Source organism: Lepidochelys kempii, chromosome 9 (assembly GCF_965140285.1).
Source record: "Lepidochelys kempii isolate rLepKem1 chromosome 9, rLepKem1.hap1, whole genome shotgun sequence".
Classification (NCBI taxonomy): Eukaryota; Metazoa; Chordata; order Testudines; family Cheloniidae; genus Lepidochelys; species Lepidochelys kempii.
This window is the reverse complement of record NC_136388.1, coordinates 22,446,737-22,518,825: the sequence shown is the minus strand read 5'-3', so window position 1 is coordinate 22,518,825 and position 72,089 is coordinate 22,446,737. Positions and strand designations below refer to the sequence as shown.

At 41.1% G+C, this 72,089-nt stretch overlaps 2 protein-coding genes across 5 annotated transcripts; one reads left to right on the top strand and one right to left on the bottom strand.

The window, feature by feature from the left end:
- Window positions 1-13,257: 13,257 nt before the first annotated feature.
- IL12A (interleukin 12A) lies at window positions 13,258-17,752 on the top strand. The gene is made up of 5 exons (XM_078854330.1): window positions 13,258-13,288; window positions 13,538-13,689; window positions 16,275-16,382; window positions 16,640-16,747; window positions 17,585-17,752. The coding sequence occupies exons 1-5, from the start codon at window positions 13,258-13,260 to the stop codon at window positions 17,750-17,752; spliced, it is 567 nt and encodes a 188-aa protein (XP_078710456.1).
- A 6,027-nt stretch (window positions 17,753-23,779) lies between these two features.
- Window positions 23,780-63,410, bottom strand: LOC140917218 (caspase recruitment domain-containing protein 8). Of its 4 annotated transcripts, none has more exons than XM_073359534.2 (16): window positions 63,070-63,410; window positions 48,291-48,322; window positions 41,591-41,641; window positions 40,729-40,779; window positions 40,193-40,222; window positions 35,607-35,651; window positions 35,467-35,510; window positions 35,317-35,366; window positions 34,047-34,267; window positions 33,709-33,959; window positions 32,242-32,376; window positions 31,727-31,865; window positions 30,350-30,403; window positions 28,366-28,446; window positions 25,670-25,942; window positions 23,780-24,990 (listed from the first exon to the last, which is right to left on the bottom strand). In XM_073359534.2, the coding sequence occupies exons 1-16, from the start codon at window positions 63,105-63,107 to the stop codon at window positions 24,971-24,973; spliced, it is 1,515 nt and encodes a 504-aa protein (XP_073215635.1). In that variant the 5' UTR covers window positions 63,108-63,410; the 3' UTR covers window positions 23,780-24,970. The 4 variants fall into 4 exon arrangements, with proteins under 4 accessions (XP_073215635.1, XP_073215636.1, XP_073215638.1 ...); XM_073359535.2 differs by having other exon boundaries at window positions 41,591-41,638; XM_073359537.2 differs by lacking the exon at window positions 35,607-35,651.
- Window positions 63,411-72,089: the final 8,679 nt, after the last annotated feature.

Genomic DNA, 72,089 nt, shown 5'->3' with positions numbered 1-72,089 from the left:
TTGCGAGGAGAGGCTGAGGGAACTGGGCTTGTTTAGTCTGCAGAAGAGAAGAGTGAGGGGGGATTTGATAGCAGCCTTCAACTACCTGAAGGGGGGTTCCAAAGAGGATGGAGGTAGGCTTTTCTCAGTGGTGGCAGATGACAGAGCAAGGAGCAATGGTCTCAAGTTGTAGTGGAGGTCTAGGTTGGATATTAGGAAACACTATTTCAGTAGGAGAGTGATGAAGCACTGAAATGGGTTACCTGGAGAGTAGTGGAATCTCCATCCTTAGAGGTTTTAAAGTCCCGGCTTGACAAAGCTCTGGATGGGATGATTTAGTTGGGGTTGGTGCTTCTTTGAGCAGGGGGTTGGACTAGATGACATCCCGAGGTCTCTTCCAACCCTAATCTTCTATGATTCTATGAAACTGATTACTTAATTAATTGCTCCAAATGTGACCCCTAGTACTTTGCAACTTCCACACCTCCAAATTGTTCAGTGTGGAAACCACAGATACTTTGCAGATCCCCACAACGTTAAATTTATTTTTCTGAATAATGTGACACTAACAAAAGCAAAGACTTCCACTTGGGAAAGGAGAAACACAAGACTGCAAAGATCCTGCATGTGCATCTGCATCAACAAGAATCATATCAGATGAAATAATCATTTGTGTGTTGAATTTATTTTCTTATTTATTATGTGTGGCTTTTCTCTCCTTTTAGAAGTGTATTTAAGTTAGACATTTAGGCCCTGATCCTGCAAGCTGCTCTGCATGGGCAGACTCCTGCACTTATGTGGAGCCCCACTGAATTCAACAAAACTTTGCAGAGGCTAAGGGGTCCACCTGCAAGGAACAGCTCACAGGATAGGATCCCTATATTGCTGCCCAACACTAAGCACCTGCCTGTTTTATATTTATAAGAACCATATTTGTTTAGTGATTTCTGATATTTTTTCTGAACTAGTTGTCTTTCTTTTTGAGCCAGAAAAGGACTGAGTTTCACTCAAAAATGGGTAGAATTTCAATTGAAATGAAGTTCATTTCCAAGCAAAGATACATATGCAACATAAATATGTGAAGCTGCATTTCTTGATGCAGCAACATTGAAGAGTAAAACAGAATTACAGGAAATTGTGAAGAAAAATACAGCAAAACAAACTCACTCTTTTCCTGAGACCTAGTAGTTGCGTTTCTGCTGCATGTTACATCAAATAAACAGCCAGGAGAGAACACACATGAAGAGAAAGACAGAATGGAAAAGCTACTGAGAACTGTAGAAAAGTTACCCTGAGTGGAAACTGAAAAAGAGAGAAAAAAAAAAGATACAGAGGTAGAAGGAGAAACTGGAGCAAAGGAAACAGTGAAAGATCGATAGCCATATGTGAAGCCTGAAAATAATTAATTCTGTTCTTTCACACATAACATTTGTTTTGCACCTTCTTTTTTTTTGTTTATCTACAGAACAGATTCAGAGTAAGCTATCTCTTCTATATAGATTTTATACTGAGCTCATCACAGTAGTATCTGAGTGCTTTCCCTGTACTGCATTAGGTAACATGATTAACATCTGTCATGTGCTATTTGTAGTTTCATCCTCTCCCCAGAGAAAGAAGCTTGTGCAGCGGAGTGTCGTTGTTTTAGTAGCGTGTCTTTTTTAAAATATAAATATACCTGTTGCTATGTGTTTTTGTTAAAAAAGGCAAGGTCAAAGAAATGTGCCTCACACTTGGAGCAGAAGGGGGTGATGTTTGTGATGGTCCTTAGTTCCTGGAGGAGTTCATTCCACAGTCTTAGACCTCCCCCAGAGAAAGTTTTGTCCCCCACACAGACGAAATTTACTGTTGAAAGTTCCACTGTACCATAGGAGTGCAGTTGTCAGCCACAGTCTTAATCTCAGAGCTTTAGATGGTCTGTTAGATATACTGGGCCCAGGCCCTCAACCACTTTGAAGATAACTATTGAGATATTTAACTTAATTCGAAATACTTTGGGAAGCCAGTGCAATGAGCAGAAGACAGATTTGATATGTTTGTGGTAGCCTTTGTTGCTGTGGAAATGCCGTGCAGCATTCTCAATTAGCTGGAGTTTCCTAAGTGCTGAAGGCTTCATGCCCATATACACTGAATTCCTGTAATCCATCTGAGAGGAGACAAAGGCCTGAATAACTGAGGCCAGGTCTTCATTTGCCAGGATGAGACAGAGTTGCTAGCCAAGCAGAGATGGTAGAAAGCTTTTCTATGCTGCCCACAAAAGCGGGTAATGTCTAGAACTTAGGGTGTAGTTCAGTCTTCTTGTTCACTTAAACCTTGACCTCTTTGCTGAGATTGCCAAATATGGCGGTAGTTTTTATGGTGCAGACACCTGTTGCTTAGAGGTTAGGCTGAGATCAACAATATATTTCACTTGAAAGGAGTATGGGACAGTACCAACTGTAAGCCAATTGCAATCTGGGCTGGATTCAACCCAGAAGTAAAGGACTCCAGGGACCAGATCCTTAAGTGATGTAAATTGTTGCAGTGCCATTGAAATCAATGAAATGACACAGTTATACACCAGCTGAGAATCTGGGTCCATATCCTATTCCACATCCACTGAGACATCCAAGCCCAGATCTTCAAAGGTATTTAGGCACCTAGCATCTATTGAAATCAATGCAGTTAGGCACCTAAATACCTTCGAGGATCTGGGCCCCAGTCTAGCACATTTATGTCTTTTATCCTCAATTAATATGTCAGGTGTGAGGGAAACTTGTAAACAACAGACCTGTCCTAAATTGAATGTCCCTTTTAGAATGATTTGCTATACAATTCAAATCACATTAGGAAACATATGGAGCTGGATCCTGACAGTTTCAACAGAGTCCTGAGTTTTGTTTTCTCTGTTTCACAATAGAGAAAAAGAAACATTATTCTTCAGTGCTGGATACTAAAGCTTTGTTGGAAGACTCAGCCATGCTTACTTTTCATGTATTCCATCGAGCCATATGGATCTCAAATAAGAAAAATGTGCTCCTCTGCTGAGAAATGGAAGAAAGAAAATCATAAGCCACCCTTGTTGTGGTAAAACTTCAGAAACAAGATGTTCTTTGGTTCTCACAACAAATTTTTGGGTGGCCTCAAAGTGCGGCCACACACTCTTGCTGGTGGCCACTCTGAGAAACCTATTTCTTTATTCCTGCCTCCTGCAGCCCTTCAGTGAGAGCCTGGGGAAGGTGAGTCAGGAACTCATCAGCTGCCTGCGGAGTTCCAGGCTCCCCATTCCCCAGCCAGGTGGAAGCGGGGGAGCTGCCCAGGGGAGTGCCCCAGTGACTGAATGCTGCAGCTGCCTCCATTGACAAGAGCCACCTCCGGCACCACACACTCCAGCCCCACATGTCTGTAGAGATGCTGCCTGGAGCCCCCAAGGAGGCTGCATGGTGCAGGGCGCTGATCTCTGTTGGCGCTGCCAGCATAAACACCAAGGTGACACATCTTTCTGCACGTGGTAAGTTATTCAGGAGCAACAGCTGAGCGCAGCAGGAGGAACCATTGCTTTGCCCCCCCCCACTCCCCCAATCTCTGCCCTTGCTTTGGAGGCTTTCATGGCCGCAAAAAAATATGCTGGTGGCCCTATGTGACCACAGTGGCTACATTTGAGAAACACTGATCTACTGGGATGCAAACCAGAGAATTAAAGAAAATCTGATTCCTATTCATAAACTGATAGGCAATAATTACACCCCTAAGCACCGTATTTGTGTTATGTCATAACACATTTCCAGGAACTGTCTAACTTTTTAGAACAGTGTGGGTAAGGAAGATCCTTTTTCTCATCATTTACAAATCCAGCCCTCAAAACTAAACTTATGCCTTTTTTCTTTGGTTTCTTATATAAGGGTTTTTTTAAATACTATTTTTGTTTCTTTTTCAATGCTTGAATGTATTGCTTAAATGACACCAGTGTAATCAAGAGCAGGATTTGGTCCTGTCTGCTTTGATCACTGGATTGTTATAGCTTAATATCTATGTGCTGAACACAGAATGATCACATCTCACATCCTATTAAAATTGTATCTTTCTTTAATAATGTATTCAACCCTCTAAAATATGGGTATCTACATTTGGGGTCTTACTTCATGAGAATGTTTGTGACCATCTATCTGGCTTCATAGCTTTTCTTTTGCCTGATGAAATGATCACTTGTGGCCAAGACATATACTAGTATATATTCAATATATGTGATTTTAGATTGTAAGCTCTTGAAACTGGGACTGTTTTTTTCCTTTTTGGGGTGCTACTGTAATAAAAATAATATATTAATATATAAAAATAAAATATAATACATTAATAATATGAGGATTGCAAAAATGTTTATAGCCATTCACTAAGCAAACTCACAGAACAGCCAAAGGAAGTATAATTATTCCCATTTTACTTATAGATAAACCGAGGCATAAAGAGGCTAAGTTATTCTCCAAGATCACACTACAAACTGTTGGCAAAACTAGGAACAGAACCCAGAACTTCTACCTCTGACTATGCTGCTCTAGCTATTAGACCACACTTAACATAAGCAAACCAGGTAATACAGACTGTTCTGCTAAAAGAGACAATTACTTGTACAAAAAATGGAGACCAAAAATGTGGCAAAAATGCATTTCCAGAGCAGGGTATGCACTGCACTGCTCTTCAGCACCCTTTACTGGCTGATTCATGAATTATCAAGATAGTACATTCGAAGCCAGCCAAGCACTGTTTTCTACTACATAAGAAGCTGTAAAATGCAATTACGGTAAGTAAATGCAAGTAGCTGGAAGTGAAAAAATAGAGCAAATGGTTGTTTAGAATAAAAAGATCAGTTAGACCATCTGAGCCTGATTGCCAGGACCAATAAAGGAAAATGCTATTCTGGTTCCTAGTTCATTTAGAATATTTAGGTCCTCATACTGGATTTTTTTAAATATAAAACTGTAATAGATTCATTATAATAATTAGGTACAATATATGTATATATTACACATATATACATACTTTGTACTGTATAATACATATATATATATAACTTGTGCATATTCTTAATATTGTATATTGCACTTTTCTTCAGCAAGCACATAAACTAACCAAGAAATTATTTAATAATAATATTACTTTTCATTCTTCGTTGCTTCAAAGTTCTTTACAAACTGATAAATTCTATATAGGCATCACCACTGAAATTCTGCCAGCTCTGGGATTAATGTGGGAGCTGCTTAACACAGAACAGCAAAACAGCACAAATTAGGACAGGATGCAAAGAAAAGTATCAGGCCAGATTTGCAATGGATGTAAATTGGCATAACCAATGGAGTTATGGTGCTTTACACCAGTTCAGAATGTCACCCATTATATTTACTTTAAACTATTTTAGGATTTTATACTGCAGGGGGAATTTGGATAGGCAGAATGTAACTACCAAAATAGGAATTTTGATAGGACTTTGGAGTTAATGTCCCTACTCTTATTAAAAGTGCCCAGGGATTGTTAACAACCACAAGTGGTTAGGACCTCAGTTTCATGTTTCATCTGAAAGACAGATTCATTACAGGATTCATGTATGTGGGACACTTCTTTCTAATAGACATTTAAGAAAAAGGTTGCTACAGCCCTTTGTAATTGCAAATGTATCAATATCTTTAATGATGTTATTCTCTAAGAAATATTAAAGATATTTTTGTAGATCTTTATTGAATTAATAGAAAAAAATCCTCTCAGGAATTTTAGGGGAAGATATAACTTGCAAGATATATTCAATTTTACCAAAAACCTAAAGTGTTTTTTATAAAATGCAACCACATGCTGGGTTGGGGAGGAATTTTATGTAGATGCCTAGCTAGGAAAGAAAGTGATGCTCTTTGACAGAGGTGTGCAATAAGTGAAGACTCTTTACAAACTTATGTATAGGTCATATATAATACATTACATAAGCTACACAACTGCAGTAGCAACACATCTTAAGCCTGCTGGAGAGCATGTTGCATAACAGGAAATTTGGAGAGTTTCTAAGGAAAGTCTCCTTGCCCAGTGTCTAGGCTGTTGTAGCCAGTCTTCTTATGTTGGCAGATCCAACATAAAAGGTTTCTTTTGCTGGCTGAATCACATGAGCTGCTCACTCAGCACGAGAATTGTGCCAGACCCATTCTTCTCACTGCTGTTGGTTGAGAAAACACTGGAACATGCCATCATATGGAGAGCCTAGCCTTCAACCCAAGCGTCAGAAAGCTTTTGCATAGATATTAGATATTTTAGTAAGCATTGAGAAAAGTCTGTATAATAATCACTGCAAAGACAGTTGCATTGATCATGCCACCTAGGCTTTTCTAGACTTTACTAAACTGTCTTTGGCAGCCAGACCAGCATCCTATTAAGTCCTTTTTTCCCCTGTATAAGAACTTGCACTTTCAATATATTGCATTTTATTTCACTAGTAACCCCCAGCATTTGATCTTATACTGCAACATCCAAACATACTGCAACATTACTTTAGAGAGGAAAGATGGTCTCACAGTTAAGGCATTGGACTGGGACTCGGAAGATCATAGAATCATAGAATATCAGGGTTGGAAGGGACCCCTGAAGGTCATCTAGTCCAACCCCCGCTCGAAGCAGGACCAATTCCCAGTTAAATCATCCCAGCCAGGGCTTTGTCAAGCCTGACCTTAAAAACCTCTAAGGAAGGAGATTCTACCACCTCCCTAGATAACGCATTCCAGTGTTTCACCACCCTCTTAGTGAAAAAGTTTTTCCTAATATCCAATCTAAACCTCCCCCACTGCAACTTGAGACCATTACTCCTCGTTCTGTCATCTGCTACCATTGAGAACAGTCTAGAGCCATCCTCTTTGGAACCCCCTTTCAGGTAGTTGAAAGCAGCTATCAAATCCCCCCTCATTCTTCTCTTCTGCAGGCTAAACAATCCCAGCTCCCTCAGCCTCTCCTCATAAGTCATGTGTTCTAGACCCCTAATCATTTTTGTTGCCCTCCGCTGGACTCTTTCCAATTTTTCCACATCCTTCTTGTAGTGTGGGGCCCAAAACTGGACACAGTACTCCAGATGAGGCCTCACCTCAAGAGAAGATCTAGAGTTTACTCCTAGTCTGCCACAGACTTCCTGTGTGACCTTGGGCAAATTACTTAATCCCTCTGGGCCAGGTTCCTGCTCTTTTGTGCTGCTAAAAGGACCACAATCGCCTTATGGGGAATACTCCCAGTGCAGGAGCAGCATAGGACTGGCATATGCAGCCTTTTGCAGGACAGGAAGGGTATTTGCTAAATATGACCTGTGCTTTGTAATGCTGTGCTGTGCAGCAGCCTGGGTCAGGCTGTTGTCAGTTAGGGCAGTGCCTTGGAGTTTTATATTATGTGTCACTCCTTTATGTATAATTCATGTTAATGTACAAAGTTCATTGTTCTATGCTTACATTTTGTTTGTATTAGAAATAACATTTTAATTAAAAATTATCCACTGAATCATCACTACTATCCTAACACAGAACAAACAACTGAAAGGACTGGAACTTCTGTGTTGTGTATTCCTATTTAGTACTGCTTTCTTTCGTGTCAGAATGGCTAAGAACCTGATTTTCCTGCAGGGAAAATCCCTGTGAGACCTGAGGCTGACAAGAAGGAAGCTGAGCCTCCTTTCCATGTGGGAAGGAGAGGATCACACACAGAGTGTACCTTCCATGCACAGATCTCTGTGGTATAATCAAGACCTAAGTGTTTTGTGCAAAGCTCCCATTGACATTAATGGTGGTTATGTACATAGAACCTGAGAAGACCACACTTCTACATGTAATTGAACAAAATACTGTTCTTTTCAAACAAGAGAAGCATATTATTTTTTAAAAAAAGAAAAGGAGTACTTGTGGCACCTTGGAGACTAACCAATTTATTTGAGCATAAGCTTTCGTGAGCTACAGCTCACTTCATCGGATGCATTCAGTGGTGAAGTGAGCTGTAGCTCACGAAAGCTTATGCTCAAATAAATTGGTTAGTCTCTAAGGTGCCACAAGTACTCCTGTTCTTTTTGCGAATACAGACTAACACGGCTGTTACTCTGAAACCTGATACTATTTTTTGTTGAGGAATTACAGATACAAGAAGTGTGGCAAAGGAATGCCAGAAGCAAGCACTTATTGTCTACATCAGAGGTTCTCAAACTGTGGTCCGCGGACCACCAGTGGTCCACGAGCTCCATTCAGGTGGTCCGTGGAAAGTTCCTTCTAAGCTGCGCACTTGGGCGGCCACACAAGAGAATGAAGGGCCATCCACCTAATTAGTGGACCCACGCAGGTGAGGCTCCACTAATTAGGTGCCTGGACCCTGGAGAAGATGCACATGTAAGGTGAGGGGGTGGCCTTGGGGGGAATAGAGGGTATGTGGGAGGGGGCAGTGGGCTGAAGTGGGGGAAATAGGAGGTAGGTGGGGGGGTAGTGGGGTGAGAAGAGAGGGTAGGGGGAACTTGGGACATGCAAGGTTGTGGCAGCCAGAGAAAGAGGCAACTTTTTCCAGCACCAGGGCTGCGGCTTCCGGGAAGAGAACCCCCTCCTTCCCAGCCCTGGCTTGGTAGCTGCTACGGCGGGGGAGAGAGGGAGAGACCCCCACATCCTTCCCAGCCCAGGTCAGTGGCTTGCACGGTTGGGGAGAGACTACTGATATTAAAATATGAGCTGTGTGCTTTTATTTGTAGAACAAAAACACATTAATTATTATTTGTTTTTTTTTATATAGCACTTTCATCTGAAGTGCTTTACAATAGTTAGCTAACGGTACAAACTACATTTAGAAAGACCATTAAGTGGTCTGCCAAGGCCCTCAGCAATTTTCAAGCGGTCCATGGAAAAAAAAGTTTGAGAACCACTGGTCTACATTATCTGCCAGGGTGATTGGCACAGCTCCATCTAATGAGAAATCTCATGCATTATTACTGAAGACAACATTACAACTTAATTTCACCATGCAGAGAACATGGGAAGCCTAATAAATGCTTTTCACACTCATTCATATTTCCAAAACCTGTTTCACTTCTATGTGAGAAAAAGTCTCCTAACTAAATTAAAACCACAGCCCACAACCTTAATGACTTGCCAAAAAGTGGAAAATACACAGTAAAACTGGAAAATTATACAGTATTTGTATTCTAGCAAAGCTAGTCTCTAGATATACCACAAGCATATTATGGGAAATTAGATGTCAATTAAAATCAGACGAACCTGGAAATTCAATATAAAACTCTTGATTCATTCTGCTTTCATTGAAGTCAATAATAAAACTCCCATTGACATCATTGAAGACAATATTGGACCAAAAATTATTCAAACCCAAGAGATTATAAAGCTATAATTTTAACCTACATATTGGTAGTGTGACATGTATACAATATAATCTAATATTAAAACATTATGTGATCATACAAGCTATAAAAGCAGCTTCCAGATGTGCTTTATCATGGGCCATGACACCATATCGCTGTAAGTTTCCAGAGCTTTTGGTAATAAAAACAAAATTGAAAAAAGAAAAAGATTGGTATCTGTACATTTGAATTGGATATTTTTATTCCTCCTACATTAAATTTTTGAAATGAAAAATTATACCAAACTGCAGCCATGAATTTCGGGTAAGTGCAAAGAAAACGAGAAGGCTGGTGTTGGAAACTCCAGCTGGTCGCCAAGCTGTAGATTTCTGTAGTACCTGCCTGCTCTGGTGCCTGCTTTTGTCTTACCATTTAACAAATTGTTGCGGGGGGAGAGGAGGAGAGATTGTTGTTGTTTTGAAAAAGCAGCCACTAGTTCTTGGCTATTCCTCATATCTCCGCTGGCTGGAGTAAAATTCATTACAAACCCAGTTTCTTCTCTACAAACCCAAGTAAATGGGTTTTGTGAAGAGAACTACTTAGAGGCTGGAGGGGATTGGAATACATTCCCCAATCTAAAAGCAGAGCACAAAACATCTCTGCAATCTTTACACTGACATTATTCCAACATCTGGGTTGTGATAGGGCCTATAATCCCCACACAACCACTACTCAAGGGTCCATGGAAATCAGGGGTCACATCCTTCACTGCCTTGTAGCTTGCACCTTGTACCCACTTGCACATGGTTAAATAGGTGAAAAACATATATTCTGGTTTGGAATCATTTTACACCCTCGCTTTACACAGGTATATATGACTGTGCAAAGGCAGTAGAGCCGTGGTTCCCAAACTCGTTCTGCCATTTGTGCAGAGAAAGCCCCTGGCTCCAGGCCAATGGGAGCTGCTGGAAGCGGCGTGGGCTGAGGGACTTACTGGCCGCCACTTCCAGCAGCTCCCATTGGCCTGGAGCAGTGAACTGCGGCCAGTGGGAGCCACAATCGGCTGAACCTGCGGACGATGCAGGTAAACAAACTGGCCCGGCCCACCAGGGGCTTTCGTTGCACAAGCGGCGGAACAAGTTTGGGAACCACTGCAGTAGAGAATAGCTCAGACCTCTGCCCTGTCCAGATTTCCTTGTGGTGGCTTCTGTGAAGTTGGCACAGAGCCTCATTCTGCTGCAACCAGGGAACAAAAGGTCCCTTGGCTAATCCACTGTGCAGCAGTCCAACATCTGTAGTAGGTGCTCTCCAGCCATGGCCATCTCTGATGCTTCACAGCACTTGTTTTCAACCTTTTTTCATTTGCAGACCCCTAAAAGATTTCGAATGGAGGTGCAGAACCCTTTGGAAATCTTAGATACAGTCTGAGGACCCCCAGGTGTCCACAGACCACAGGTTGAAAAAAGCTGTTCTACAACCTTTCCCGGACCCCTTAGACATAGTCTGCAGACCCCCAGGGGTCCACGAACTAAAGGTTGAAAATCACTGCTCCAGAAGAAAGAAAAGAAAAACAAAATATATCGGGGGGAAACTCCTTCCTGACCCCTACAGGTGACTGGCTGAAGCCCTGCAGCATGAGATTTTAGGACCTTAAGACATGAGACTAAGAATAAACAGTTTATCAGGGCATTACACTAAACAGGATTTCAGCATGAACCTGGAACTTTCCAGGCAAAGATGCTCTCAGGCCTATCATCTAAGGCCTAGCTCTAAGGGCTTTTCCAGTTTCATACCCCCAAATCAATTTAATCGAGAAAATGCTCTCTAAGTAAATCTACAGAGCCTGTTACAATACTGTAAGGACCTCTAAGAATTTTATTTGCTTGTCCCTGGAACTTTTTAAATCAAAAGATGATCCCATACGTAAAGTGATTCAATTGCATGATCTATTGTTAGACCAGTGCCCCGAAACTATTGCATATAATTGTTTTTGCTCCATTTAGATATAAAATTAATAATTTTAGATTGCTTTTTGATAATAAATTTGCTTAATCTCTTTTTTAGACCTACACATTAGATTTGGCAATTAATCATTAGCATTCGGCTTGTGTAGATTCCCAAAAAATATCAGTAATGTTTGTCCTTTGCATATAGTACATTATAATTTTAGAGAGTGATGCTCTCCCAATTGCAGCTGGTGGGAATGGGACCCTTTTTAGTTCCTAATTTGTTAGTTTTCCCCTTTAATATGATAGCCATTACTGAATGCCATTATATGAGACAATGCAATGAGAGTATAAAAAAAGAATCCAATCCAAGGATTTCGAAGTGCTTTCCAAAGGTTAATGTTTTAAGTGTCAAAGCACCCATAGGATGAAGGGAAGTATTATCTCTATTTTAAAGATGAGGAAATTGAGTCACAAAGACGTTAAACGACTTGCCAAGGCTTCACAGCATGTAAATGGCAGTGCAAGACATAGCAACAAGATCTCCTGAATTCCAATACTGCACATACATTAATTATTAGATATGCTTTCTATCTACAACAAAAGGAAGCTTGATCATCATACTTGTTTGTTCCTCCTTACATACTAATAATATCATCATCCTGCACCATAATGACATTTGAACAAAGTCATGACACCACTCTGTGATGCCATAATGCAAGCAGCTTGGTCCCCAAACAACCTTTTCCCAGATACTACAGTGACTGGAATTGATCCAACTCCTAAAATAGATTTCAATGATTTTTTTAAAAAAATATGTATCACTAAATGCTCCAACATCTGGATGCAGGGCTGGAGACTGAGTGGTAACCAGCAAAAAAAAAAAAGGGGGGGGGGGCAGAAATGCTTCACCATTGCTTACCGTTAACAAGGTGGTCATATCATAAGAGTAAAGGCTATTTAGAACTAGGGAGGAAGATTACACAGTAATGCATTACAGGGAGTTAAAATATGCTCAGCTTCACCCCATCTTTTTGCTTTGCTGCTTGTGGAATGCAACAAAGAAAAGGAAGGCCTCGTGTATTTCTTGCTGATCCCATTTCTTCATTAAAATCCTGATTTAACTTCAAGACATATTTCTGAAAACCATACTAACCTGTACATGCTGGGCTAACACTTTATTCACTCATGTGTTGCAACCCTGTCACACTAATTCTCTTGCAAGGCTGGCAGGATAAACTCCTTCTGTATGAGGCTGTGTCTGCATGTCACATCACAAGGTGAGGAACTAGTGTCAGATTATCAAATTTCATCAAAGTGACATCATATTGTAATAATCCTTTGGATTTCTACAGCACCTTTGCCGCAAGGATCTCAGAGCACTTCATAACGGTAGAGGCACTGAGTCCCCTAGCACCAGTGTGAGGAGGGGGGACTATTATGATCCTCACTTTTCAGTTAGGGAAACTGAGGCAGGGAGCAGAGACGTGATTTAGCCAGAGCTGGTCACGGACCTGCTCTCCCCCAGGCCTGGGAGTTGCTCACTAGAGCCCGCACGTGGGTCACTCAGCCCAAGCTTGGTTTTGAGGCTACCATGTGCCCCGGCCGCAGGGCCCGTGCAGCACAGCAGTGCTGGGGACAGGACAGGGCCGGAGCCCCCCCGGGCAAAGGAGGCCGGGCGGGGGCGCGGCAAAGTCCCCCTCGGCCCCTCTCCTGGTGCCCGGGCCCCAGCTCGCCCCTGGCGCGGCGCTGGACTCCCGCGCGCCTCTCGGGATTCCCTGCGCGCCCGCGAGGCCAGGCCCGGGGGCTCTCTCGGGATGACTAGCCGGGGGCCGCTGCCTCCCGGAGGGAAGCCGAGAGCCCGGCGGCCGCATCGCAGGGTTTCAGCTCTGACCAAGCAGCTGATGTAGAGAAAGAGAGAGGAGGGAAAGTCCTGGCCGCACGGTGCGCCTCCGGCTATAAAAGCCGCTGCCGCCAGCGGGCCCCAGCAGCGCTCCAGCACCACCTCAGCTCGTCCGCATGGCGAAGCGCACCGGCCCCGACTGCCCCCGTGAGTGACCAGCGCCCCGGCCTGGGAGCGCAAGGACCCCGCCAGCAGGGGGCGCACGCCGAGGCCTCGTGCGCTCTGTGCTGCCGAGGGCGCCGGCCCCGGGTCCGGGTCCGGGTCCGGGTGGCGGCGGGGCGGGGCGGGGCGGGCAGCGCGCGGGGAAGGAGGAGCGGCGGGTGCACGTGCAGGCGTTGTCCCTTTGCCCAGGGGTAGCTGGCTCCCGTGCTAACGCGCGGCCCGTGTCTGTTTCAGGTGGCTGGCTCCTGGTGAGTCTCCTCTGCCTCAGCCTGCCAGACCGGGCAGCGACCTCGCCGCTGCCTTCCTCGTGGCCCAACCTGAGTGACTGCCTCAGCGTTTCTAAGTCCCTGCTCGCCGCGGCGAGGGACGCGCTGCGCCAGCTGCAGGTTTGTCTGCCGTTGCCACGTGCTCCGCGCCTCCCGTCGGGTCTGGTGACGAGTTAAAAAACGTCCTCGCTCGTTCAGCAAAGCGGCTTGTCTTCCATATGTATAGCTGAATCAACACCCCAGGAAAACAGTACCTGCAAGGGTTAGATCAGTTACTGGGACTAGCTCCTGAGGAAGAAGTGGAAGAGGTGTCAAATGTACAAACTAATGGCACCAGGAGTTGGTATGAAATGTTTTTTTTCCAGAGGGGAGGCAAATGTAGCTTCTTTGCCGCTGTATCTGAATTTGTTTGGCCAGATTCACAGTTTTGCGCAGAGGAGGAAGAATGGGACTTGTCGGGGTGCACAATCAAAACCTAGATAGAAGGGATAGGAGTAGGTGCAGTTCAGGAAATGCAGGTTCTGTTGGCAGCTAGATGCGCTCTATGACTTGGGCAAATTGCTCAGGCACCATTTATACTACAAATCTAACTGTGCCATTGCACATTTGTCTGATGTGGCTAGGTTAAGGAGTCCCATCTACACAACAAATAACAAAGCAGGCTAGAACATGGATTATGTCCCTGACCACGAGTTGGGAGTTTTTGATATGTAGTGCACAGAAGGATCAAGGACTCCTCTTCATGTTGTCTCATTTTTAAAATAGGGAAAGTAATACATACCTACCTCCTAGGGGTGTTATGTTTATCAATGTGTGTAAGAGAGTGTTTGAGATATTCAGATGGAAGGAGCAGTGGGCGGTTTTATTTCTATGAGAGGAGGCATCCTTTTTCTAAAGCAGCCAGATGGTGCACATTCCCAAACTGTGTGTAGCCTTACATTTCTGGCTTTTCAGAAATGCATGCATATTTGTTTTTCTTTTCTGTTCGCTTCAGCTAATCAAATTTCTGTGTCTCTGTTTTTAACCATATTAATCGTTTGGTATTTCCAGAGAACGGTAATAATTTGTCCTTAATTTCCTTACCATTTTTTTCTTGCTTGTTGTTTCATACTTACCTATCATTTGTGCGTCCAATCCTTTTTATTAATTATTATTATTGTTCTATCTAATTGTTGCCTGAAATGAAGCTTCATCTGTCATCTTCCACTGGTGCAGGACTTAAATCAACTGGGACAAATTCGGGGGTGATAGATATGGTAGTATAAATTACTTGTTGGTAAGCAGAACACAATACAGGGATTGACTCCAGCCATCCTCCTTCAGCGCTTCTTAGTGGTTTCTTTATTTTTTCTTTTCTGTGACAGTTTATTTGGGAATTTTACACAACAGCCTAAGATTCTGGGGTTGTTTTTTTAAAAGAACAGATAGATTCAGGTTAAGGCAAAGAGATGATCTGCATCACATATCCAGTATTATGCTCAGTAAAAGTTAACCTAAATAGGTACTTTAAGCTTAATTACAATTAATAAAGAAAATACCTTTCATTTTCTCATGAGAACTTTCTACCCTTAAACTTTGTCTTCCAGCTTGTTCTCATGAGAACTTCTACCCTCTGTCACAAAGTATCTCCCTCTGATCTGTGTCCTGCTAGTGTTTGCTTTTACTTTTTCCTTATCTGTCCTGTTTGAGATATTTTTTCCAACCCCTGTTCAGTTTGGTTAATTCATATATAGTCACTAAATTCTGTAAAACTTGCCATCAGGTAGGCAATTAGGTAGTGTGTTGGCAGCTGGTTAAAGAATTCAAACAGCCCAGCATGAAAGTATCCTCTCATATTATCTCTTTCTAAGAATTTTATGGGTTCAGAGTAACAGCCGTGTTAGTCTGTATTCGCAAAAAGAAAAGGAGTACTTGTGGCACCTTAGAGACATGGCCCAACTTGATGCTATTACCAGCAGGAGAGTGGGGTGGGAGGAGGTATTGTTTCATGGTCTCTGTGTATATAATGTCTTCCGTAGTTTCCACAGTATGCATCCGATGAAGTGAGCTGTAGCTCACAAAAGCTCATGCTCAAATAAATTGGTTAGTCTCTAAGGTGCCATAAGTACTCCTTTTCTTTTTAGTTATATATGTCTCTCTTCTTTTTACCATCTGTCACTGGCACAGTTGAACTGGTAGTAGTGCTAAGGGGAATCTGTTTCTAAAATTCCCTGGCATAGGCATAGCCTTACGGTGAGAGAGGAGAAGAAGCTAAATAGTTCCATCACCTCAGTGAGACAAAGTGCCACTGATGTTTGGCCACAAGACAATGCCACTTGTCCATTTGAATGTTATTTGTCTTTCTCTTTTTTTAAAAAAGCAATAATTTTTTAAATTGTAAGTTTGTGGTATATAATGTTCCGCGTGCAGATTCATCCTTTTAGAATGATGTAGAATGTTAACATAATGGAGACAATGTAATCCACTGCGACACATACAAAATATAAATCTATTTACAACCCTTGCTCCCAGTGAAAATGATGGCAAAATTTCCTTTGACATTAGCTTCATAGCTTGGATATTTGCTTGTTGTTAAAGGCATAAAGATATATAAAGAGGATGTTGAAGCACCTTCAGTAACCTACTATCCTGTATATTTCTGCTTATAAACATGCCCTGCAGCATTATGTGCAATGATTCAAACAATGTCCCCTTTGTTTACATAGGAGCGTGGCATGCTAGGATTTGAATGTACCCTTGAAGAGGTTGATCTTGAAGATATCACTAAGAATAAAATCAACACAATTAAGGCTTGTATGCCAGAAGAGTCTAAGGTATTGCAATAAATAAAAAATCAAGTTTCATCACCTTTATATGGAATCCTCATGTAATTCATCATATTGATACAGAACGATCACATTCATGTCTGGTGTCTTTGATTTTCAGACTGGAAATTGTCCTGCACTGGAAAGAGCTGATTTTGATAAGGTAAATTGCCAGTCTCTCAAAAGAGCAAATCATGTGCTTTTTGTTTGTCTGTAAGCATCTAACATCACTCTCCAATATTTCTTAATCCTTGTACCTTCTACAGATTGAGTGCATGCGAGGTATCAATGAAGACCTGAAGGCTTACAAGGCAGAGTTCAAGAATTTCAGTAACCAGGAGATGCTGGCTAGCGTTATTGACAAAATGATACAGGTCGGTTTTCCTTTCAGTTGCCTAAAAGATTACTTTATATGATTTCTATCATAAATGGAGTCCTGTTCTATGTGTTTCTTTCTGTAGTTACCCAAATAATAAGTTACTCTGGAATCTGATCATTTAAAATCTTGATATGATTTTTTTTTCTTAAAATTGAAGAAAGTTTCTCATCTCTGTATAAATGAGGTCTTACTTTGATACTGTATATTACTGTATTAAAAAAGTGATTCCCTTTCAGTGATGTAGTAAACATACCAGTAGTTAATTTTCTGTCTTTTTAATGGTATCCTACTTTGTCTCCCATCCCTACCATGAAATGTAGTGTGGGTGAGAGATAAGACTGTATTTTGGTAAATAATTAATATGTATTGATAAGAAACAGGGAACACATGTAACATGGTTCTTAACAAATTCTAATAGCTGGTAGCAATCATGTCTCTACTTTAAAATAATTGCCTTTTTATTAACATAGTGTATCTAGGTACACTGGAGATTCTAAAGTTGTCAAATGCACTGGATTTAATTATCTGTAAACCACAGCTCCCCCTGATTATCCTTTAAAGGCCCAAACCTGTATTCCTTGGCAGGGAAAAACTATTTACATCATTGGGAATGTTTGCTTGCATAAGAAGTACAGGTTTGGGCCCTAACTATATGAAAGGTATTATTACTATCATAGTTTACCTTTTCATAAAACATTTTATTTTTAATAGTTTAAATTAAAATAATTAAGCTAATTTTTTTGCATATTCAAAGACTGATGTATATTTCTACTCTAAACATGGTTAAATTGTCTGACCAACCCACTTTTTTTTTTTTTTTTTTTTTTTTAAGGCTGTGAAAATTAACAGTGTGAATGTGGAGCAACCATCTACAAACAGAGGATCAGCCTCTTTCAAAAAGAGAATGAGGTTATGTAGTGTTCTCCAGGCTTTCACAATTCGCACTGTGACCATAGACAAGATGCTGAACTACCTGAATTCTCCTGGAAGCTCATCATAGTGCTGAAACCTGGAAGCACTTTCTATAAAACATTGAACTAAAGCTATTTTAAGTATCAGGAAAATATATATTAGGTTCTACTTACTGCAAGACGTCTGTGTGTAGAATTCTCACTGGAGTCATAGAAACTTGTACTCACAGAGGGCTTCCAGGATTTGGACCTGAATTTAAAAATACAGTAATACTTCTACAAAAACATTTCTAAGCACAATAATATTCTACAATATTTTTCATGACCCAAGTTGTCTTGAGCAAATTACTATCAGTGTCTTTTAAGCTAAGATGTTAAATTTCTACATTTCTAGAAAAAATAAGCTATATTGTATCAACATGTTCTCCAAACACTCAGGTGTAATTTATTTATCTTAAATTATTTATTTATACATTTGTAAGTTTTTATAAAATTATATAAATTGAAACCTATTTATAACATTCCTGACTTATTTATTATTTATTGTTTAATAAATTTATAATCTCTATAATTAACTTTGGTCTTTTTCTTATTTGTGAATTAAAATTATCTAAAAGGGATACTGTCACATTAGCAATTGTTTTTTAAAATATATTTAAATATTTGCTTGTAAACAGTACATCACTGGTAACACCCAAGTACTGGGGAAAAAAATCTAATTTCGTTTTCTCGGTGTTGGATGTATGGTCTCAGAAAAGACAATGAAAGTAGGCTATTCTGTCTACTTCATAAATCGTTTCCAGTCACTATAATAGATTCACAGGGTGAAATCCTGGTCTCACTGAAGTCAATGGCAAAAATATTCTATATAATTTATATTATTCCGCCATGATTTCAACAATTTCCATCCCACCATCAACCTCAGCCTAGACCAATCCACACAAGCGGTCCATTTCCTGGACACTACTGTGCTAATAACCAATGGTCACATAAACGCCACCCTATACCGGAAACCTACTGACTGCATACTTACCTACATGCCTCCAGCTTCCACCACACGATCCATTGTCTACAGCCAAGCTCTAAGATACAACCACATTTGCTCCAATCCCTCAGACAGAAACCAACACCTACAAGATCTCTATCAAGCATTCTTAAAACTACAATACCCACCTGCTGAAGTGAAAAAACAGATTGACAGAGCCAGAAGAGTACCCAGAAGTCACCTATTACAGGATAGGCCCAACAAAGAAAATAACAGAACTCCACTAGCCGTCACCTTCAGCCCCCAACTAAAACCTCTCCAGCGCATCATCAGAGATTTACAACCTATCCTGAAGGACGATCCCTCACTCTCACAGATCTTGGGAGACAGACCAGTCCTCGCTTACAGACATCCCCCCAACCTGAAGCAAATACTCGCTAGCAACCACACAACAAAAACACTAACCCAGGAACCTATCCTTGCAACAAAGCCTGATGCCAACTCTGTCCACATATTTATTCAAGTGACACCATCATAGGACCTAATCACATTAGCCACGCCATCAAGGGCTCGTTCACCGGCACATCTACCAATGTGATATATGCCATCATGTGCCAGCAATGCCCCTCTGCCATGTACATTGGCCAAACCAGACAGTCTCTACGCAAAAGAATAAATGGACACAAATCTGACATCAGGAATCATAACATTCAAAAACCAGTAGGAGAATACTTCAGCCTCTCTGGCCATTCAGTAAAAGATTGAAGGGTGGCAATTTTGCAACAGAAAAGCTTCAAAAACAGACTCCAATGAGAAACTGCTAAGCCTGAATTAATATGCAAACTAGATACCATTAACTTGGTTTTGAATAGTGACTGGGAGTGGCTGGGTCATTACACATATTGAATCTATTTCCCTATGTTAAGTATCCTCACACTTTCTTGCCAACTGTCTAAATGGGCCATCTTGATTATCACTACAAAAGTTTTTTTTCTCCTGATAATAGCTCATCTTAATTAGCTTCTCAAAGTTTGTATGGTAACTTCCAACTTATCTGTATGTGTATATATATATCTTCTTACTATACGTTCCATTCTATGCATCCGATGAAGTGGGCTGTAGCCCACGAAAGCTTATGCTCCAATAAATTTGTTAGTCTCTAAGGTGCCACAAGTACTCCTGTTCTTTTTATTATATAGTAAATATTTAAGACCAGAAGGGACCATTGTGATGTAGTTTAACCTCCTGCATAATAGAAGAGGGCATAGAATTTAACCTAGTAATCCATGTAATTTGCCAATGGAACTAAAGTATATTTTTTTTATAAAGGCATCGGTTTTGATTTAGAGACTCCAAGTGATGGAGAATTGACTACATCTCTGGGTAATCTGTTCCAATGGTTCTTTATATTCACTGTTTAAAATGCACATTTGATTTCCTGTTTGAACTTCAGATATTGTCAAGTTCTCAGGCCCTAGTACAGTGCCCCAATGTTTAGGCTGCAAAGGCCACTGGAGAATTTTAATTCATTTTGGGGGGCGGGGAGGGGAAGGAACTAAATAATAATAATAATAGAAGCATTTCTGTTGAACTTAGTTATGGTATCAACTTGTTTTTGATTTTAATCAAACCTAAAGCTTGAGTTAATTTTCAGCTGACAATGTTTCATTACAGAAATGCAATCAAGGATTTACCTCTCTCTTTCTGAAGAGGTCTAATTCTTGTTCCTGCTGCATCTGAGTCTGGCCATTTACTGCTCTTCCCTGCCAGGGGGAAGGTAGAAGGGGACACTCATTGATGCCACAGAAAAGCCATTCTTACTGATCTAAGTTTCAGGGAATTGAAGTTGCAGGGAAACTCCTGCTTGGCTCCAGGGTGGAGCATGTTCAGTGCAGATGGATTCTTCCAAGAATTTAGCAGCCAAACTCTAAGTCTGTACTGAGCATGTGTGAAATGTGCTATTTCAAATGCTTATAAGTAGGCCAAATTTGAGGTGTTTTTTTTTCACAGAACAGCAACAACAAGCCCATCCCTGACACCATGATGACACCACTTGCCAAATTTCAAGTCCCCACTCCACAGCATGGTGATGCTACAGCTTGTAAATGAAATAGTTATAAGAATTTTTCTAATGTGGGCAAAACAACATATTTTCCCCTACTGTCAGTCTTGGAAAAGGATGAGCCATTTTTGCTGCAACTTTCCAAAAAACAACAAAAAAATTATTCTGACAGACACCTGGCACGACATGTTTCAGCTGAAACAATTACAGTTTGGCAAGATTATGAACATCTGAAAACAGTCTCATAATGGCAAGTGTCAGACAACCTTGGCAATCCTGAGCCCCAGTGATGCTCTAACTTGTGCCAGAGCAGAAACGAGAATCAGGGATGCACACCCAGTTCCCTGGCAGTCCTCACACTTTGTAGCACCCAGCAGAAGATGGACACGGCATAGAATCTGCCCCAATATTTGTTATGTGTTTCAATCCTAGAGGGATTACGTATTCCTTTAGTATCACATGAATATTAAATAGATAAAATATGTTGTATTGTATTTCCAGTATTTTTCTTCATATGACACTCAGAAGTATACCATCTCTACTCAAAATATGATTACACATACTATGGGTGGGGGGAAAAGCCCATTGTCTTCAACGGGGCCAGGATTTCACCCTGTGTATTGAATACTTAAATACATATTTAATACTATAACGAAGTCTGAAAGGCATGTTATTTAATAAGGCACATTTAGCTACCAGTCTAATTAAAAGCTGATACCAGGTAATCCCCTCTGAGTGGAATGTAGCCTGCTGTGTTACTGATCTTAAATATGGAGAAAGACAATACCCTTCTTTTAACCACTGAAAGAGATCCCCTAATACCAGAGATGGACAGATTATTCTTTACACCCACCTACAAAAAGCTTCCTCCGACATGCTTCAGTCAGGAACAGAGTTGGCTTCATGACACAGTGTGAAGGAAATTTCTTGATACATTACTACCAGTGCCCCAGGGCTGCCACTATTACAGTCCCCAAAGTTGCAGTGTCTACAGCACTTGCTGCTGGCGCTACGGCATAAGTTTGGTGCATAAGGCTCCCAATGACATGGTCATGCTATGGCCGGATATGGTATAAAGATGGGAGGAAGTCAGAGTTTTGTACCTTCACAGTCTCCCTGAGAACTTGATATTTGACATAATAATTGAAAAGCAGATCTGATTTATTTATAACCAGAAATCCAATACCTACTTTCCATTTTTATATCAACATTTTAATATCATTTCATGAAAGAAATTAACTGTTTTTTATAAAATCTTAGAATGCTCAATAAACATTTATAAAATATTATTTTTATAAAAAAATTCACAAGAAATGTCTGTTACTGTCACAATCTCTCTCTTACATAAATGACGGAATCTCCTCTCTGATTCTAATTAGGTAGCACTTGGCCAAACAGGTAGCCCCACCGGAGCCACCTTCAATGATCCAGTGTGGTAACATTTGGAGGTTAAATATACACAGATTAGGTTTTTCAAAATAATTTCAGTTAACAGCTGGTTTAAAAAACTTAATTAATAAAAACGTTAAAAAATATGACCATACCTTAGAGCAATTTTGCAACTGTTTTTTCCACCAATTTCTAGGGGTACTTAAATTGTCTCAGCCCTAATTTGCCTCAGAAGAATAAGGAATCCTTCATGTTTGACTCATTTTTTCTTCTTATAGTTTAGGTTCTGATCCTGCAATGAGATGCACACAGGCATACCCCCTGTACACACGCTGTGCTTAATTGTAGGATCGGGGCCTGAACCATCTTTGCAGTTAGATGGAGTAGGTCCATATTTTTGAGGGTGTGTTACATTCATCAATAAGGTAGGAAGCACACAATGACCCAAGAAAATAAAGTATAATATTCCCGAAATAAAACAGTTTTCTAAAGTGCCTTCCCAAAATGTTATGGCTTTATGTAATCACAGAAAAACAGAGAGTGGTAATTTAACACACTGCAAAAATTAAATATATTAGCTGTGATATCAGTGGCTGCAGAATTTCCTGAAGTGTGTTTTCTGATTGGTCTCATATATGTGGAGGCACAGAGTCAAGGGTGATTTATCACTACATAGCCAGATGAAGACAAGCCCTTAAAAAGCAACTTTGGAACATATAAACAGCAGCTTAACCAACAATAAGGACATGCATTGTCGGGTGAAAATCTGATCATGATGACTCTCCTTCATGTGGGCTCATCAGTGCTCAGCCATTGATCTTGGCTGTAACCAAGAAAACAGAGAAATCTGCCACCAACCTAAAAAGCTCAAAGAAGAGAACCAAAAGTAATGTACATGATTTAAGGAACTCCCATTGACCAGAGAGACAGCAAGGTCTAAAGGTGGGAGGGCTTGAAGTTCCCCTCATATATATCTCTCCTCACTCATTCCACTGGAGGGAACAGGGTTTCCCCACACACACAGAAGAGGCTACAGGACTAGTCTTTGAACCCCATGTATTTCAAAGAGGTCCAGGGGAGGGTGACCACTGCCACAGAGTTGCTGAACTCCATTCATGCATGGCATGATTAACACTGTGGCTCCAGTCTGTGCATGGAAATTGGGGGCATAACCTCTATTGATCATGTCTATTCTATACGAATATTCAGTGCATCCTGACTAGACTTTGATTGCTGTGTCCTAGTAGTCATAGGATTAGGTATAAAACCTGGGCTGATTCTACACGATTGATGATTTCAAAGTCCTGGTCTAGAATGTGGAGGGGATATTCCAGGACTTTACAGAAAGTTCTTCAAAAACTGGAACAAGGCATACAGTAAATTAACACACCTAACACAAAAAATGGCTATGGGCAAGATCCAGAAAAACTCATAGTTAGTGGACATAGCACTATAGAGATACATATTTTCAGAAGGCTGAGAACAGATTTATAAGATCAGCATGAATAAAAGACCCCTAAACAGAAGAATGTATATAAGCGTAAGTGGGATTTCATCTAACAGTGAACTGGTAGAGGGCTGAAAAGATGAACGCTGATATAAGATCAGATTGTGATATAATTTAAATTATATTTTATTTGTGGAATAAAATATTAAAAACTCAAAATTCCAATGCAGATATAGGTACTTCTCAGTTTTTATTCCTATTTTAAAAAGCACACATAACCAGTACACATTCAAAGGCAGACAATACAGAGACATCCACAGGAGCCCTTAAAACTAGACCACAATCTTGCCTGCAAGGAAGCATTTCTGTATTATAGATAACAGTATTTTAAAAACTTAAGAACCTATAAATGTGTTTCCTGTTTACTGAGTTATCTATTGGCCTTTTGCTTTTCTGCATCCTTTAGTAAATTTTCTATATCTAGCCTACACACCTGTCATTTTAATGTTCATTTTAAGTTAAAAACAGTAAAAAAAAAAACATTTAATTTTACACTGATTATAATACAACAAAAATCTATACAACAGACAAACTCATCTTATAAGAAATGTGTGAACAACTAGACACATGGAGCCAACACAGCCCTGACAGAGAAAAGTTAAAGCTGCCTTTAGTACATATTGGTGCTACACTGAAACTAATGTTTCACCTTTGAATAAACATAAGACCAGCCTAGCAAAGAGGCGGTATACAGAAACACACAAAATGATCATGTAATTGCATTACCATGAAGGGTTTATGCACCATGTACATGGCAACCCATCCTGAGCCTCGGAATGTATGTATAGAGAAACATTTTGTACCCAGTGAAATTGGCACTATTGTTTTATAGATGATGATGAGAGGTACATTAATGAGCCCCCCAAGCCATTTCTAATCTCTGTGGAAATGACCCATGGAACTGGATAAAAATGCTTAATATTGTCAAATAGTTGGAAAGGGTGAGCTGTTTTCAAGGGTGGGTTAAGATAGCTCTGCAATTCACATGAGTTGCTCAGCACCTAGCAGGAATGGTTCAAAGGAGACATGAAGTCAGTGGGAGATTCAAATTGCACTAGGATTGCTGCTTCAGTGTCAACTATATTGTTAATTGACTGGTATCCAAACATTTGAATAATTACTCCTGAAAATGTTAAATTCATTTACATTGGTGCAAAATTCAATTTACACTCTTTCCCTAAATAATGTTTTGTCTAAACTTTTCCAAAGATTGTTTATGGCTTGTATCTTCATAACTGGTCTCCTGAGTACCAAACTGTAGAGAGAGTCCACAATTAAATCACATTTAAACAGTATGAAAAGTTTAAACCATTATGCAGCTGAATGTCCCTGAGAGTTCTCCTTTTAGCTGTTTCTCCATGAACTCATGTCTGCTCCAAAAAACCTGAAGAAATGAATACACATATATATATATTAGTTGGCCTCTAGGTGCTACTGCAATAGAATTGTTAAATAGTAATAATAATAATAGTAATAAATGTACATAAAAATCTTATGACACTGTACAGATATAATTTTAAGCTAATTTTCCCCTTCAGAAAGACTTTCCCTGGATCAGTTTAGGCCCCAATTCTCCAAACAGTCCTGCACATGCTTGACTTTACAAACATGAGTAGTCCCACTGAAATCGAAGTGCATAAAGTTAAGTACATACAAAAGTGTTTGCACGATCAAGGCTGCAATAAGCTTGGGTAAAGGTGCACCTTCAATGTTACTAAAATATCTAGGAACAAAGCTACAGACATTTCTGCAATGAGCTCCATAATAAAAATAAGATTTTGCTTGGGTTTATAAGGGTGGTTGATTTTAACTGACATGAAGCTATAACAACTGTTCTAAGTATTAGTCACTCCAAAATATTTTTTCAAAAAGCAAGTATAAACTACTATAATTATAAAGTAGAATGAAAAACACTTGAATGAACATTAAGGGGCAAAACTTCATGTTTTATTTACACAATAAAAATATATATTAGGATGTCTAGTGAATTCTCTGTTACTGAAACCAGAAGCATGTCTGAAACACAATCACATAATGAAGTATAAAGAAAAGTTGAAGTGTACCTTCCAGTATCTGTATTATTTCATATGACACATGATCCTTGAGACTGTCATACAAATTTTGCGCAGTTCCATTACTCTTTTCACCTTTCCTCCACTTCTCCAACATCAGGAATTTATGAACATTAACCTCTTCTTCTTTTGCCTGAATCTGCTGAATATCTTTCATTTCTAACTTAAGACATTCAATGGCAATTTCTTTCCAGTCTTTACCCATCTTCTTTGCAAGAGTCATCAGTTGCTGATCAGTTAACGTAGTTTTAGCTTTAGTTCCATCTAAAAACACATGGGATACAAATCAGCTGCAACAAGGAGACATACGACGAAGGTGATCATATTAGTCAGTGAGCTGAAGCTGCATTTTCACTTCATTTATTGATGCTGCTATAATGCTGACTAATGAAAACTGTACTGACTTACTAGCTTACCAGGCAGTACAGGAACTGACGAGACAAGCAAAGTAAGCATCAGGAGTGATGAAAAGTCACCTGAAGAAGAAGTGCAAAATGTCCTAGGTCGCAAAAATATCTTAAATTTAGTTTTTGTGCCCAGGACTTGAAAATTTTTTCTGATCGTGAACAGCTACTTGTCTAGTGGAAAAAATCCACAAGTCTGAAACATCTAGATATGCTGTTATACAGAATACACAGATACTTCAGATGCATGTGCAGCATTAAGCTGAAAGCCAAGTTCCTTCAATCACCTGAAAAATGCAGGTATCTAACGTAACAGTCTATCTTAAAGTGTGCTACTCCTTACAGATAACAATGATTATTATACCTTTCTAATAATTACTTTAGTAAGAAGTCACAACCTGCATGATTATATCTATCTAGTCAGAACCTCAATGGTCTAATCAGATTTCTCTTTCAATGGATCATTTTATAAAATACTGTAAATGAAGTTTTTAAATGATTAAATAGCGCCCTCTAGTGGCTAAAAGCCACCACAGAGAAATACAGAGAGAGCCTATCATTGACATGCAAATGAAACACTAACCCAGGAACCTATCCTTGCAACAAAGCCCATTGCCAACTCTGTCCACATATCTATTAAAGGGACACCATCATAGGACCTAATCACATCAGCCACACCATCAGAGGCTCGTTCCCCTGCACATCTACCAATGTGATATGTGCCATCATGTGCCAGCAATGCCCCTCTGCCATGTACATTGGCCAAACCGGACAATCTCTACGCAAAAGAATAAATGGACACAAATCAGACGTCAAGAATTATAACATTCAAAAACCAGTCAGAGAACACTTCAACCTCCCTGGTCACTCAATTTCAGACCTAAAAGTCGCAATTCTCCAACTAAAAAGCTTCAGAAACAGACTCCAACTAGAAACTGCAGAACTGGAATTAATTTGCAAACCGGATACCATTAAATTAGGCTTGAATAAAGACTGGGAGTGGATGGGTCATTACACAAAGTAAAAACTATTTCTCCATGCTAATTTTTCCCCTACTGTTACTCATACCTTCTTGCCAACTGTTTGAAATGGGCCATCCTGATTATCACTTCAAAAGGTTTTTTTTCCTCCTGCTCATAATAGTCCACCTTAATTGACTAGTCTCGTTACAGTTGGTATGGCAACACTCATTTTTTCATGTTCTCTGTGTGTATATATCTTCCTACTGTATTGTCCACTGCATGCATCTGATAAAGTGGGTTTTAGCCCACGAAAGCTTATACCCAAATAAATTTGTTAGTCTCTAAGGTGCCACAAGTACTCCTCGGTTTTTTTGCTGATTCTTTCTGCATTTCTTGAATATCACCTTATTCAGACATTATCATTATTTTCTTTGGATGAGCTGACCATGCAGAAATAGGTACTGGAAGCAAAAGATGTATCCCTTTCCTGGACAGAATTCAAACACTGTAAAGCAGGGGTTAAAAATGTAATGTAAAGCTCTGACTTAAAACTTTATATACATGAAATTGTAAACAGAAACTGGATCCAAATGTACAATTTTGACTATTGTAATGTCTACTGTAATATGATACTCCTCTGTATGACATTTTGGTGATTAACCCCAGCATGTCTATAATTTCTCAGAGTAACCATTAGGAAAGCCAGCAAGGCTGAACTTTTAGCAATATGTTTGGCAGAAAAATAAAGCTAAGGTTCTTAGAGGCATCTAGAATTATCCATGCAACCTGTTATCTGTTAGCATATCCAGTAGCACCAGGTGCATCTGATATTGAAACGTATTGAATTAAGGCCCTAATTCAGCAAAGTACATAAGCATGTGCATGTGCTTGAGTGACTTCTCAATGAGAGCTATTGGATGCTGAGCACTTCTGAAAAATCAGACTATTACTTTCAGATGCCAGAATGGGAGCTGAACTTTGAGAAAATCTGGTCCCAGTCGTTGGGTGGAGAATTCTTCTGGAAAAAAAATCCAGCACTATAGCAAAAATTCTTCAAAAGCAGCTCTTTTGTCTTGATGTATGCACTCACCTAATTTATAGCATCAACCTGTGGGTCATAAAAGCAAACATTTGTTCCTACAAATGAGGTATATTGATGCCTTCTGCATCCACAAATGCAGGTTTCTGTCCCCATAAATTCTGTGGTCAGATTTGTGGAGGCCAATTTAACATTTAGCCCTAATAAATAAATAAATAAATAAATAAATAGTATAAAATGAACCATAAACAAATATTTTTGAATCACACAAAAATTCTCTACCTGAAATATCTCTACCCTTTAGCCTTTTATTATAAAATTCTTCGTCAGAGAGGCTGTTGCTTGATTTCCGTCTTCTGTTTCCTAAGGAGTAGATGACAACTGATTTTACTTTTTTGTTTCATATATTTTTCTCCTGTGCTTAATCAGCATGTACTGAAGCAGAGTGGCCTCTCTCCAGTGCAGAGGGGGTTTACTTCCCTTGGGAGGCACAGCTAGGGTTGCCAATTTTGGTTGGACATATTCCTGGAGGTTTCATCACATGACATAATCTTTTATTTGCTAGGCGCAGCTAACCCTGTCCCACCCTCCCCAGGAAGTGCAGGGCAGGGCAGGGCAGGAAGTATAAGAGTAGGGCCCTGCAGCTCAGTTCGGCTGGACCAGAGAACGAGGCAGACAGCTCTCTCAGAAAGCTGAGCCCTCAGTGAGGTCGAGGACCAGTTGCGGCGAAGACCAGCAACCTACTGCCCCAGAAGACAGAAGACACTGGGGAGAGACTGGAGCAAGGGCCACCCAACTGCAAGCCTGTGAGCCACAGCTGGGCTGCAACGGAGTGACACCCGCAGGAACTGGTAGGAAATTGCCCAGCGAAACCAGACATTGGTCCAGTTGGGCTGCTGGGCTGCAAAGCAGCAACCGCCCGCTTCCCTGCTGAGCCCCTGGTGGGATTGTCTTCCACTGCTAGGCTCCTGGGCTGGGACCCGATGGATCAGGATGGGCATGGGTCCCCTTTCCCCACCCCACACTCAGGAGCTGGCCGGGCATGAAACCTTAGGCCTGAGCCAGTAACTGTTGCTCAGAACAATTCCCAAAGGGACCTGAGCCCAGAGACTGTTTGGTGGTTGCCTGCCCCAGCCAGCAAGCCGAGGGCAATAGACTGTTTCATTGATCAATCCCCACACTCCAATTGGGGTTGCCAACTTTGTAATATTTCAAAAACGGACACTCCAGCAGGAGGGCCGGAAGTGCCCCTCCTCTTCCTGCTGAGGCTCCGCCCCGGCTCCCGAGGCCCCGCCTTGTTCGCTTCTCTTCCCCCCATTGCTCACTGCTGTTTCCCTCTCCTGCACACTCCCCTCTGTCCAGGTCAGGAGGGACTTGCCTGTGGAGCCAGGACTGGGAGCTGCAGTTTCCGGGTGTAGGTAGGAGGCAACCCCAGCTGAGTAGGAGCTGGCGCAGGCATAGGTGCCGACTCTGTGAGTGCTCCGGAGCTGGAGCCACCCACCGGCAGCCAAGTTCCCCCCTCCCCCGCCTTACCGCCTCCCCCCTCCCAAGTGCGCCTTATCCCCGCTCCTCCCCCTCCCTCCCAGCACTTCCCACCCCTCCGCCCCCATCGCCTAACAGCTGTTTGGCAACACTTAGGACTTTCCCGGAGGGAGGGGGAGGAGCGGGGATGCAGCGCGCTCGGAGGAGGAGCCAGATAAGGGGTGGGGACTTTGGGGAAGGGGTGGAATGGGGGTGAGGTGAGGGCGGTAAAGGGGTGGGAAGAGGCGGGACAGGGGCGGGGCAGGGGGGTCAAGCACCCACCAGGCAGAGGGGAAGTCGTCGCCTATGGGCGCAGGTGATGACCCAGCACCTCCCCCCCTCCCCTGCCCACAGTAACCAGACTTTGGGTGTCTAGTCAGTACATTTGACCGGACATTGTCAGGTCCCTTTTTCTACCAGACTTTCTGGTTGAAAACTGGACACCTGGCAACCCTAACTCCGCAGGGCTGGAGTCACAGACTGTTGTTATGCACCCCAACCAGGGACTGGGGACCCCTGCTATTGGGCAGTGTGCTGCGCCCCCCGGTAGAGATGGGAAGTGCTAATAGGGCAGTTACATGGCTGCAAGTCAGGCCATCCTGACAAACATCCGGCCAACCTACCGATTCCCCAACGCTGCTGGAAGGGGGTGCACTAACCCCAAGAGGGAGGAACCTTACACAGCACAACCAAGTTGTAAAGAATAGAAATAATGTAGTACCCACTTTTCTTTTAAGTAACTTACTGACTGTGTTTCTTTTCTGCTCATTCTTGTTCTGGTCATGTAGTATCCAGTCACCTGTTAAAATATAAATGTTTTCTGGAGTAAATGAAAGGCACTACAATAATTCTCACTGCTAATCCACAAATCCAATAATTCTCACACAGAAAAATTATTAGTCTCTTCCACTGCTCAGCAAAGATTTAACAGTAGGGTACTGTAATGAGATCATTTTGCTATGATTTTGTTACTTTTATCAAATATTTCACAGCATGTATAATATGATGTATTATCTTTAATAATTAGAACTCAACCACCCTTTCTAAAATAAATTAAAACAGTCTACTCTGCAATGTGAAATTCTTTCAATTTTTACTGTTTGGTCAGTTGATAAACAGCCTGATCCAAACCCATGGAAGTTAAGATTTAACCCTTGGCTAATTCTGACCATCTTCTAATGGGTTCTCAGTCATTAGTGTAAATAAGCAAGGTTCTACTACAGTGTTATGTCATTCTAAATCAGCACAACATGATATTTACATAACATTCATGAACCAAATCTTTTTTGAAACACAGTTCCCAAATATCCTAATATCTATTCCTTTCTGTATTTATTTCATTACCGAGATTCATTCACATCCCTACAGACTTTCATAATGAATAGCAGCTTGTTAGAAAATCTATCTACTTGGGTAAAACAGGGAACAAACATTTTGGAAAATAACAAAGTACAATATTACTATCATTATCGTTATATCACTAGATCTAAAGTCATAAAACTCTGTATTGTATAAATATTTATTTTACATTGATTTTTGGGCATCTTTCAGTCTTGGTTATCTGAAAATTTGTGTAATATTAGCTATACAAATAAACAAACAAACAAATAAATATTTCGCAGGGTAAAGTTTCACCATGTTCCATAAATTAAATCAGAGTACTCAATGCTCTACTTCTAGCGTTTTAGGTAAATTCATATTTATATTATGCTCATGTAAATATATATTCAGGCCTTTGCTCTTTTTCAAATGTATATTATACATATATTATTAACCAAATGGAAAATATATTTTGCCATTCTCATTTCTGAGACTGTAATGATGTTATGCTCTCATGACTGCACTTCTGCTGCAGCACATGTGTAAACCCACAAAATAAAAGTTATAAAATGTTGAGATATTTTATATTATATATAATATTTAAATTAAAATAAATTACATTACGTTTTCCAATATTCCCTGCCTCTGTCCTAGCCACAAGAATCACAGCTGCCTTTTCCTAGTGTTTTGGCACTTTCAGCTCCAGATCTGGTGACCTCAATGGAAACAGAATTTGACCCAAACTTGCACAAGTTTTCAACAGAAACAAACTATAGCTCAGTCAAACACAAAAAATACTCACATTCTCTTAGTTTTGCTTTCCAGAGAATTTCTTCAGACTCGAGTTCAATCAAAGATAATGTAAACTCCATAGGTTGCTCCAAGTAGACTTCAATATAACTTTTTAATTTTAAGAGAGAGCCATCAACAAATTCAATTTCCTAAAAATGTAAATCAGTTTTTTAAAAAAGCTAAAACATTTACTGTAAGCATTAAAATAGCTTAAACATAAAAAGGCAGCTTTCAGAAAAGCTGTGGCATAGATCTGGAGTGTAATCCTGGCAGCAATGAAGCCAACAGGAAGTTTGCCAGTGATTTCATGTGGGGCCCGGATTCACCCCTATAGTTTTAGAGTTTCTAAGGGTATAGCTTTCCTGTAATGATAATAAACAAATGTGCTGGAATTCATTTACAGTGATGCATGCCCTGAATTTATGAGGAGTATAAATGATAAAACCTGTATTTTTCACAAAATATTTGCAGCTGAGCTGTGATATGCACATTGACAGTCCAATTATGTATTCATATAGAACATACCTCAGGAGTTATTTCAGCTTCTGACTCACTAATTAATCTGTATCTCTTTCCATTTTGTAGTCGTTTTTGACAAACCGGGGGCTTGTCAATTTTGATGAATTTCTTATCAGAATGTTTTACTGCTTTCGAGATATCCTAAAATTTAAAAATACATTTACTTGATACTCATCCTGGTCTACAAACTAAAGAATTTCATAAACAATGATGTGCTTCTAAACTTCCTTGTGGTTTTCTATATCCCCAATTTTATTAATGGATGGTGATGCTTTTCCTTGGAAAGTAAATGGTCAAATCAAACATTTACAGATCATGGGATATATTCTCACTCACAGCTGGACAGGTTTATGTGCCCAAGGCACCCAGATCCCTCTCCAATCAGACACTGATGGAACCTTCACCCTTTGCAGATCAGTAAGCCACTGCATTCGGATGATATCCCATTAAGCAAATAATGAATGTGATTGTCTATAGGGCTTTTTTTAAAGTGCTACTCACAACTTTCATTTCTGCTCATTACTAATAATCCTTTTTACCACGTATGTGCCTTTCCACACAACAAGCCTTACAAAAAGCAATATACAAATTTACAAAAGCATTCGTTAGCAAGAAACCACCAGAGAAACATTCTTCTACCTTCTCTAGTTTCATTGAACCCTATCCTCTGAGGTGCTGACCACTTTCCACTGCCAATGAGAAAACTTCAAAGGGGAAATGAGGGTGCACAATTCTTTGCAGGACTGGGTTCTAATTGCCAACATGTTGACTTCATATTTAGCCTCCTCTGAATAAAGCAAGGAGCAGACCTATTGTTAGCCCCCTGCAAACAGCATCACAATACCGACTGGATCAGAGTGAGTCCTGCCAAGTGTCTATTCTTCAGTAACTTTCAAATATCATTCTCTCACTGTTATGTTACATGGGGCAGCTTAAAGGTCAATTCTGTCACAAACAATGAAAATGAATGACAGAGTATGAGCTAATTTGGGAGCTGAACCATTCTGGTCCTCATCCTGATCCTGCAAGCCCTCCATGCATGGAATTCCCAATGACTCCTAAACCCCGGCATGTGAGACACTCTATTGGAAGATCAGGTTTCAGAGTAGCAGCCGTGTTAGTCTGTATACACAAAAAGAAAAGGAGTACTTGTGGCACCTTAGAGACTAACAAATTTATTTGAGCATAAGCTTTCGTGAGCTGCATGCATCCGATGAAGTGAGCTGTAGCTCACGAAAGCTTATGCTCAAATAAATTTGTTAGTCTCTAAGGTGCCACAAGTACTTCTTTTCTTTTTATTGGAAGATCAGACTCTCTATGTCTACAACATCATGGCCACATTATAAATTTAATGTACATCAGATCTGAGGCCTAAACTACAAGACAATGTCAACATTTTAATGATCAACATTTGGGCATATTTATATTGAATTTGAGCACTTTCCACTGGTAAGTTAAAAAAACATACCATACCTTTATAAATGAATCGTTATTTGTCGCTACATACACACGAAATGATAAGGAAGGGTGATTATTGACAACTTTGTATAAAATTACAGCCCCATCGTACTGTACTGGCTCTTGTGTTTGAATAACCGGTCCTACTGGAGAGAGAGAACTCACATGCCATTTGACATGCGTCATTGAATGATCAACAGAAGGCTCAAATGCTGGACCAGTACTTTTGATATGTAAAACTTTGAATGTCATGTCAGATTCATGATCTGCAAAGAGATACCAAAACATTAACATTTCTTATAATGAATAGTAATAGATAGCTATATTTGTTAAACTCAATATACAGTACTTACCATTTAGGCTGAGGGAATGTGGGAATTGAATGGAAGTAAGAACAGAGGTTGAGTCACAACTGACATCAAATATAGGGCCACCGACTATCCATGGTTTTTTAACATAATCAGCATATTTGCTCCAAGACAACACGGAATATTTGATTACAGCAGCCTTGGTTACATCGAAAATCAAGCCTGTAACAGTACATTGGTAAGTTCCCTCTGCCTCCAGCTTCAACCTGTATTGGACAAGTGTGACAAATACAGTTTAACTTTCATTACGTATTAAATATTACGTAATGTGATTTGTTTAAAAGTGGTTCATATGAGATAAATTATTTTTTAAAAATGACTCGTTCCTTTGAGGTTTTCTCCCCACCAAGAACAGCATGGAAAATAGCACATAAAATCTTTTTATTTAATTTTTTTTTAAAGATTAAGCCTAAGCTTGTCTGTTTGCTTTTTTAGCGTGCCAGCTAAATGAATGCAGGAATGGACGAAGTCCAAACCAGTGCAGAGCTTGATACACAGGTAAAGTGGAGAGCTGCTACCCACACTAGGGGCTCAAACCAACTCCTACTGACTTCCAATGGATGTTGGACCAGACCTTAGCTGAAGTTTCTGAGAGTATGTCTACACAGCAGCTTGGAGGGTGATTCCCCATGCAGGCAGGCAGACACATACTAGTTCTGTTCAAGCTATTGTGCTAAAACAGAAGTGTGGACAGGGTTGGCACGGACAGCTAGCTCGAGCTGCCACTCTTGCCACCGCAGCCACAGTATTTTTAACATGCTAGCTCAAGCAGACCTAGCACATCTGTCTGCCCATGCTGGGAATCACCCTCCCAGCTGCTATATAGATATAACCTGAGTGATATTCAGAACTAATCCAAAGTAAAGCACATTACAGTAATCCAATCCAGAGGTGAGAAATGCATGAATAACTGTGGCAAGGCAGACATTCAAATGGAAAGTACACAACATCTAGACAAGTTCAGGTGAAAAAAGGGAATTACAGAACAAGACACTTTACAGAAGCCTCGGACTAGGACGTAAGCACGTGCTTAACTTTAATTACTTCAATGAGACTGCTCACATACTTCAAGTTAAATTTTGCTGGATTGGGCCCAGAAGCTAGTGCTGATGAGAGTAATGAACTGTTTATTTTTAATGGATTTACTGAGCAGGATACTTACGATAAATTAATCGCTTATGTAATTCAGCTGAAGATAGAAGCATTTTAAGCTGGACAACGTAAACATCCACCAATTACATTAAACAATACCTACCAAAATATTCCTCTGGGAAGTCTTCTGGGGGTCACTTGCTCTTTCTGGTTCTGTATGTATAAATGAATAAATTTGGTGAAGCACAAATTTTGCAGAATTACAATTTGCAAAATACTAACACAAATTCTCGTGTGGATTTTAAAAACGTACATGTTCAGTCTTGACATGTTCACAGCGAAATTGGCTATTAGCCTCTAAATGAAAAAAAAATAGAGGTAAAAATCAACTCTTTAAAATGAAAAATTATTAAAAATTGTTAGATGCACAATTTCAACAAGATACATTCAAACCTGATGCAACAGGTGGCAGCAATTCATTCTTTTCCAATTCTTCATCTATAAAAAAGATGACTTCTATAAAATACACATTTCATACACAATTATGTATAATGAACTACACTCAAGCTGAAACAGGCCTTAGTCAAAGCTTTTGCATAAAATAAAGCGGAGGATGATCTTTTTTAATATCCTTCCATCGGCTCTAAACATTCTAACCTCCCTTTGATTCTAGTTTTTTCCACTGCTTAATCCAGTGATATTTTGCAGAAATACACCATATATCAAATCCATCAGCCCTCTGGGCAAATTTCTGCTCACAGTTGCACTTGGACAACCCCACTGACTTCAACTGCCGACCCAAAAGAAATGAAGCTACTATTCCCTTCCCTCATCAGCAACCTCAACTCCTTTATTTCAATTCACATCATAGACTCAGACCCATGAGATTCATACAGTCTGATTTAAATGTAAATAAAAACTCGTTCATCAATACTGTATTTCTCTCTTAACTGTCCACGACACATAGTAACCTATGTTTAAGTGTTGTCTTTCCGTTAACTCTCGTGGTTCAACCACAAATTGTTAGCATACATGCAGAAATCCCTGGGTTAAATATATTGCCTGTGTCATGCAAGAGGAGGGATTAGATGATCAAAATGGTCCCTTATGGCCTTCATATTTAAGAATGTATGAAATAATGGACAAATTTCAGGGTTCTATAAAAGTAAGCACAAAGATCTATCACAATGTGTATGCATAAGAGGGCATGGGCCACCTTAGTTCTAACATCTCCTAATTTTCCAGTGTTTGACTTTACAACCTTAATATTCTTTTCACATAGGTTTTTGTGTGTGTAATATCTTAGGTTTTCAAAAACAGAAATTGGAATCAGCAGGTGGAATCATACTGACCCCTACGTGTTCGTCGGTAGGATCGGAACCTTTAGATCTACAGCACAGACCCTTGCCATTGAGTTAACAGAGTAACAGATAGCTGTAGTAGGTTGTCATCTTCTAGGGATCAGCAGCAGATGGGAATCACACACACACACTTTGCCAACGGGTTTCCCAGGTATTTGCTGACAGCAGAGAAATGCTGTGAGGAGTCACAGAAGTCATAGACCCTTTTGCTCTTGTTCCCCACAAACCTGACCCCTTCTGCCCATGTCCCCTCCAGCCTGTCCCTATGCCAGTTCTGCTTCTCCCCTCAGCTCCCCAACCCAGTTTCCTACATACCCCACACAGCTTTTCACCCCAATCCCATTTGCCTTATCTATCCAGTCCCAGTCTCCACCCCTCCAGGCTCCTCATCCCAGGTCCAGTCACCTTGTCCAGCCAGTCCCAATCTTCCAACCCTGGTCTTCTTGTAGCACTATCCTTGCCCAGCTATTCCAGTTCCCACCACCACTGGCTCTTTGTCTGACCTCAATCCCCCATCGGAAAAGTGTGTGAACCCATGAACACAGCCAGCTGCTCTGGCACCACAGCAGCCTCTGGTAGGCAAAAGGCGGAACTGCAGCACTTCTGGGGTGAATGTATTTTCTGTGGGGGAAAAAAATTTGATGCCCAGTGCTGTAGAACTCCCCCAGAAGTAGAAGTTTATCACAGCACCATGCCGCAGAGCCAGGTTCAGACAGAGTAGGGCATACGGGGCTGCTAGAGGGTCACAGACTGGGGTTCAGAATGGCTAGTGGGGGGACAGACTGGGGCGTGGGCTCAGAAGTTAGTGGAGTGACAATGCTGAGCCTGGGGATGGAGGAGAGGGGCTGCAGAGACCCATGGGGATGGGGAGTACAGGGACGGGGGCAGATGTGACTGACTGAATGGGAGAGGCTTGGGGTAAGCCTGGGACTGCATGGGGGAGACTTCCCAACTCCCTAACAATCCCCCTTCCCCGCAAAAAGCTTCTCACACCTACACCCAACATCCTCCAGGTTCACTCCTAGGCTCCTTCCCCCTCCCTCAGCTCCTCGGTTACCCCTGACTCCCCCAAGCCTTTGCACTACTTCTGACAGGTGCAGAAAATACAGTTCTGTATTGTAATTTAAATGAATTACTCAAAGTTCTGCATTAATATGCGTAGTAAGGAATCTATTTAAAAATAAATTACCAGAATTTTTTTTTTTGGTCGTATTGTTACAGACATACTCACTGACAGATATTTTGAAATAAAATACCAAAATAATTGAAACTGGCATGATTATATTGTGTTATTTTGACAAATACAATATGCAGAATTTTGCAGAATTTTCAAATATCATGTGCAGAATTTTTTTGTGTGTGTGCAGAATTCCCCCAAGAGTAGCAGATGTAATCTTCAGAGAATTTAACTGCCAAATTCTAACAAATCTCTACAGAGCATGTGTGAAGTGAGATTTTTAAAGGCTTATAACTTGGCCAAATTGAGACACTCTTTTACATAGATGACAAAAAGCCTATCCCTGACACCAGGGTGATTCCCCCAGGCCAAATTTCAAGTCCCAGCTCCAAACCAGAGAGGCATTAGAGCAGTGGTTCTCAAGCTTTATTTTTTGCCGACCACTTGAGAATTGCTGAGGTTCTCAGCGGACCACTTAATGATCTTTCCAAATGTTGTTTGTACCGTTAGCTAACTATTGTAAAGCACTTTGGATAAAAGCTCTATATAAAAAAACCCTTAATAATAATAATTTTTTTGTTCTACAATAAAAGCACACAACTCATATTTTAATATCAGTAGTCTTACCTTTCTAATGGGATGGATGTGCCCTCTTTCCCCCGCCACAGCAGCCCCAGAGCTGGAGCTGGGAAGGAGGGCCGTCTCTCCCTGGCAGCTTCTGCTCTGGCGCTGGAGAAAGTCGCCTCTTTCTCTGGCTGCCACAGCCCTGCACGTCCCAAATGCCCCCCAACCCCTGTTCTCACTCCACTGCCCCCTCCCACCTACCTCCTATATCCCCCAAGGCCACCACCTCATCTCACATGTGCGTCTTCTCCAGGGTTCAGGCACCTAATTAGAGGTTCTCAAACTGTGGTCCATAGACCACCAGTAGTCCGCAAGCTCCTTTCAGGTTGTCTGCGGATAGTTCCCTCTAAGGCATGTGCCTGGGTGGCCACACATGAGAGAATGAAGGGCCACGCAAGTAATTAGTGGAGCCACGCCTGCGCACGTGTGGAGCCACGTCTCCACTAATTAGGTGCCTGGACCCTGGAGAAGACGCACATGTGAGGTGAGGTGGTGGCCCTGGGGGGAATAGGGGATAGGAGGGAGGGGTCAGTGGGGTGAGAAGAGGGAGTGGGGTGAATTTGGGACGTGCAGGGCTGTGGCAGCCAGAGAAAGAGGCGACTTTCCCCAGCTCCTGGGCTATGGCTGCCAGGGAGAGATGGCCCTCCTTCCCAGCCCTAGCTCAGGGGCTGCTTCAGTGGAGAAGAGAGGGAGAGACCCCGCTCGTTCCTAGCCCCAGCTAAGGGGCTGCCGCGACAGGGGAGAGAGGGCACATCCATCGCATTAGAAAGATAAGACTACTGATATTAAAATATGAGTGGTGTGTTTTTATTTGTAGAACAAAAAAACATTAATTATTATTAAAGTTTTTTTTATATAGTGCTTTTATCCAAAGCGCTTTACAATAGTTAGCTAACGGTACAAACAACATTTGGAAAGATCATTAAGTGGTCCGCTGAGACCCTCAGCAATTTTGAAGTGGTCTGCAAAAAAAAAAGTTTGGGAACCACTGCACTAGAGCTTCTCAATGAAATGGATGTAAGATTTTTTCTCTTTAAATATGGGAAAAACAATGTCTTTTTCCCTAATATTGTTTTTGGAAATGGATGGACCATTTTTGCTGAAACTTTGCAAAAAGCTTCAACACTCAGCATGGAACATATCAGACTGAATCATGAAAGTCTGGCAATGTTATAAGCAACTGAAAACAGGGGTTTTTAATGGGAAGTGTCAGGCTACCTTAACTATAGGTGGCAGTACCAGCTCTACCCATAATATGCACCACTGACCTGATTCTGCAGCCTTTAATCATGGTGAGTAATGTATACTCACATTAGTAGTGCCAGCCGAAAGGGTTGCAGAACCAGGCTGTGAGAGTCTTTCATTACATGATCACACTATCTTAAGGGAGGTGTGTGTGACATGCTGTTATACTATGTTAGCTGAAAAACAATATGTGAACACATAATTCAAGGCTGTGAGTTGAATCCATTCTTGAGTAAACTCTATTTTACCTGAGATTAGTTTTCCCCATAGCTATTTGCAATGCTTACATGCAAGGGAGTACAGTAACTTTGGTATATCCTGAATTTAGGGTTCATAACTCTGCAATTTTAAAATTGCATTCAGGAAGTATTTTTGAATGTACTTATTTATAAATACACGGTATGAGTGCGTAAGACCATACAATATAAATTCTTAACTGGGCTCTTTATTAATTTGGGGAGGGATTAACAGGAAGAAATTCTTTACAACTAGACTATGCTACACATTGTATCAACACTCAGCCATTTGGTTGATCTTGCATCCCGTTTCCCCCTATAAATTGTTGTAAGAATTACTAATGGAACTTGTCCTTTTATGGAAACAGAAATAAGAACGAATATGTATATACTCACCTGTTTTTCTTGTATTTGTCTCCTCAGTATCTGCAGACAAAAAGCCTTCTAATTATTTAAATACAAATTAAATTATCAACATGTATGAAATATAAATAGACTGCTGGTAATATAACACACATACTTCAAAACATGCATGCCTTTCACTAACAGCAATCACTTCCTGCAATTCTTTTTCTGTTCATCCTGTTTTGCCACTTTCGCTGCCAATTTTTAAGTGTATTTATGACCTCTTGTTGCTAAGGACAACTATTGTGAAACAAAAAATGATTTCAACAAGTATTGTGTCTAGAATAAAAAAACTTTAACCTTTTTTTTATTACTTCTCTGTGTAAATCCTTAATCATGAATGACCATGAGAATAATTTGAGCACATAAAATATTATTCAGCTTCTCAGTATCTAATCACTGAACTGATCATGGTAAACAACTGGTTTGAAATTATATACATAAACAGTAGTGTTTTAATCATTTAAGATCAATCTAAAAGTTTAAATGAGTGCAATGAAACATAGATATTACAACATAATACTCACCTGACTCACTTTCAGAGCTACTTTCAGAGTTATTTTCAGAACTGTCATCTCCTTAATAAAATTACATCCCATTAGCCATGGTAATAATTAAATAACTTCATGGATAAACAAAACGTAAATTTAGATATGCAAGCAGATTAGCCAGGCAACAAGATATATACATGAGAGAGAGAGAGAGAGAGAAATGCAGCGGCCCTTATTGAGGGGGCTTTTTTGCTGGGAGTATACGACATCAATGCTCCAGAATCTGCGCGGGCTTCCTATTGGTTTATGAGTAGAGTTTAAGATGTTGGTTATGACATATAAAGCCCTGAATGGTTTGGGACCTTCCTACCTGAGAGACCACCTCTAGCCCCATAACATAAAGCCCCCCCGTCAGCAATCTAAGCTATGGTTGGCCCACAGCAGGCATAGTGGGGAAAGAGTTCCATGAACCCTCTCCCCACATTAGCATATCTGCACAGACCAGCCATGATTTGATCCATAGACAGTGAATGTGTTGCAAAAAGTTTTCATTACCTTACATTTAAAAGTGTAAGCTGAAAAGAAAACAGTGGTAAGAAAAAAACACAATTTAAGGAGTTAGCATAAAAATGATACCACAGGCTTACTCTATCAAAACATGAGAAATTCCTCCCTTTATTTACATAACACCTCAGTGACATGACAGACCTTATTTAGGCACCTTTAAAAAGGATCAGAACGGTAGAACATGCCTGTTCTATGAAGTTTGGTGTTGATCAAAATGTAAAATATCCCAGACTCGAAGAAGAGAGTATTATTTGGATTATCTGCTTGCAGTTTTCAATGGATTCTTCAATAAGACTTAGAGCTTTAGTAAGAGTAATACTTTTCTGCTTACCTGATTTACACTCTTGAGCTGAGTCATCCTCTCTAGTGCCAAAACTTTCTACTTTAGAAAAAGAAATACAGCAGGGGATTAAACATGTATGTTTTACAAGAAAAATGAAAGAATGGATAATGTTTTCAAATACATACAAACAGTTAAAGTCCCTGAGCCTAGACCAGTGGTTCTCAACCTATTTTTATGCGGCCCACAGTGTTGGGAACCAAAGCGCCCCCCCCCCCGCCAAAAACGCCCCCAGACCCCGATGCACAGCACGTCCTGCACAGAGCCCCCTCCACAGAGTGTGGCCAGGAGTGGAGCCCAGGGTGAGGGGCCAGACGGCAGCCCCAGACCACGGACCCTGCGGGGCTGGCTGGCGGCCCTGACCCCCTCACCATGTCAGGCTGGGCAGCCTGGACCCCGCTGCGCTGGGCAGCCAGGCGGCCAGGAACCCAGACCCTGCTGCACAGGCCCAGCGGCCTTTAGCACACAGCTAAGAACATACATATAAGAACATAAGAACGGTCATACTGGGTCAGACCAAAGGTCCGTCTAGCCCAGTACCCTGTCTTCCAACAGTGGCCAATGCCAGGTGCCCCAGAGGGAATGAACAGAACATGTAATCATCAAGTGATCCATCCCCTGTCGCCCATTTCCAGCTTCTGGCAAACAGAGGCTAGACACACCATCCCTGCCCATCCTGGCTAATAGCCATTGACGGACCTATCCTCCATGAACTTATCTAGTTCTTTTTTGAATCCTGTTAGTCTTGGCCTTCACAACATCCTCTGGCAGAGTTCCACAGGGTGACTGTGCATTGTGTGAAGGAAAACTTCCTTTTGTTTGTTTTAAACATGCTTCCTATAAATTTCATTTGGTGACCCCTAGTTCTTGTGTTATGAGAAGGAGAAATTTAATTATATTATAGTCACTATTACCAAGCAGTCCAGCTATATTCACCTCTTGGACCAGATCCTATGCTCCACTTAGGACCAAATCAAGAATTACCTTGCCTCTTGTGGGTTCCAGGACTAGCTGCTCCAAGAAGCAGTCATTGAAGGTGTCAAGAAACTATCTCTGCATCCCATCCAGAGGTGACATGTACCCAGTCAATATGGGGATAGTTGAAATCCCACATTATTGTTGAGTTTTTTATTTTAATAGCCTCCCTAATCTCCCTGAGCATTTCACAGTCACTATCATTATTCGTTGTCATGTGGTTGGTAATATATACCTACTGCTATATTCTTATTATTCGAGCATGGAATTACCATCCACAGAGATTCTATGGTACAGTTTGGATCATTTAAGACCTTTACTTCATTTGATTCTATGCTTTCTTTCACATATAATGCCACTCCCCCCACCAGCACAACCTATTCTGTCCTTCCGATATATTTTGTATCCTGGTATTACTGTGTCCCATTGATTATCCTCATTCCACCAAGTTTCTGTGATGCCTATTATATCAATATCCTCATTTAATACAAGGCACTCTAGTTCACCCATCTTATTATTTAGACTCCTAGCATTTGTATATAAGAACTTTAAAAAAAAGATGAAATTGAATGGGACTCTTTTTCATTTGACTGTTTCTTATCAGATCCTACCCGTATTTTATTATCTTCCATCCTCTCCTCCTTACTAGGACATAGAGAATCTCCATTAAAAGCCTCCTCTAAGGGATGTCTCTGTCCGAACCACATGCTCCTTCACACCTGTCGGCTTTCCACGAGCCCTTAATTTAAAAACTGCTCTACGACCTTTTAAATTTTAAGTGCCAGCAATCTGGTTCCATTTTGGTTTAGGTGGAGCCCATCCTTCCTGTATAGGTTCCCCCTTTCCCTAAAGTTTTCCCAGTTCCTAATAAATCTAAACCCCTCCTCCCTACACCATCATCTCATCCATATATTGAGACATTGCAGATCTGCCTGTCTAACTGTCCCTGCATGTGGAACTGGAAGCATTTCAGAGAATTCTACCTTGAAAGTCCTGGACTTCAACCTCTTACCTAGCAGCCTAAATTTGGCCTCAAATTTTTCTGCGGCCTCTTACCTCTTACCTAGCAGCCTAAATTTGACCTCTCTCCTATCCTTCCCTATGTCATTGGTACCTGCATGTACCACGTCCACCGGCTCCTCCCCAGCACTACACATAAGTCTATCTAGATGTTTTGAGAGATCTGCCACCTCGGCGCCCTGCAGGCAAGTCACCATGTGGTCCTCCCAGTCATCGCAAACCCAGCTATTTATTTTTCTAATGATCAAATCCCCCATAACTATTACCTGTCTCTTCCTAATAACTGGAGTTCCCTCCCCTGGAGAGATGTCATCAGTGTGAGAGGATACCACAAAGTCATATGGAAGGAGGGTCCCTCTCAACTATGGGATCGTTTCCCTCTGCTCCAGTTGGATGTTCTCCTTCCCTGAGACTTTCATCCTCCTCAACAGCACGGAAGCTTTCAGACGGGGGTGGGACCGTTCTACTGCGTCCCAGAAAGTCTCATCTATGTACTTCTGTCTCCCTTAGCTCCTCCAGTTCAGCCACTCTGATCTCCAAACCCCATACTCGGTCTCCGAGGACCAGGAGCTCCTTGAACCGAACACACACATATGCCACCTGCCTATAGGGCACGTAATCATACATGCTGCATTGGGTGCAATAAATTGGATATCCCCCACTCTGTTGCTGGACTTCTGCCTGCATTCTCTTTTTACTCCTGCAGCTTGTTCCTTTGTTGATGTTTTGTTTTTATCAGGGGGTGTTTTTGGCTTTAAGTTTAAAGAATGTTAAGTGTATCTAGTCCCCACCCCACCCCCCGACTCTCCCTCTAAACTTCCTCACAAAACTCCTGTTAGCCGCTCCTGTTCGCTAGCTGGGTCGCAGCTGTGTGCTAATTGGGCTGCATGCGGGCCCGCGGGTTGAGAGCCGCTGGCCTAGACCTATAAACTATTACCACTAGGGGGCTGCATACTCAATAGCTTCTGCAGGCCAAACTCACGGCAGACACCATGGGCTCCTTGCACCCCTTTTCTTGCCCCCTCCCATCCCCTTCTATTTCAGGGAGTCCCTACCACTCTCCCCACTTATACCAAGGACTTTGTGTCCCCCACTCCTCCTTCCCCAATGGGCCAGAGGCTGTGTGACCCCCATTGCCTCCTCCCTCATGCCATGGCTACCAAGTTGAGTGTAGGACTTGCTTAGCTGGGCCAGTTATATTAGTCTTATTTGTTTTAGATGTCTTTTTTGCCATTATCTGGCAAAAACTTAAACCTCATGAAAGTTTCTGTCAACTTTATTATAAAATAGCACAACATTGCTCAGTTATTATAATTATTATAATTTATCATTTGTATTGTGGTAGCACCCAGGAGCACCAGTCATGGACCAGGACCATGGACAGTTAGGTGCAAAATTAAATACACACAAATTTATATTAAGATTCTTTAGTCTAAACACAAACTGTTTCCTCTTCAAAGATGAGAGAGAGAGAGAGAGAGTACCTGTCCATTTCTAAATGCGAATGGAAGTGTAAAAGTAGTGATTTCTTTATTTAGAAAATTATTATTAGTCTACATAATTCTCTGATTAACCTAGATCAAAACAAAACAAAAAAATCCCAAAACTTTGGTAAGACAGAGCTAGGATTGTAAATATATTATGAGAAGAAAGCCTGATTAGAATGTTATAGTGCTGGATCATATTAAAGAAGTTCTGTATTAAAATCACAAATGAGTTTGATTCCCCATAGTTTAAATTCCAGGGTATTACTAATTAAGAGGTCTCTTGGTTTTTGGTACTGTTTCTCTCCCTCTATGTGTTAAACTTGCAAGCTGCTAATTGCATTAGTACATTCTAAGACAGAGTCTGTTCTCAAAGCAATTCTTTGTAATAACAACTACTCGCACAGAGAGAGACTCAAAGCAATACTCTGAAATACAGAAACAGCATTCAGAGACTCCCCGCCCTTTTGTTGTATTAACAATTGTGATTAAAATAGAGATAGAGGATGTATGTGGATGGATGCTTGGTGTGGATAATAACTGAATGATCAGGGAGGTGCCAGCCTAAGAATCCAGTGTCCATCGGCTGAAGAAGGCGTCAAGTGGAAATAACCAGAGGACCCCCAGAGGGCAGACTGGAATCCACCCAACAGCCTCAAGAATGGGAGAACCAAAGAACAAGATAAGATCTAGCAGCACGGAGCCGTCAGGAATGTGCTATCTGCTGATTGATTCAGCAACAGCATGATGAAGCAATTCCCATAGACTGGCATAGGAAGAAATTCCTATAAAAATAGACTCTAAAAAGTGAGAACTTTGGGGGTCTGATTCTGCAAACCAACTTCCAGGAGCATCAGATGAGCATCTGACAAGACCCTGCTCCCTCCTCATGTCCAGGCCACCTGGCCAGTGGCTTGGCATGAGCAACTCTAAGGCTGGTAACTATGATAACAACCTTGCAGAACCTGTGTGTCTGTATGAATGAATGTGTGAATAAATATGAGATTGAATGGAATGTTATAACTATAACTAACTGCTTACTATGATTCTTTCTGTATTCACAATAAATGTGGTATTTTGCCTTTTTCCCTTTAATAAGATCCTGCTGGTTTTTATTTTATTATAAAAATAATCAGTGTTTGAAAACCCAAAAATGCTAAATTAAAGTTCCATAAATAACTTTAACTCTGATCCTGTATCAAATATGTATGGTTTACCAAGAGATGGGAATACATGATAGCATAATCTTACATGAAGTAGCCAAATATCCTGTTTTACCAAGACAATCCTGGTTTTTCAAATTATATCTTAGTATCCGAAGAACTTCTTCTGGTCCACCCAAAATGTTCTGGCTTTTCATTTCATCAGTCAAAATGCTCTGTTTTTTTTAATAACTACAAAATGTTTCTTCAATAATATGCTCTGTGTTTACCACGAACAGTATTCATTGTGATGAACAGTTTGGAGTTCAGACAAATGTTAAATGACTTTATGAAAATCAATCTTTTGCTCAAAATGGTTATTAATGACACTAGTCCAGTGTTTCATGATAAAGTTATTCATAACACCGGATTACTGAAAAACATCCTCCCACTTGAGAAATACATGTTGCTGCTGAGTTAAGAGCTGGCAGTAGCAACATCAGCACACATTAAAAAAGAGTGCACTTTTATAGGAGCTTTGTAACCCTATAAAATTGGTCATAAAAGTGTCCCAGTTTTTGTTTTGGAAAGTATGGCATCTTTCATCCTATGGAGTGGTGTGTGTTTAAAGGAGGCAATGTGGGCACACATCATGCCTCTTTTGTTACAGCATCTAGCCATAACCGGATCAGATGGCTCATGATATTTGGGGAGAGTAAACCTATGGCTGAATTACTGACATGATTTGACAGTAAATTCCTATTTCCTTCTCTCCCAGACTCCATAGCTTAGTAATTAATTATGCTGCTGTCCTTGTTATTCTAACTCAACCTATTATTTTTTCCTCTCATAAAGATAATTTGGCTCAAGGAACAACTAAAAACAATCAAGAAGTTAAAAGCTTGCATTTGTGACTTTAGTTATTTTGAGACTTTCTCTTAGTTCTCCAGGAAACAGAGAATTTCGCTGCTGTCTTCAATTTACCCTTGTAAATTCATACTTATTGAACTAACTTCACTCTCCTTTTAAAGACTTCTTCACTATTGAATATACCCTTCAAAATTCTGCCTATCCAGTGGCTTAAGGAAAGCATAACATTATGCCACCAGAAAATATGAGGTTTGTAACCAGTAGCAAATTTGGGGCTCTCAATTCTAGGTGCTGAAGATCAGTGAGAAGCAGCAGTGACATATTACAGCTGCAGGAGAGAGAGGAAAGGTTGTGGTCATCCACTCTGTCACCATGCCTGCTACTAGTGTACAGGGAAGGTGATGCATAATCACCTAGAATCATTCTGGAAGAGGTCACTCACTCTTCTTTCATAGCCAGACAACTTGTGCCACGACAGCAGAATTACTGATTCCCCTACTCATTACCATAGTACATCCAAAAAAGAGAGGAAGCTATTCAGAGATTCCAAGCCCAGAAGGGACCATTGTGATCATCTAGTCTGACTTCCTGTATAACATAGGCCATAGAACTGGGCTATATGGGGGGTAAAATGAAGATGTGCATTAAACAAAGGAACTTAGTTCACACTGGGGTTATTAAGAGCATACAAGAATTTAGATGTATAAGAGCATCTGTATAGATCATCCTGTCTTTATTGTAGCTATCATAATTTCAAGCAATATCTGTCATAGTTTCTTTTTACACATTTACTGTAACTGAAATTGTAAGGGCACTATAGGTCAAATTCAGCCATACCTTATCTCACACAAAACACCCACTAACTGCAGTATTTGGCATTATATGAATAATCCATGCTTTAAATGTGATACACAGAAGTTAGTCAAAGCCATCATACTGAATTATAAATGCATGATTACCTTTCCTCTAATCATGATATTTTATACATTTATAAATAACATGAAAGGAATATATGACGGATCTGAGAAAAATATAAATGACAGAAAACAAACAAAACCCCACAAATTTTTATTCATGAGACTAATGGGATACAAAATAAATGTAGTTTGGTTAATCAGATTGAGATTCAAGTTCAACAGAGTTGATAATCCAATAACAAATCCATTTGAAACTATTGTATATTTTGAAAAGTTACTGTACCTTTTGCTTCTATAGAGGAAACATCATCACTACTGGAAGACAAAACGATTGGTATGTCAGTAATATATGTTTACATTTTGCCATATTCTGTTACTACAACCAACAAGTGACCAGTCTACAACATGGTATTTAATAAGAAATATTTTTAAGTGTAAACCCAAAAATCAAAATGAAAAATAACTAGCTAAATACCCTGAAAATCTGAAGAGTAATTCTGATGTAGGGCTTGATCCTACACACCCTTACAGAATAGTTTAGCCTCCTCTGGGCTGCAAAACTTTGTTCTAATTCTGGTCGTGGGCTTGGTGTCGGGTGGCTGGGTAGTGTTTAGTGCCCTGTGACATAAGATTTGATGATCTGGTGGTCCCGTAATGACTCTGTGCGTAGTCTCACTGGGGAAATGCTTTCATAAGTAAAGTCTATTCTTGTGAGAAAGGATTTGCAGGATCAGACATAAAGACAGTAGAAAGAACAACTAGTTTAGGTGTTGACTATTATGAAGAGAAAAAAGTATAAAGGATTATTAAGTAACCCAATCCATGTCAAAAATACTTCAGTGCTTTAATAATAACTTTCATAGTATAAAATTTTTCTTTAAAAATTTATTTTTACTGAAACATTATGAATCTGCGTACAAAATGGCAGAATGTAGCTATCTTATAATATAATCAGAAAAGCCAAGTCAGAACACAATGTCATTATTTGTTGGGGTATCCAAAGGACAGCAAATGTATTATAAAAACTAAGATCCCCAATCCTGCAAACACTCAAACACATGTTTAACCTTAAGCACATGAGTACGCCCATTAACTTCAACAGAACGACTCACTTACCTTCAATTAAACTATTTAAGCATGAGCACAAGAGTCTGCAGGTCCAGGGTTTAAGACACATGAGCAACTTTATGCATGTGAGTAGACTCACTAAACTCATTTTAAGTACTCTCACATATAAAGTTAGAGAGACAAGGTGGCTGAGGTAATATCTTTTATTGGACCAACTTCTCTTGGTAAAAGAGACAAGCTTTCAAGCTTACACAGAGATATTATCTCACCAACCTTGTCTCTCTAATATCCTGGAACCAACATGGCTACAACACTGCAAACAACATATCAAGCTATTCATATGCATGAGTGTTTGCAGTATCAGAGTCTAAAGCTATGTTACCTTTTCAATGCTTTATTTGGTATCCATATTTCTACATCCAAGTAAGTTCAAAATACATTAAAATCACATGAAATTTAATGAAATGATGAAGACCATTTAAAAGTACAAACATTTTTGAAGTGTTTGTTTCAAGCTCCTTAAAAGAAGAACAAGTAGCACTTCCCCATTATGCAACTCAATGCACTATAGTCCTGACTTTCAATGTGTATCCTATCAAAAACCTGGGGTGAAATTCTGGCCCCACTGAAATTAGTGGCAAAACTCTCACAAGGCCTCTCTTTTGCTCAGACTTCCAATTATATGAAAATACGTAATATGGACGTATTAGATGAGGATAAAAACTCAATTTTATGTGTAATCTAAGAAACCAAGGCAAAAAAATTTTTAAGTGACTAGTCATGTAAAGTGTCTGAATTTGTGTATGTTCAATCCAACATACCGCAGAAGGGCATGATTTTGCACTTTCTGAAAACCAGGACCATTTATGGTGTCTCAAGTTGAGTTGGGCCAGATCTCTGAAGATGAAAAGCCAGTGAATGAATCTATTGCGCAACACAGCGATTCAAAATGTAAGAAAATACAAGGCAATACTAATATCTGGCAACCCAGTGCCAAACTATATAATCATCATCAAATTCTCCTCCCAGTAACACTAATACAATGCTCCTAATACCACTGTGAGGAAAACCTTTCATCTAGGCATAACATTCTGGCATAAACTAAATCCTCACTGTAATCAGACAGATTGATGGTCTGAAGTTCATTTTTATTCTCTTTTTCTTTATACTTACCACATTTTCTTTCCTTTAATTTCAACCACTAATTAGATCTTCTTGATCTTATTACACATTATCAAAACAACAGGTGTTTTAATTTCCATATTCACACCTAATTAACTTGACAATCTGCCTTTTTCCTATTGTTTTCTTATACTATTCATCAATAACATATGAATTATCATTAACACTATTTAACACCTTGTTCATAAACCTACTCTACTGTATAATTTCTTTTCATTAATGCCTTGTATCACTTCAGTCCAAGCTACGTTAGTATCTCTTCCTCAGTTTCTGGAGTGGTAAGGAAATAAAGGAAGGGAAGGCAATATAAAGAGAGCCTTGATGTCTTGAACTGTTGTTTCCTTTGATAGCACTTACCTAAGTTTTGTAATGTGGTGCCATTTTATTTTTATCTTTTTACAATCACTGCTTGCAACATAGCTCAGTAACAGAACTGGTCAATTTTTTACATTTGAAAATAGCTTTGAAGAATGGCCTATTTTTCAAAAAGAAAATTTTCATGAAAAATTTGCATTTTGTTTGAAATTTTTCAGGTTTTGATTTTTCATTTTCCTTCTTTCCCCTTTCCCTTGTTGCGTTCCTTATTCTATTTTTTCACTATAAATAAAAAATGGGGAGTAGAAGAAAAAGGGGGAAAAGAAGGAGAGAAATAGGTTGAGGGAAACAAGAAACCAAACCCACATTTTTTCAGGGAAAATGTCAAAACAAAGAATTTTTTAAAAATTGCAAAAAACAATTAATATTTTTGACCAGCTGTACCCTATATATTTAAAAGAGTAAGACATACAAAAGCAAACTGATGTATTAACACTATGAAAACAGTACTGTACGGGGCACTGGTTTGTTCACAGTGTGCCTCACAGTGAATTCTGTGTTCAAATATCAGAGAAACATACAATCACACTGGCTCCCTTATAGATAGTGCTACAGCATGAAACAACTCTCTGATTATGCAAATTTAAGACTGAAAAACCTCAACAGTGTTCCGTTAATTCTGAGAGTCAGTGTTCAAACTGAAGTAGAGTATACACAGATTTCCCTGCCCCAATGTGTTCATTAAGCTCTCTGCGTTCTGCTAACCAATACCTGCCAGTGTTGATTTTTAGGCTTGGCTCATTAAGATATTTTGGAAGAACAATTGTGTTGCTTTTGTTATTGCACCAAATGACAAATATTATCAACAACTGTTAAGAAACCCCGAACTCACATGTGGGCCTGATTCCATGCTGCAAATCACAAGGAGCAAATCAATGAACAAGTGCTTGCACAAGGCTATCATGCCTGTGTGTGTGATTGGGATGTTTCAAGGTCCAAGCAGAGAGACTCCATTTATGGTGTACCCCAAAATTATCTATCACACATCAGTTTCTTACCCTCCAGACCCAGAGTACCTGCCCTGATGCAGGGAAGTCTGAAACTCCTGCATTTCCCTCCACAACTGGTTGAGATAAACCAAATCTTCAGTTATAGGGGATCTGGTGAAGGATGTGTCCAATCCTTGCACTTATTCTAAATACTTTTACAGCTACAGAGTCATCAATCTTATAGCTTTGCACAGTTGTCTTAACAGCTGGTACTGGCCTTGGGATCCCCTTATAGCTTCAAAAGCAATTTGTCTAACTGTCAAATACACTTGACGGACCTTGACACAGGATTCCCTAACACTATAGACTTGGCAGCCTTGCTCAGCTCGTCTTGTGACATAGGTAGAGCCTTGTGAAACTATTTTTTTTTTATAAATTTTTGTTTTATTTTGGGGGGATTTTTTTTGTCCTTGTGTAACCCACACACCTCGTGAGTGTGGTGTTCTGTCCCATCTAGTGGCACCGAGACTACTTAAAAAGAGAGATAAAATGAGTCTGCTGTACAGCCTTAGCTAACAAGCATTGGCTTTTAGTTCATGAGGTAGATTCTCATGCACTAAGCTCCAGAGGTTCCAGGTTCAATCCTGCCTGCCAATGACTGGGGTCTGTCGGTGTTACACTTATGTTTTACTCATTTTATCCACTCAGGAACTCGCCCTGCTGCGGGGTGACTTTTTTGCTTGTTTTCCTTTTATACGTTGTTTTTTGTTTTATTTAGTGTTACTGAATATTTGCAAAAAACATGGAGCTCTAGACATGGGTGTACATCACAAAGCTTTCTTGGAATTTGTTTTTTAAGCTGTTATAGTTGGAAGATTAGCTTTCCAGCATTTGCGGTCTGATCCAATTCCTAGTAAAGTCAATAGGAGTTCCAAAACTCCCAACACAGTCAATATGAGTCTCTCCATTGACTTCAGGGGGAGTTGGATCAGGTCCTTGGTATATTTTTTTAAACTAAGTACTGATAAAGTAACTAGAGGTGGGTGGGAAATGGTTTTCTCAAGCTGTGAGAATGTTCTGGATTTTGAAAAAAATTTCTGTCACAATCAGAATGAAATGTCACAATCTCAAAAATTTTCACAAATCAATAGTCCAAAAAGAAATTTCTGATCAGGTCAAATCAAAATGTTTCATTTCAGTTCTAACCTTTCTCTATTTTTAACCTTTTTTAAAAAAAATATAAATGTAAAATCAAAAGTCACTTCAAAGGAAAAAATGAAACTTTTCAAAAATGTCAAAACAATGTTTCAACAATTCCAAATGTTTGATACTCAATTTTTTTTAATCCGGTGATTTGTCAAAACCAACCCTTTCCCAGAAACAGTTTTGGTTTCAATGAATTAGCATTTTCCTACAAAAAATGTTTCTGCTGAAAATTCCTTACTCCCTGTAAAAGTAACCTCCTAAATATAACAGTCAAAGTGCTTTTTCAGGCACAAGAGCTATGCACAGACTTATATCTCAAGTTGCAGAGCACTATACCCCTTTTACTAATTATTCTACTTGAACTCTACTGGGAATCCATGCAAATCAACTACAGGAGAAGACAAAAAGCACAAAAATCCATGCAGAGCAACTAGAGGAGTCAGAAAGCATGAGACAATGGAAGGAATTAAGATTTTGGTTTCAAGGAGAAAGACCTCAAGGTAAAACTGGCCTGCCAAATTTGTTCCATCTTCTCCCTCGTGCGTCACTACCTTTTACTACCCTGCACTTTATAGATATGCCCACTGAAAGCAATCAACATACTCTCTTCTTGTAATAATATCATGTGGTATGTGGGTAGGTTGAAACATCATTTTTTGCTGGATCAGTAATAAAACAATGCCAGTTTAGCTACCAAAAAACCCACCAACTCTAATTTAACCAGCTAATTTAAGAATATCACTACCAGTCATCCTATAATGTGTCAAGACAGAATTTACCTCTTATATGATTAAATTATTCCCAGCAGTAATAACATGAAATTTAAATATGTTGCTATATATCTGATTACTTGCAGGATCTATTTTTTATTAATTACACAAATGTGTTTAGATTACTTCTATGTTCCTTCTACACTCTTCACATACTAAAGAGGGAGGACAGATTTAAAGCTGCTGATCACAAATATCTCAATCACAATATATAATTAATCAGACCAATTCTTAAACAATTTTTGTCTAAGTAAGGAGTAAAAATCAGGCTCTTGTAATTAAGTTACACATATCCCTTAATGTTGTAGAGATAAGATTAAAAATTAACAAGGTCTATTAATGTACAACCAGATAGTACAATATGCCTTTATGCCACTTTCTGTTTGCAGCCAATTTTGGTATATGCCAGTTACTATTTATAGTTATTGGTAGGCATTAAAAACAGTGCATCGCTATATATACAATTGCTAGCTGTTCCTTCTCAATTGTAACTTGTCTTCTCAAAAAAACAAATGTAGGCTTCTTCCAGTCATTGGGGTTTTTGGAAAATTGCATCAACATACAAAATGTAAACCTTATTACTCAAAGCATGCCTCATACATATATGTATGATATGCCTCTGTAATGCAAATGTGTGCAATATTTTGTGTTATACTCAGAGTGCAAGAAACTGAGAAACTAAAATGATGGACCAACTATTTTTAAGATAACTATAAGTAAAGAGAAGTTCAATTTGTGCTGAACTTATTAAAAATCCACATCCTATCCGATATAATCAATATCATAATGGATACTGATATCTTTAAAAAGCAAGGGACAATCTAAACCACAGGCTCTCCTCCTTCCTCAGTTACTGCTGCCAGGGACTTTCTGCTTTGTTGCAGTAGTCGTCCATGAAAGAGAATACTGTTTTCCAGGGGCCGTTTTTTTTTCTAAGTATTTAGACAGTGCAGTAGGAACCATACTTGCAATGCTGTCTTTTAATTGTTAGTTAAGAAGATAATCAAAATGCCACCCTGTCACTAAAACAACTACTTTACTGGTGCAGAAAAAACAAAGACACAGTTCCTGAGAAGAGTGCAAAAAAGAGTGCTAGCCCAAGAGAGCAAAAAGCCTGAGGCAGCAGCTGGAATGGAGTATGCAATTCAGATTTTCAATTCAATTTTCCAAGGTATTACCATTGTTTAAAAAAACCACACTATTATTAATTATTATTATTATTATTATTAAATATTTGTTTATTGGTAGTAATAGCAGCTGTAGTAGTGAGCATTTATACAGCACCACAAAAAGAGGTGGTAACTGAAGCCACGGAAGGAGAGAAGGCTTTGGGAAAAAACAAAGGGAAAGAGAAGAAGGGGACTGAGAACAAAGCCTGGGCCTGTTAATTGCCGCAGATGTCTCTGACCCTTTTCAACCTGTGTTTAAGCCAATGTATGGCTCGGAGATTGTGCACCACTGAAACCAGCACAATCTCCTTCCAGCAATGCACAAAGATGAGACACCCACATGACTCTTCCAGATCTGTTCGCTGACTTTAATACTTCTAGCCATGAGGTAGTGTTGATGCATTTGCAGATGTTGGCAAGGCTAAATGGAGTTGCTTTTAAGGGACTCTATTCATTTCTCTTTGCAACGACTGTTTTTACAAGATGACTGTTCATCAGCCTCAGGTACTCTCATTTATAGGGTTCAACAAAGGTCTATGTTGTCATCTCTCCATTCTACAGTTCACCCTAAGATGCTGCTGGGGAAAGAGTGAGATATTTAGGTTGCTGTATCCATCAATACACAGATGACACAGAGCTCCATGTGTTTCTCTTGTCAAAACCAGGCCATTTAGTAACTCAGCTTTCCCAGTGTCCAGTTGAGATGAGAGCACAAGCCTGTTCTGGAGAATTCAGGAAACATTTAGAGAAAATGGCAGATTTAATATTAATGTGTCGCTTCTACTATCACTGAAGTTCACAGTTCAGAAATTTTACTGGATTTTGAGCTGCTTTTGGACATCCAAATAATAATGGCAGTCCTGTTGTTTTTTTCCATTGACTTCATTTGCCAAGGAATTCCTCCTGGAACTAGCTAGCCATTATCTACCTAGCCACTAACACCCATGTTTTTGTCTCACAGAGATTGCATTATTGCAAAGCACTCTACAGAGGACTCCACATGAATAACATTTGGAAAATTCAGGTAGTGCAGAATGCAGTTGCTTGCTTACTCAGAGGTGTTTCATGAAAAGAGATCACACCTATGCTCTGGATATTTCACTGGCTCCCAACTCATTTCTGTGTACAATTTAAAGTGTTGGTATTGACCTATGAGTCTTTTATGGTTTCATTCCTAAGTATCTAAAAGCCAATAGGACTTAATTGCTTTAACTTGCAGCTGAGATCAACTGCATATCATTTGCTGAAGATCCCTAGAATTACTAGCTTAAGTTGGTGACAGGGTATTCTCAACAGAGGGCCCTCAACTCTGTAATTCACTTCCCCCTTTGGTCTGGCAAAGCCCACATTTTTTAACCTGCCAGATCAACTGCAAGAATCACCTAATCACTCAAGGCTTTCCTGAGGAGAGTAGGTTAAGCAGGGGAAGACAGTCTTTTAATGTAATTTTTTGACATATTCTTAATATAGATTACTATTGTTATTAATCTCATATAGTAAGGGTGTTTATGTTACGTGTCAGGTTAGCCACACAGAGACAGAGGCCAAATGGACACTAGCAACAACAACTTAACTGTAAAAAAAAAAAAAAAAAAAGCACATTGTCTCCAGCACTAGGGAAAGATGTGCTGCAGTATTCTTCACACAAAACCACCCATTGACTAAACATTGTAATGCAATTTCAACTTTCCAACTCTCTCCCTTTTAATTTTTCTTTTCTGCATTTTAACAATTTTAAAAACAGAAAACTATTTTTTTCAAACTAACTTTAAATCTAAACAAATTTTGCTCTGTTACTCATCCCTAAATCATACTGTTTGTTTAACTATGCAGCCAGAACAGGTAACAAGGTGGTGACTAGTCTGCCTTTTGTTTGCAACAGCTTTCTCTGGGAGGGGTGGAACAGGTGAATCTTCTGCTCCTGGTACTGCATCTGCAATTTGTAGTTTGCTCAGTTTTGATTGTTGAATCAATGAACTGAGGAGATTGACGGTTTTGTTGAAAGCCCCACTGTCTATCTCAACAGTGTATGATCTGGGTGTAATGCTTCCAGACCAGGCCCCAGCTCATGCCAAGACCCCAAGGCCTCACTGAACACTGACAAAGGCATAGCTGAAAACCAGTCTGGCTTAGCTGTGGGTTAATACAGTTAAAACAGATATTAGTGTTATAAGAATGTGTTTAGACTTTATGAAATCCTTATAGGATGGTGCATGCATTAATCCTACTTATAATATCTGTATCCCACAGTATAAAGTTATATTGAGTGTCTGTATTGTAAACCTCTGTAACTGTGTAACTCACCAAACAGGAAACGAAGCATTAATTAAAGTAAAGTGCTCATGCTGCACACAAGATGGCCCACTGAAGGCTAATGAGACATTGCGTAGCATCAAAGGACAGAGACCTAGTCAATGGCATTCCTAACTCAGTTCAGGAAGCGGAGGCATGTGCATAAACTCATCCCAGCAGCTTGGCTTTTGAGGTGAAGGGGATAAAGATCCATGACAAGGAGAAATGGGGTCTCTTTATGCTGTCTCGACTCTGAGGGCAAAGATTCCTAAACATAAGCAAGAGATCTCCATGCTGCTTGGCAGGGGTCAGCCCTAGGACATATAGAGCCGCTTATTATACAAGTTTGTATTACCTTTCAAAATCTGAGACTGCAACTCATTTGTGTGTATGTTTCCTGTTTTAATCCTGTAAACAACTCATTTCTTTTTCCTAGTTAATAAACTTTAGATTATTACAGGACTGGCTATAGGCATTGTAACTGGTTTGAGATATGAGTATAATTCATCTGGGATAAGTGACTGGTTCTTTCTGTTGATAAGGGTAGAAGTTTCCTGTCAGTTATCAATTTAAACGAACTCAATCCACAAAGATATCTGTAGAAGTTCTTATATGCCCAGACATTTGCCAAGCACTCCTTTTAAAACTGTGCATATTCTTTTTCTGTTTGTAAGTGCACGAGAGCAGAATGCACCACCAAGGCCATAGCTACTGGAACCAGCACAAACTATTGAGAGTTTGTTTACATCGTAGAACATTAAAAGTAGAGCAGTTGAGATCACCTCTTTTACCTTTTTGAAGGAAGTCTCCTGATTTTGTACCCATAGCCAGGATGTATTGGACCTTAATATTTTATCAGAGGTTTTGTCACTGTAGAAAGATATTGCAGGTATCAGGCAAGGTAATTTACCATCCCCAGCATGTATCTCAGTTCTGGTACATTCAATTCTCTAACTGCTTTTACTTTCTCAAGGGTAGACTAATTCCATCTTTGGTTACTGTCTGTCCCAAAAATTCAATTTGACATAGGTGGAAAACACACTTCTCTTTATTTAGCTTGAGTATAGACTCACTGATTAAGCTCAGAACTTTATTGAGGGTTTTGCTATGTTCTCCCATTGATGACCTGTATACTAAAATGTCATCCCTAAAAATGACAACCCCATTTATGTTCTTAAGCAGCTCTGCCATCTTTCTTTGCAAAATTTCAGGAGCGCTGGTAATCACAAAAGGTAATCTTTGAAAGCAAAATCTCCCAAAGAGCATAATGAATGTAGTCAGTTTAGCACTCTCTTTGGCTAAAGGAATTTGCCAGAAACCACTTGAGGCATCTAGCTTGGAGAATACAGTAGCTCCTGCCACTTTAGGGAGGAATTCTTCTAGTACTGGGAGGATATATTTTTCTATCACTACTGATTCATTAAGTCTTTTATGATCCACACAGATTTGTATATTCCCATTTTAACTCATAACAGGTACTATCAGTGTATACTATGCAGTGGGCTCAGCAATTTTCTCAATTATATCATTCTTTTCCATTCTCTTTAACTAGTTTCTACTTTATGAAGTAATGGGATAGAAATTATGCAGGGCATATGTATGCTATATGGTTCAGCACTGTCTCTTAAGATGATTTCTACTGGATCTCCTTTTAAAAGTCCAATATCACCAAATATTCCATCAATTTCTTCCACTTTTCTCACTAGACCCATCATGGCAACCACACTAAGAGTATGCAAAAATGAAAGGAGTACTTGTGGCACCTTAGAGACTAACAAATTTATTTAAGCATAAGCTTTCGTGAGCTACAGCTCACTTCACGATGAAGTGAGTTGTAGCTCACGAAAGCTTATGCTCAAATAAATTTGTTAGTCTCTAAGGTGCCACAAGTACTCCTTTCCTTTTTGTGGATAAAGACTAACATGGCTGCTACTCTGAAACCTGTCACTAAGAGTATGGAGATTGTCAGCCTCCAATACTCTAATCACATATACATTAAAATTAAAGCTTTTGTCTTTGTCTATTGTTTCTGAGGAAAATTGTCCAATGCAATTCAAAATACCTCTGGGGCTATTTAGGCCAGCATCTGCTCTTTTCAGCTCCATGACTGTAAGTCCCTTCTGATATGACTGTTACAGCTGCATCCGAATCTATTTGAAAATGAAGAGTCTTTCCACAAATATTCAGTTTCATCCTCCAGGCAGGCTCATTACACATGATTGATCCAAGACAAAATGGCTCTTGATTCACAAGGTATGTCTACACAGCACAGTGAGTCTCAAAGCCTGGGTTGACGGACTCAGGTTTGCAGACTCTCACTACAGCAGTAAAAACAGCTGTGCAGAAGTTCTGGATCAGGATTAAGCTTGGACTCTGAAACCCACCCACCCTCTAGGCTTCAGCCCAAGCCCAAACATCTACGTGGGCAATTCTCAAACTGTGGGTCAGGACCTCAAAGTGGGTCATGACCCCATTTAAAGGGGTTGCCAGGGCCAGCATTAGACTTGCTGGGACCCGGGGCTGAAGCTTCTACCTCCACTCGGGGTGGCGGGGTTTGGGCTGCAGCTCCCACTCTCCCCACCCAGGGCTGAGGGGTTTGGGCTCTGCCACCCCCGCCCCTCTCCCCCGGGTCATGTAGTAACTTTGTTGTCAGAAGGAGGTTGCGGTGCAATAAGTTTGAGAACCCCTGATCTACCCAGCTATTTTTAGTGCCATAGCATGGGCCCTGCAAACCCAAGTCTGTCAACCTGGGCTCTGAGACTCACTGATGCTCACCATGTAGATGTACCCTCAGCAGTCACTTCCCATACTCCCTTTATGTGGCAGACAGTGGCAAAATGCCCAGTTTTTCTGGATTTACAGCATTTGGCTGCTTTAGCAGAGCAATCACCTCTTGGACTGTGATCTTTTCCACATCTTGTGCATCTCATCTGAAAAGCGTTAGATTTTGCCTGGGGCTTACCCCACATTGCTTTAAGAACTTATTACACTTTCTTTTTGCAACTGTGTTATATCTCCTATAGTGATTCTGTTTGTAAGTCACTTCCTCTAGGTTACTTTCTGGTGGCCACTGGTCTCTATTTTGATTTTTAATCATTTCCAGATGTCTTGCCATTTCTATTGCTGTGTGAAGGGTTAAATCTCTCTTCACTTACAGTTTCTCTGAAAGTCCCTGATCTAAAATGCCAATCACTGCTGTCTCTATCGTTCTCTTCGCTTTTTGTCTTCAAAGTCACAGTTCTCTGACATGCCATACAAGCCTCTCATAAAAGAATCCAGACTCCTCACATTTTTGGACATGCTGGTAGAAACATGCTCACTCATAAATCACATTACAGTGAGGTATAAAAAGCTCATAAACTTAGCCAGCAGCACAGCATAATTGTTCTTGTGGGTCTTCTCTCCAAAGGCAAAGGACTTAAAGATATGTTCAGCTTTCCTGCCCATGGCCATAGACTACAGAACTATATCGCACCTCTCCACTCTTCTCGTGGAGTTTAGTTGTGATGCGGAAACATGCAAATTGTTCCTTCCAATCAGGCCAGTCTGATGGTCTGTTGAAACTGAAGCTCTCTGGTGCATGGAACTTTGGCAGTTTGACAAAATTCTGCAGTGTCTATTGTTTGTCTTCTGACACCGTGTCAGGTTAGTCACGCAGAGGCAAAATGGACATTAGCAATAATAACTTTACTGTAAAAAAAGGATTGTAGACTGTCCTCAGCATTCTTCACACCGCATCACTACACATTATAATGGAATTTAAACTTTCCATCACAACATGCAAGTAGATAACTCAGAAAAATAAAGGGCAGGATCAATGTAAAATTTGATACATGAGTATTTTATTGAAAATGTGTCAATGCCCATAACATTGCAACTGGCCTCCAAGTCTTTTCTCAAAGTAACTCAGTAAAAACGTTCAAATAAGTACAAATAAACATTTTTATGTAATAAGCAGCTTTCAAACTTTAAACTCTAAGTTATTTCTGTAGTGGATATAAACAGGTAAATGAGGCTGTAGAATTGACTTTAGTTTTATCCTCACACTAAGCAGAAAAGTGCCAGAACATGGATTGCTGACACTTTCTGCTTGCACTTTTATTAGCAAAGAAGTTGCTGTTAGATAAATCCTGAGAGCCCAGAGAGGCTATATAGTCAGTGGTGGCCTTTCTCATCTCAAGATGCCACAAGACCCACTATTTTCATTCCCTTCCTGCCTCTCCTCTCTCATCCAGGCCTGTGTTTGGAATTCAGCAGATCAGGACTACTTCCTGCTACTTCTGCTTATCTGATGCGATGGGTACAAATAACCTGGGCAATAAATACTGGGCATTTAGCTACAAACATTAGTAGTTCCCCAGCAGTTCCTATACTTACCTTGATTCTTTAATAGAAGGTAAAACTGTTTCTTCCTAGGACTCTCAAGGTGGTCAATGGGGTTTTCACATTTTGCTACCCATCAGCTACTACTGACATACATTCGAGACTCTGAACATTGGTTTTACTAAATAAGATCTAATCATCAATTGGAAAGTTTCCATTCTTTGCTTTTTTATTTTCTCCCCACCTCCTTTCAGTTGAACAGTAATATGTACAGTAATATGCCCCAGTGAAAAAGAAAAAATTGAGATGCAACTTGATAATGGATTGTTACCCAAGACCAGCCATTTACTATCTAGAGGAAAAGGATTTTAAGACCTTATTATGGGGCAACCTCATGTATCTCAGTGTGCGCAATAAATGAACCAGAGGATTGTTATTCTGAACCTGGCTGCTACTAGAACAGAAAGTGAAACCGTTTTGCAGATAAACTGTGTTTTAGGCTTTGCAGGCAAAGCCAAATGTTTATGCACTCATTTTCATGTTTTTTCAAGAATTTTTCTGTGAATGTTTTCTTTAAATCAGAAAATGAAAAATAAATATTTAGATCAGAAACTTCATCCGGTTCTGCACTTCATCTCAGAAGATAAAGATGTGAATTTCTGAAAAAATTAACTTCGAGAAAATGAAGTAGAAGTGCCTGTCCCCGTCCTCCACCCCGTGTTATTATATCTAAGATCCATCGCTTTAGGATCTGAGCATCCATCTTGCAATAAGGAGTGTATCTGTCTCCTCTAGTAGGGAAGTGCAATTATCCCCATTTTACACATGGGAAACTGAGGCAAAGGGTATATTAAATGACCTGCCCAAAATCATAGGGGAAATCTTGGGCGGAGGGGGAGGCAGTTCCCTGTGGGATGCAAGCCGTGGCTATGGGCAGGCAGGCCGGGCCCAGGCGCAGTACCTGCCACCAGCCCCTTCCTTCCACTCGCGGTAGCCTCGAGCAGGGCTTGTCCATCTCTCCCTTGCAGGCTGGTACCCGAGACGGGTGGAGGCATCGCTCTGTCTCGAGGCCTCCACTTCCCCCTCCGCCAGCTTCCCGGGGTTGCAGTGGAGGAGGGAGCTAGTCACCGTCCGCCCGGGCACCGCCCCCCCCGGGAGCTCAGCGTGCGTGGCCTCCCCGGCCCGTGCCCTGCAATGGCGCCCTTTGTTGTCCCCGTGCGGCGGCCGCCCCCCCGCCCCATCCTATCCCGGCGGCCGCCCGGGCTTCCCGCGCACCGGCCCGACTCAGCCGCCTCCCCCTGCGGCAGAGGCCGCCCAGGCCCGGAGAGCGCGGCGCTTTGTCCCTGGTACCCAGGCTCCTGCCCCAGATTCCCGCGGCCGGGAGCAGCAGGGCTGCCCGTCCCCAGGCAGCCAGACGCGCCCCGCCACCGCCCCCCCGCACGCCCAGCCCCAGGACCCAGCTGCACCCCCCGGACCCCGCTGCACGCCCAGGACCCCGCCGCACGCCCTGGACCCCCCGCTGCACGCCCTGGACACCCCGCTGCACCGCGCGCCCTGGACCCCGCTGCACGCCCAGGACCCCCCGCCGCACGCCCTGGACCCCCCGCTGCACCGCGCGCCCTGGACCCCGCTGCACGCCCAGGACCCCGCCGCACGCCCTGGACCCCCCGCTGCACCGCGCGCCCTGGACCCCCCGCTGCACGCCCAGGACCCCGCTGCACGCCCAGCCCCAGGACCCGCCTGCTCACCTGCCCTGCACATCCTGACACTCCTGGCCGCTCGTCATCGTGGCCGGGCCCGGGCAGCAGCGGGCGCGAACAGCTCGCCCAGGCTGTCGAGGCTGCAGCGACGGGCGCCGCGCGGCTGCACGCCTCAGCGCGGGAGAGGTGGGGGGAGGATGGGGAAAAAAACAACAGAAGCCTCCGGTGGGGAAGCGGCCGGGTCCCCTACCGCGGGGAACGCGCCTGCGCCGCCGGGCTGCTGCTCCTGCGGCAGGGACCCGGCGCCTCCCGCCCGCAGCGCCGCGGGAGAAGGAAGAGCGGCTGCAGTCGGAGACTGGCCAGGGCCCCGGAGGCGGGGGAATCCCCGCAAAGGAGATGGCAGCACCAGCAGGAGGGAGCCGCTGAGCAGAAGCGCATCCACCGGCAAACGCAGGGCAGAGCCCAGTGTCACAGCTCCTGGTGCCCCATCGCCCCTGCGCTGTCCGGGGCAGGGAGCAGCCATCCCAGCAGGGCTGGCCAGCACCTACAGGGCTAGGACTCAACAAGTCAGGGTTCTGGTCCCGGCACTGCGTGCGGGGAGACCTCGGGCAAGTCGCCTCTCTTTGCTTCAGTTTCCCTATCTGTGGACGGGGTATAATGAGCCCAACCTCCTTTGTAAAGCACATTGACATCTACTGATGAAAAGCCTTATATAAGAATTAGGTGTTATTGTATTATAGGTACTTATATGGCCCCATTACTGTAGTACAAGGGTGGGCAAACTTTTTGGCCCGAGGGCCACATCTGGGTGGGAAAATTGTATGCAGGACCATGAATGTAGGGTTGGGGTGCGGGAGGGAGTACGGGGTGTGTGGGGGGGAGTGTGGGGTGCAAGAAGGCTCAGGGCAAGGGGTTGAGGTGCAGGAGGGGTGTGGAGTGTGGAAGGGGGCTCAGGGCAGGGGGGGTGGGGTGCAGCAGGAGTCTCAAGAGGGTTAGGGGGCTCAGGGCAGGGGGTTGGGGTGTGGGATGCAGGAGGGATTTGGGGTGCAGGCTCCAGCCCAGCGCCGCTTACCTCAAGCAGCTCCGGGGTGGCACCAGGGCTAAGGCAGACTCCCTGCCTGCCCTGGCCCTGCACCACTCCCAGAAGTGTCCAGCACGTCTGGCAGTGTCTCCTGGCCTCAGTTCCCTGTTCCCAGCCAATGGGTGCTGCGGGCAAAGCCCTCTGCCCCCCCCTTCCCTAGGGGCTGCAGGGACGTGATGCCAGCCACTTCCAGGAGTGGCACGGGGCCAGGGCAGGCAGTGAGCCTGCCGTAGCCCTGCTGCGCCACAGGGCTGGCAATCCTGCAGGCCAGACTGAAAGCCCAGACGGGCCGTAGTTTGTCCTCCCATGCTGTAGTACCTGAGCCAGTGCTCCTATAAAAAAAAAAGTGTCAGAATGCTGTTCCCAAAAAAGCACCAGAACAGCTTTCCAGAGCATTCCACCATGACTTGAGTCCTGATCTGAGCACTTCATAATCTTCAGTGTATATATCCTCACACCACTACTGAGGCAGAGTAGTGCCATTTTACAGATGGGAGAATTGAGGCACAGAGAGAGGAAGTGACTTGCTCAGGCAGAAAGTTTGTGGCAGGGCGAAAACAGATCAGAGGTCTCTTAAGGGCCATAGGCCCTTCCTTCCCTTCCACTTAGCACAGTGTGAATGCTACCTGTAGCCCAGTGGACCAGCTTATCTCTATTATAGTCACTGTTTTACATTATATTTTGAATTTGTTTTATTATATTCAGCAGTAATGCAAGGAACTTACAGGCTTGTATCCTGCAAGACCTTGGCTTCAGCAGTTAGCATAAGGCTTGAGGCCTACAAAGTTTGGCATAGATAAGTTTTGGGGAACAGGAAGTAGAATGTAAGGGAGAATTTTGTTCATAATGACACCAGCCAATCACAGAACATGAACTGACACCAGCTTCTGGGAGGTTTTGGACGGAACATCTGACTGCAAGAGTGCCATGGCAACGAATTGACGGATATGATAATGGCATGAAATCATAAACACACTAAGTTATAGAAGAAGGACACCTTAACATTTGTAAGGGGAGGAAATACAAATAAGGAAGAGGGGAGAAACCCCTGCTGACTATGCATTAGACATGGTAATGTCAGCATAATATATTATAAAAGTGGCATCTCAGGGCAGTACAGGGAGAGAGATGTAGCCCTGGGAGGGACCAGAATGATGGCTACTAGTGAAGATGAGGAAGGTGATGCAGGGCTGGCCTTACCATCAGGCGAACGGAGGCAGCCGCCTCAGGTGCCAGACTGGGGGCGCCACTAGGACCTAGAGTGTAGAAAATTGTGTCTGCTGCTGGTGCATATGTATTCTCTCTGCTCGAGATGCACAGAGATGGTGGAGTGCTGTGCCAGAGGAAGGAGGGCACAAGAGACATAACAGGCAGGCAGGAGAAAAGGTGAGAGGGAATAACAGAAAGCAGCAGGAGCTGCAGGGAGAGAAAGGAGGAGGAGCCTCTTATGTACCTCTCTAGCACCCCCAGGAGCCTGGACTAATTAACACCAGCTTCTCAGGGAGCTGCCTGTTTCCTGCTGCTTCCCTGAACCCACTTGAGGAGAACAGGCAGTCAACTGAAGTAGTGGGAGCCAGTTAGGCCCTTAAGATGCTGATATCTTCCCTCACTCAGGTCCTGCTACCAGCCTGCTTATTTGTCACCTTCAACTAAGTGTTGAGAGCCAATATAGCTGGCACAGAACAGCAGTCATGAGTGAAAGAAGAAAACGCCCCTCTGGGGCAGCATTCAGAAAAAGAAAGAAAGCAAAGGAATCTTTTCTATCAAAAGCAGGAAGGAGCTCTCCTGAGATACATAGACACAAATGTTCACGGTGAGCCTTCCGGCCCCAATCAGGATGTGAGTGGTGAAGAGATGCCTGATCTTCCAGTTAGTCAGAGTGCAGGTGATCTGGCAGCTACTGCAGCATCCATATCTCCATCTCAAATGGATGCAATCATGCACATTCCTGAAGAAAAGTATAGATCAGAGAAGACTGGTGGAGGTGCAAGAAACAGCTGCTGCTGAGTTTAGTTCCTTAAGTTTAGATGATCCAGGACTGTGGACCCACTTGAGCAGTAGCCTGAGGGACTTCCTTGTACTGCATGGGCCACAGCAAGTGAAAAACTTCATGTTCCCCAAAGACAATGAAAATAGAAGTTTCCATCCAACACATTACTGGCGTGAAATCCCCAATGGTGACAAAGTGAAGAGGCTATCGCTTATGTACTCAAAAACCCAGAATGCTGCATACTGTTTTTGTTTCAAACTCTTCCAGTCTAATGTTCCAGCCACATTGGGTTCTACAGGAACAAAGGACTGGAAAAATCTGGCTAGAAGTCTGGCATGCCATGAAAAGATCACCAGAGAGCATTCCATAGGTGGAAAGAACTTGAGATGAGACTAAGGTTAAGGTGAAAGCGCTAGCAGACATTAAAAGGTGCGCCTACTGCATACATTGGAGAAGTCTGGAACAGAGCAGAATTAAAATGGATTAACTGTACAGGATCCAACGTGTTTCTGGAGACCTTGGCACGTATATTTGTTTTACTAAAAAAAAATAGGGGGAACGTAACTTTTCCTGTATGTAATAGTGTATTAATTACCTCTTTGCTTATAGAAATTAGAGAAGGAAAAATCTCCTTAAAATATGTAATCTGGCTCTCTCCCAGCCAATGTAGGACTGTTGTCTACACAATATTTTCTAAGATTTTTCCAGTCTAGTTTTCAATGTCCTAATTTTCAGCCTAAATTTTCCCTTCATCTATTTAATCCCATTATCTCTATTTATACTCCCATTGACTTTACTAAGGGCTAGATTGTAGCCTGGCCTACATGCCCATGCAGGGGAGTAAAACTTCCCCGTAAGATTCTGAACTGCATCCTCCAAGCTTGGGTCCAGGCATGTAGGGGAAGCTGGTACCATCCAATTATTATTCCCCCATTTCACACAAGTGGGCAGAGAGAAGTGGAAGTGAATGGAGCACTACTATGAACTATTTTGAAAACACTAGTATATGTTCAATAAACTACATACTATTTTCATATTTGTTTTGTTTTCACAGGGCTACCATAAAGATTTGTGAGCTCAACACATGACCAAACTTAACATTTTTTTTAAAAGGCCATGTCATTCTCACTATTTTCAACCCCATTCATTCAAAAGTCATTATACAGAAAACTTTTTTTGAAATTAAAAATATGTTAGTAAACCATAGTGAAATCAATCAAGCCCCTCTGGATTTACATGGATGTAACTAACTTCTATCTTAAAGTATCCCTCTATCTTTTGCATGCAGAGGGCCAAAATTCTGCTCTCAGTTACATCAATAGAAATTTTGGGTGTTCCAAGATTACATGATATGACCAAAAGGAGGTAAAAATTTCCGTTGACTTAGGGTTACCGTACGTCCGTATTTTCCCCGACATGTCCAGCTTTTTGGTTCTTAAATCACCATCCGGGAGGTATTTTTAAATATCTAAAAAGTCTGGGATTTTGCCATTATTATTTTTCCCCAAAGAAGAGTTGATCATTCAAGAAAGAGAGTGAATGTTGATCGTTCGAGAAAGAAAGTGAATGCTGATCACTCGAGAGAGTGTCTACTTTTTCCCCCTAGCTCCCAGCGCTTGCACCGCGAAACAGCTGTTTTGCACAGCTGGGAGGGAGGGGGAGGAGGGGGAACGCGGTGCGCTCAGGGGAGGAGGCGGGCTGGGGCGGGGATTTGGGGAAGGGGTCCAATGGGGCAGGGAGGGGGCAGAGTTGGGGCAGGGACTTTGGGGAAGGGGTTGAAATAGGGGCAGGGAAGGGGTGGAGTTGGGGCGGGGAGGCGCGTGAACAAATACCCCCCCATGGAGTGTCCTCTTTTTTGAATGTTCAAATGTGGTAACCCTAATTGACTTCCGGGCCTTAGTAATTTATTATATGTAGAAGCAGAAAACCTTCTATCTAAAAGAGAATGGTAAAAACAGAGGCCACCACACATGTTGGTAACTTATGCAGCTTCTGCATCTGTGTGTATTATAAGAAAGACTTCCCCCGCACCCAAAAAAATCAAACAAAAACCCCTGCATTAAAAGAAAATTAAGGTTGCAAAGTCAATCACTCAAAAGATAGGAAATGGCAGAATTAAGATTGCCCCAGGCAACCTTAGTTCACCCCCATCATGTGTCTGTAGTACGATACAGTCTTTAATTACATGATCCCTTGCTATTTTTTCCACAACACCCCTACTGGTGCATGGGCAACCTTAATTCTGTTTTTTTCCGAAGTTTAGAGTGTTTGACTTTGCAACCTTAATGTTCTTTTAAGAGAGATTTTTAAATGTAATTTTCTCTATTTTTTTTAAACTTAAAAAATAAAAATGTCATCATGTTGATATGGGAGATCGTGAGTGACTCCATCTTGTATCCCTGGCCTCTATTTTGAATAAACAAGAGTCACTCCACCATTAGATGGAAGCTACAGGTCACATTGCATTAAAAAATATAGAATTAGCAGGAAAACCAAAGTGGCAGGAAAAGTAAATGATTCAGCAGATCATACAACTGTGAGGTAAATAACAGTCACTGGCTAAAACTAGAACTGGCAGTTATGATGTCGTGTCTAAAAATAGAATTGAAAAATGATATAAAGGTTGGTGGCTTGTATGGTGGCAGTACAGTCGTGACAGACTCTAGCCAGAGAAACAGATTCATCCGACCTCAGCCGGTACGCCTCACCTAATGGGGTGAGATTTTACTTACTTGCTGTAATTGTAGCTGGAGATCATATATTTAGGTCCTATTGTAGTTTTAAATAAATTGTTAAAAACACTTTTCTCAAACTTGACTGCGCTGGGGGAAAGGTAGTTCATAACCATTTCAAATTATATTGACCCCGCCACCCTGGGTCATCAGCAGTGTTAGGCTCTTAAGATTCACAGCATGGTCCTCAACCACTTGAGCTAACAGAGTATCTGATAGGAGTAGAAAGCTGTAATCCCTCCTCATCCCAAATGGTTAAAATTTGCAAAACAACTGAAAACAGGGTCTTAAAATAGAAAGTGTTGGGCAAATTTGATTATCAGAATCACTCCCTGTGCCCTCATAAGTCATCTGAATACTAGGCGTAAACAAAATAGGTATGTATCTTATTACAAAGAGACATTATGATTTGTAATAAAATTTTATCTGAATTAAAACATACTGTACTGATTTTTTGTTGTTGCTTGTATGAGAAACATGTTGCTCCAGGGCAGTAATACATGCACTGGCAAGTGTACTTTATACTTGGGTTACATGTATACAGTTCCTTGAGCTCTGAGTTTAACCCTGTGTGATGATGGAGAACATGAATGAAAGGCTTGGTGTTCTACCACTCCGCAGGGAAATGTAATTTCAACTTTCATTGGAGAGATGTCTACACTCCAGCAGAAGTCTAGTTTTTGTCTGTATCAACCTATATTTATTGGTTCTCTGCTGCTGAATATTCTAATTCTCATGTTGTCAAGGTAATTTGTTCCTTTTTTCCCCAGGTATGGTATTTGTACTGCTTGGTACACAGAGATTACTACAAGTTAATATTTGAATAATGTATACTGATACTGAGATCCTATTTCCCTTTTTTTTCTCCCAGGGCAATAAAGCACAGGCTTGCGTGCCAAGGGGCAGCACAGCTGTTAAACAGATTGGCATAATTAATAATAAAGTATTCAAACAAACTCCTCTCTTTAGGGTGACACTGGCCCTTTAAAAGGGAACAGAACCAATGTCCTCTGACTGGACAGCTGACTGCACTGGAGCTTTAAAAGAGGGCACCTGGACTTAAAGAGAGACCTACCTACCCACACACCTACTGAGGAGGAGGCTGAGAAAATGAATGTGAGGGTCTTGCTGCCTGTAAATAGAGAACCCCAAAGCATTAGGACTGTCATAGTATTCTGAGAGGGAGGCAGCAGGAACCTGAGAACTAAAGGAGGAATAAATCCTGGGAGCTGTAGTCCAGGAGGGTTGGGGAACTATGTGTTGATTTGACCTAAGTCTGGATAATAAACTGCATAAAAGAGACTATGGGCATAATGGTGGGTATCAGTGAAGAAGCCCTACCTTGTTAAATTATTAGCTGAATTCTGGCCAGAGGGAGAGAATGCAGGGCAGGGCCGGATTAAGGCATAAACTAACTAAGATACAGCTTAGGGCCTTGCAATATGAGAGGCCTCCAAAAAAAGAAAAAATTGACTCCATTTCAAATGTTATCAAAATCAGTGGATAAATAAAGGAGATATGGGAAAAAGAAGATTCTCTCTAAATATAGACATTTTTGTTCAAATATGACAAAAATATACACATCTGGCAACACAAATACCCTTACCCTATCCTTACCCTTCACTAATTGTTTATTATTGACAGGCGGGAGGCCAGAGCTGAGAAAAAAAAGATAATTTGCACTTGTAAAATTAGTATTTCTACAAGTAAGTCTGCTATCAGTCTCCTAAGGCAGCATTTTGTTGGCCAACTGCTACTGGTAAAATTCTGACCTTGCCTTCATAATTTATTTCAGATAAATAAATACATAATCTCATTGCTGATAAAATTGGGAAAATGTGAGGTCAGAGATGGCAGTGTCGTGAAGCAATCCTGACAAGCTCATCCTCGTATGGGACTCGTCTTAGGAATGATGTCATGTAAAGCATCCCCCTTGGCTGGTAATAGCCAGAAGGCTGCCATCTTTTGTTTATGGTCCAGCACACTCAGTCGTATAGTGCCTCCGCCCCTGTTTTTCTTCATTTTCTTAAGTATTAGTGTGTTCGTTCTTCTTTTGATCTGTACATACATACAATTGTGTATTTTAGTGTGCACGCCACTTTTTGCTTCATGCGCTATCCATGCTTCACGTGATTGAGTTTGCAGGTCATTGTCTTATGGACTTGGGTTGAGTGATCCTGAGGACAATAAATTTTTGTTGGCTTCCCTCCGTCAGTTTCGGGAACCTTCACAGTAAATGTCAGAGAGTGCTGACAAAAGGATAAATAAAAAGTTTGAGAGAAATGAAGGAAGATATACATATATATCAAAATATTCTGAGTACTTGGTGAGTAAGTTATTTCAAACTATGTGCATATGTGATTTATAGGCTATTAAAGCCTATAACTCGAGATTAATTAGTGATCCGGGAGTGGGGGGGGAAATCAGATGCTAGAGAAGTGAATGCAAAGAGAGATGTCTACCTAGAAAATGCTGGAAGAAAAGCTATCTGCCCTAAGCAATCTGTGCATCGAAAGTGACAGACTCCGTAGTTTATCATCTGAGGACATCATCAATGTCTTTGCTCTCCAAAAATCATGAAAGAAAATGTTTTAAATTTCGGTGTTCAAATTAATGTGATATGCAGACAGATACTGCAGGTTGTACTGCTTCCATTAAGTAAGCTGGTCTGTGTAACTGTAACTACTTTTGTGTTGCTGTAGATATAAAGTTTTCATATCTACTAATTAAGAAATCATAGATGAAAATATGTTAATTTGAAACTATTTTATAATACAAACAGACATATTGCAAGACGTGTTTTAGTTAGATTATTATTCTAATTTACAACTTCGTCTTTGTATATATGCCAATATAAAGCGTTCGTGTTTATATATTCAACGTCCTTTCAGTGAAAATAATAAAAAAAAAATTATGGCATGGGGCCTCTTACACTTGACATAGTTCAGGGCCTCAGAATGTCATAATCCGGCCCTGATGCACGAGCATGTGGTATGGAGGACAGGAATGAGCCATAAGAGTGTAGGATTAATTCAGCTATTCATAGATAGGTGTGGGGTGGGGGAGGGAATAGTGAGTGAACAATTGGTGGAGAGAACAGAGGGAGTTAGGGAAATGGAAGCAAGAGACAGGAACGTGGTGAAATAAAATAGAGAAGATTAAGGATGTGGAAAAGAAAGGAGAAAGCAGAGTGGGGATGGAGATGAAGAGGGGTAAGTAAGATGAGAAATAATGAAAGAATGTAAGGGAAGAAAGGGAAGAAGTA

Bases quoted from the DNA above. Each gene is read 5' to 3' on its own strand.
- IL12A (XM_078854330.1), top strand. From the start codon at position 13,258: ATGGCGAAGCGCACCGGCCCCGACTGCCCCC. The intron at 13,690-16,274 runs GTTTGTCTGCCG...TTGTTTACATAG, and splicing joins ACGCGCTGCGCCAGCTGCAG to GAGCGTGGCATGCTAGGATT. The intron at 16,748-17,584 runs GTCGGTTTTCCT...TTTTTTTTTAAG, and splicing joins TTATTGACAAAATGATACAG to GCTGTGAAAATTAACAGTGT.
- LOC140917218 (XM_073359534.2), bottom strand. From the start codon at position 63,107: ATGACGAGCGGCCAGGAGTGTCAGGATGTGCAGGGCAG. The intron at 40,780-41,590 runs GTAAGCAGAAAA...AATTTTATTAAG, and splicing joins AGCTCAAGAGTGTAAATCAG to GAGATGACAGTTCTGAAAAT. The intron at 32,377-33,708 runs GTATGGTATGTT...TTTAAATTTTAG, and splicing joins ATAACGATTCATTTATAAAG to GATATCTCGAAAGCAGTAAA.